At 38.0% G+C, this 58,875-nt stretch overlaps 8 protein-coding genes across 10 annotated transcripts; 3 read left to right on the forward strand and 5 right to left on the reverse strand.

Annotated features, from left to right (window-relative positions):
- Positions 1 to 1,480: 1,480 nt before the first annotated feature.
- On the reverse strand, positions 1,481 to 7,353 carry prpf18 (PRP18 pre-mRNA processing factor 18 homolog (yeast)). 2 transcript variants are annotated; one of them, XM_087797878.1, is made up of 11 exons: positions 7,222 to 7,353; positions 6,759 to 6,836; positions 6,595 to 6,621; positions 5,382 to 5,483; positions 4,645 to 4,758; positions 4,139 to 4,285; positions 3,950 to 4,018; positions 3,743 to 3,883; positions 3,595 to 3,666; positions 3,375 to 3,530; positions 1,481 to 2,524 (listed from the first exon to the last, which is right to left on the reverse strand). In XM_087797878.1, exons 1-11 carry the CDS (start codon positions 7,285 to 7,287, stop codon positions 2,444 to 2,446), a joined length of 1,053 nt encoding a protein of 350 aa, XP_087654004.1. In that variant the 5' UTR covers positions 7,288 to 7,353; the 3' UTR covers positions 1,481 to 2,443. The 2 variants fall into 2 exon arrangements, with proteins under 2 accessions (XP_087654004.1, XP_087654005.1); XM_087797879.1 differs by lacking the exon at positions 6,595 to 6,621.
- A 1,043-nt stretch (positions 7,354 to 8,396) lies between these two features.
- On the forward strand, positions 8,397 to 13,880 carry bend7 (BEN domain containing 7). 2 transcript variants are annotated; one of them, XM_087797115.1, is made up of 10 exons: positions 8,397 to 8,637; positions 9,000 to 9,044; positions 10,552 to 10,857; positions 10,953 to 11,066; positions 11,137 to 11,288; positions 12,493 to 12,597; positions 12,664 to 12,781; positions 12,834 to 12,947; positions 13,026 to 13,079; positions 13,562 to 13,880. In XM_087797115.1, the coding sequence occupies exons 1-9, from the start codon at positions 8,574 to 8,576 to the stop codon at positions 13,073 to 13,075; spliced, it is 1,068 nt and encodes a 355-aa protein (XP_087653241.1). In that variant the 5' UTR covers positions 8,397 to 8,573; the 3' UTR covers positions 13,076 to 13,079; positions 13,562 to 13,880. The 2 variants fall into 2 exon arrangements, with proteins under 2 accessions (XP_087653241.1, XP_087653240.1); XM_087797114.1 differs by having other exon boundaries at positions 8,399 to 8,637; positions 11,134 to 11,288.
- Positions 13,881 to 14,365: 485 nt separating this feature from the next.
- Positions 14,366 to 19,566, forward strand: sephs1 (selenophosphate synthetase 1). The gene is made up of 10 exons (XM_087797113.1): positions 14,366 to 14,399; positions 15,812 to 15,934; positions 16,016 to 16,112; positions 16,239 to 16,342; positions 17,474 to 17,581; positions 17,651 to 17,805; positions 17,883 to 17,973; positions 18,039 to 18,138; positions 18,237 to 18,449; positions 18,575 to 19,566. The coding sequence occupies exons 2-10, from the start codon at positions 15,839 to 15,841 to the stop codon at positions 18,787 to 18,789; spliced, it is 1,179 nt and encodes a 392-aa protein (XP_087653239.1). The 5' UTR covers positions 14,366 to 14,399; positions 15,812 to 15,838; the 3' UTR covers positions 18,790 to 19,566.
- Positions 19,567 to 19,708: 142 nt separating this feature from the next.
- Positions 19,709 to 29,743, reverse strand: cpt1b (carnitine palmitoyltransferase 1B (muscle)). Its single transcript, XM_087797109.1, is given in 20 exon segments — positions 19,709 to 20,501; positions 20,503 to 20,526; positions 20,528 to 20,665; positions 20,731 to 20,844; positions 21,678 to 21,830; positions 22,261 to 22,395; positions 23,333 to 23,497; positions 23,568 to 23,684; positions 23,747 to 23,852; positions 23,909 to 24,094; positions 24,161 to 24,356; positions 25,362 to 25,446; positions 25,530 to 25,637; positions 26,702 to 26,779; positions 26,843 to 26,980; positions 27,907 to 28,008; positions 28,072 to 28,240; positions 28,311 to 28,450; positions 28,527 to 28,701; positions 29,647 to 29,743. Coding segments are annotated over 19 exon segments (2,433 nt in total). The 5' UTR covers positions 28,668 to 28,701; positions 29,647 to 29,743; the 3' UTR covers positions 19,709 to 20,363.
- A 1,749-nt stretch (positions 29,744 to 31,492) lies between these two features.
- On the reverse strand, positions 31,493 to 36,032 carry LOC148073751 (kelch repeat and BTB domain-containing protein 11). Its single transcript, XM_087797519.1, has 8 exons — positions 35,989 to 36,032; positions 35,737 to 35,928; positions 34,814 to 34,995; positions 34,404 to 34,755; positions 32,647 to 32,792; positions 32,434 to 32,588; positions 31,985 to 32,142; positions 31,493 to 31,924 (listed from the first exon to the last, which is right to left on the reverse strand). Exons 1-8 carry the CDS (start codon positions 36,022 to 36,024, stop codon positions 31,742 to 31,744), a joined length of 1,404 nt encoding a protein of 467 aa, XP_087653645.1. The 5' UTR covers positions 36,025 to 36,032; the 3' UTR covers positions 31,493 to 31,741.
- Positions 36,033 to 38,584: 2,552 nt separating this feature from the next.
- Positions 38,585 to 47,762, reverse strand: chkb (choline kinase beta). Its single transcript, XM_087796992.1, has 11 exons — positions 47,230 to 47,762; positions 46,308 to 46,416; positions 46,106 to 46,219; positions 45,867 to 46,000; positions 45,680 to 45,784; positions 44,118 to 44,176; positions 41,207 to 41,294; positions 41,019 to 41,127; positions 39,585 to 39,691; positions 39,143 to 39,224; positions 38,585 to 39,079 (listed from the first exon to the last, which is right to left on the reverse strand). The coding sequence occupies exons 1-11, from the start codon at positions 47,694 to 47,696 to the stop codon at positions 39,023 to 39,025; spliced, it is 1,431 nt and encodes a 476-aa protein (XP_087653118.1). The 5' UTR covers positions 47,697 to 47,762; the 3' UTR covers positions 38,585 to 39,022.
- Positions 47,763 to 48,601: 839 nt separating this feature from the next.
- Positions 48,602 to 50,924, reverse strand: LOC148073753 (zona pellucida sperm-binding protein 4-like). The gene is made up of 8 exons (XM_087796592.1): positions 50,331 to 50,924; positions 50,085 to 50,269; positions 49,923 to 50,020; positions 49,685 to 49,842; positions 49,417 to 49,609; positions 49,155 to 49,341; positions 48,996 to 49,071; positions 48,602 to 48,862 (listed from the first exon to the last, which is right to left on the reverse strand). The coding sequence occupies exons 1-8, from the start codon at positions 50,905 to 50,907 to the stop codon at positions 48,774 to 48,776; spliced, it is 1,563 nt and encodes a 520-aa protein (XP_087652718.1). The 5' UTR covers positions 50,908 to 50,924; the 3' UTR covers positions 48,602 to 48,773.
- Positions 50,925 to 54,523: 3,599 nt separating this feature from the next.
- Positions 54,524 to 56,711, forward strand: LOC148073754 (zona pellucida sperm-binding protein 3-like). Its single transcript, XM_087796760.1, has 8 exons — positions 54,524 to 55,002; positions 55,076 to 55,194; positions 55,318 to 55,421; positions 55,495 to 55,672; positions 55,738 to 55,855; positions 55,930 to 56,015; positions 56,098 to 56,240; positions 56,594 to 56,711. Exons 1-8 carry the CDS (start codon positions 54,565 to 54,567, stop codon positions 56,656 to 56,658), a joined length of 1,251 nt encoding a protein of 416 aa, XP_087652886.1. The 5' UTR covers positions 54,524 to 54,564; the 3' UTR covers positions 56,659 to 56,711.
- The last annotated feature ends 2,164 nt before the right edge of the window (positions 56,712 to 58,875 follow it).

Raw genomic sequence — 58,875 nt, forward strand, 5'->3', positions numbered from 1 at the left:
ATGACACTGATTCATGAAGCTTCATCAGACCATCATTAGTTAAAAGGGTTAAAAAAAAAATAACCCTTTAAATTTACAAATTATAGAGTACAATTCCAAATCCAAATTTCCAAATCCAAATTATTTAATTAATTTACTTGACATTATATATTCAAAGAAAACCGTTTTAAAATGTTAAATTAATCAAATAATATTAATTAAAAGTCTATATTTAAGTGTAATTCAGGTCATGTTTGTTTCCACCCTGACTTTAGGAGGGTGGTATGGCAACAGTCAAAGTCAGCATTCGTTTGGGAACGACCCCTGATGGTCGTCGGTGACCTCTGACTAGAATAAAAAGAAGAAGAAAATTCTGGGAAGAATCCTCAGAGCGTCTCGCTACAGAAATGCTTGATGAAAGAGCAGAGACGGATCTCCAGAGGTGGCTCTCGGGGGACAAACAAGAGCTGGTGTGATTTCTCCTCAGATAATTGCTTTTTTTTTTACCTCTTGCTCAGGTGCCTGGCAACCGTCATCCTGTCCAGCCGGTCCGGATGAAAAGAAAAGGAAGCTCTAATTACAGTTCAGACCCACAGCGAGGCCGGCGAAGAATTCTGCTGGAAGACGAATACAAATCTGATCCAGGAGGACAGAAGGAGATCAGTGAGGTTCACCGGTCCAATAACCAGCATGCCTTAGTTCTGATGTGCCTTTGAGCAATCGCTTCTTGTACAGGTGCAAATGTTGAAATCCCTCCCCTTCTTTACTGTCTCCCAGAGTTTTAATCTTTTATTTTTAGTTTTTAGCAACTTCTTTTCCTTCTTCCATTTACTTTTTTCTCTTAACATTTTTAAAAACAATTTGTTTTACCTTCTTAAGACCAATATTTTTGTCATATCTTTCCAAATTTTGCTTAACCTTTTAATATCGAATGTTAAAACATCAACAAAAAAAAACAGGGCGAAGCAAACCTCTTAACTCACTCTGTGCTAATGAATGCAGTTGCTAATGGAGATGCTAATCATCCGTCCATGAATCTGGAGTTTGTCGGCTAATGAAACTCATCTCAAATACACTGGACCAATGTCATTAGCATAACTGCATCTCAAACTGCATTTCTAATGTTGCCTAGCAACCATTGCCAGATATTGACTAAATAAATGTCATAAGTCACATGGAAGTTGATTTATTTTTGGTGATTTGATCCAATTCCATCATAACAAACTTATCTCAAGACACTTTACTGTTTAAGGAAGACTTAGAAAAACTTCATTTTAGAAGGCAGAAACCTCGAGCAGAACCAGACTCATGCTGTCACCGGCTGGGAGGAAGGATCGGGCGTGTAGACAGATGGATGGAGAGAAGAGAGAGGGAGGATACAGTGAGAGAAAAGAGGATAAAATGATGGCGTTTTTAAGTTTCAAATTCTGTGTTTTATGAAGGTTAAAAACCATCCAAGTGACTGAGGAACCTTCAAAACCTTCCTAAATCCAGATGGTGATCCAGAAAAAAATGTTTTTAATGAGGCTTTTTTGCAAACAGATCGACAGCTCCGTGGACGTACCAACAACATTAAGTGGCGCTCAACCATGACGCCAAGCAGGTCCTGCAGGAGCCGCACAAAGTGAAACTTGCATCACTGGATCTTTCCTATAAACGCAACATTCCTCTGCTGATAAAAACCACTCAGCCAGTGACGAAAAACAAGCAAAGAAGTCCAGATACTCTTCAAACATCCACTTTCAGGACCTTGACTGAGTAAATGTTACGGTGAGGCAACAGAACTCACTGGACAAAAGCCAGAATTCTCGTGTATCTCAAGGGCAGCCGGGTCTGTGCTGCTGCTGCGTGTCGGATAAACCAGGAATCCAGGTCCGGAGAGTTCAAGAGTGTTTGTCTTTTATTGTGTTTTTTTTTTTTTTCCAAGTAAAGCATCTCCATTTGTCTGCATCAAACGGTCCAGCTGAGCCCGAGCAGTGACGTGCGACGATGTTACTTCAGGCACACACACCGTGACATAAGGAACCCGCTGAATCGCCATGGTTACAAACTCTCATAAGGTCAAGAATGACGTTTTACATCTTCAGAAAAACAGGAGAAAGAAAAAAAGGTAACCAATAGCAACCGAGCGCCACTGTGTGGTCTTGCATCAATGCTCTGGGTGATGCAGATGTAACCGAGCATTTCTCTACTCATTTTTTCTGCTGGATAACAAACATGGAAAAGAATAATTTATTCCAGGTGAGCAAAAAATTGGTTTAAAAAAAAAAAAAGATGATGGTTGATAAAAAGTTATGTAATAAAACTTACAAAAACACGGATCATGTACCGAGACAATGTTCTGTTTGAGCTTTGGAAGAAGAAAAAGCAAACCTGTTTCAGCCGAAAGATTTGATAAAAAAGACAAAATTCCACAGTGGTTTGTCTGATGGTTGATCATGATTGTAGATCGGCTGAAGCGACGTTACAGGGCGTTGTATTCCACGCACTTGGACGGGACGGTGGTGAAGTGTTTCTGGCAGATCGTCATGAGTCTCTTCAGACCCTGCAAGGAAAACAAAATGTTTTCTTAACTTGGTTAACGATTCATACGCATCATTGGAGAAAAGTGAAGACACAACCAGAAAACATTTAGGATGATGAGGAAGTTTCTTTTTGTGCAAGTGTGTGTGCATGTGACGAGTAGATGTTGAAAGCATTACGCAGTAAATAAGTTTAAATGACAATATTGACAAGAGGTCTGAGAAAATATCAAATAACTTAAATATAACGTGTTTTTTTTTCTTTCAAATAACATTTGAACCATAGTTATTATGTTTTACATTTCAGTGTGTGTGTGTGTGTGTGTGTGTGTGTGTGTGTGTGTGTGTGTGTGTGTGTGTGTGTGTGTGTGTGTGTGTGTGTGTGTGTGTGTGTGTGTGTGTGTGTGTGTGTGTGTGTGTGTGTGTGTGTGTGTAAAATAAAATAATATAATTTACAATTAACATTCAAATATTCACTGCATATGTTCATTTTTGTGTTGCAAGTAAAACTTCAGTCGTTACGTCCTCCAGCAAGATCCCAGCAATGACTGAGGACGAGAGGATACAGTTGACGCTTTGTGGATGATGTTGGAAGATTTATTTGGTTTTAAAAATGAAGAGATTACGACTTTTTCAAGAGTCACATGGTCTGTAAGTCCTGCGCTCAAGTCTTACCACAAATATATTTTCGTTGCTACAGTACCACAGTATATCGTATCAACGCCCCTGTATCATGGTATTCATTGTATCGCCAGATTCTTGACAAACATCCCCCTAATATGGAGTTGCTCATCCATTGCAGGGTTAAAATAACAAATCTATGATCATATAAAAAACAAATGAAAAGCTGTAATTAAAGTGTCGATTCCTCACCTGAATGTATTTCCTCTGAGTCTCGTCGTTCAACACGTGGGCCACGTGTTTAGAGAAGATCTTCTCTCGACCTGTACGGGCGTGGATGCCCACCATAGTCACGCCGATGGGCCAGGGGGCGTTTCCGATCGCCATCTGAAGGTACGCGTCGTTGGCCTGACACACAAATCATCTTAAAATAGAGCCCACACTGAAGAGGTAAAAAAAATTGAGATCAAACCTTCACGTATTCCCTCTGCAACATGAACTTGATGATATCTGTGATGGACTCTTTGATGTCGGCTGATAGAGCCTGAAGGGAGATGCATCGAAGCAGTGAGTAACGCACCAAAAGGAAGACATTTATATGTTCCGATCCTGGATTCTACCTTCTTCCTCAGCTTCCTGAACAGAGGTTTGAGATAAGACTCGGTCTGAGAATGGGTGGCACTGGCGAGCTTTCCCTGGACACTACGTTTCACGAGGTCCTGCCTGCTGTTCAGATCCTTGGCCCAAACACCCAGAAGGAACTGGAGGACACAAAAAGTCAGCAAAATACTTTATGGAGGTGAACAAAAAACAGATATCGGTCTTACCCTCAGGAACTTGTCGATGAGATCCATGTCTCCGTGGTCGTCTCCTCTGCCAAGATTCTTGCCAAGAGCCTGAGAGAGAATCATCAGAATCATACATCTGTGCTTCTTAATGCAGCAGGTTGTTCAGGTTTCAAATGTGACCAATAAAAAATAATGATGCTCTGGAAAGAGCAGGTCAGATCAGTTCACCTCCAGTTCCTCGATGGTTGTGTTTTCTTCGTGCACTTTCAGGTCGTGCTGCGTGTCCACCTCTCCAGGTTCAATTCCACCGACTACTTCATTCAGGTACTGCAGGTCGATCTTGTCCATGGCGGCCTTCAGGTCGTTCCTCAAACCCTGCACATCGAAAAGTGATTGACTTATCGTTTGTTTTAACACATTAAAACAAGAAAGAAATCTAGTTTCTTTACCATAAATGCATCCAAAATTAAAACCCAATGAGATATAAAGAGCTTGTTGATTCAAGGAATGAATAGAACTTTATGATGAATTCAGAGAAAACAACACATCGGAAAAAATGTCTGTGGATCATTCCATGTAGTTATTATTGCATTGAGATAAACAATTGTTGCCTTCACTAAAAGATGCATTTAGATGAATACAGTATGTTTATATACAATTTAATACACTACAACCTGTGCAGTGTATCAAATATTGAGGTCATTTGGGGGGTGTTTAACGTGTGGCCATCTTACCTTGTTCACTTCTGGCGTTAACATCTCAATTTTCCTGAGTCTCTGAAAGGCCTCGTAGTCTGATTCTCCAAAGAGTCTGATGGGTTCAGCTCTCTCTCTTAGCCGCCGGACGACCTACAAGACAGACAACAATTTATTAAGAAGTTCCACATTTGATTCTAAACATTTGTTACTATACGTTATCCTACAAAAAAAAGTATTTTAGGAGTTCAGTTATTGAATTTTTGTGTTCACTTTATGAGCTTGAAAACAGCAGGGAAGTATATTGTTAAACAGTCCATCATCGTTTTTGGCAGGTGATATGGAAAACAAAGTTCATAATTTAACAGTATTTTCTTTATGTTCTCTAAAGGCTGGAAAACATTTAAACATCTTATTTGAATTAAGACCAACCTTGTACTTCTATATTCAGTCATTTTTTACTTTTATCCAAAGCATGAGCAGTGTTATTTCACATTAGAGCAAAAAAGTTAATACCGATACTGGTTCGGTATCAGTCGATAATCAAAGATGAGGTATTAGTATCAAAACCATAAAAGTCCGATCTCTGCATCACTATTTCTTAGTCTCTGTGAGATAATTTAACTAATGCAAAGGTTTAAACGCATCTATACATGCATGTACAAGTTTAAAGAAACTCAGTGTATTTGAAAATAATTGAACTTCAAACTAATTTGATCATTAAGTCTGAATCGATTTAAATTTGACGTAATAAAACATTAACATGTTTTACTCACCTCCTGTCGTGACAACGTCATTGGCAGCTTTTCTTCTGCAAGTTCCATCTCCAATATAGGATTGGCTGATGGGGAGGGCTCATCTTCCTCCTTATTGGTGACCTAAAACATGGAAATTAGGGAATTTTAGAGAAAGTGAACTAACAAGCTATCTTGGTCACATATCAAACATGGAGTCGATATAACTAGAGTGATCCCTAAAATGTACACAATCAAGGCGCTGACAAAAGTAGATCGACAAAACCAAAATGTATATGGGAATAAATGCAAATAAACATGCATAAAATATACATGCATCGCAGCCCTTTTAGATTATGAATCAAATAAAGCAAAATCTAAGAGAAACTTGAAAAAAAAACTAACACAATGCTTTAATTGAGAACACCATAGAAAGAAAATAAGAAATGCAAGTTAAAAACATAAAGAACAAATGAAAGGTTTCATGGACTGGTTTGATTGTTGGAAATAAAATAAAAAGTCACACATACTGTAAGTGCAAAACAAAAAGAACTAAACATTTTAAATGTACTGGTTTAACACCCCATGCTCAGATAAGATGCGTCCTTCTTTGGGGTGACAGCTTCAATTGCTTGTTCTCTTGTTTTAACATGAAATACAAAACATGTCAACTGCTGGTTAGAGTAAAATCATACATGTTGACTCTTACATATGTACTTAATTGATTCATTATGCCAATGCTGAGAGAACATTTCAATTAAAATGATAGTTCAACCAATTCAAACTGCACTCAAGTTCTACTCACCCTCTTGTCAACTAAAGGTTGGGATTATTTTCAGAGTTCCTTTTTAGAGTTATAGGCAAAAATGCAAGTCCATTTTAACGACATCTTCATCTCCATCCAAAATACAAACAAAACAAACTTAAAATACAATGACTTATTAAGGTTTACTCGACAAATTCTTCATTACAATTGACTTACATTTTTGTCAAGAAATCAAAAAAGGAACTCATTACGTTGAAAAAAAAATCCCAACCCCGACATAAGGGTTAGTAGAAAATGAGTGAAGCTTGGGTGAACCATCACTTTAACTAGGCAATAATACTGTCCACTGTGGCTGCCACCAAAGATAAATATAGAATGCACCACTTTAAGATGGATCAAATCATATTTGAAATCGATGCAAGGAGGCCGAAGCCTTAAGAAATCTTTGTTCATGCATTTAGCCACAACTGTCACCAGGCAAACCCATACCTGGCTGTGAGAAGGCTCACGCTGTACCTACAGATGCGACAGCAGAGTTTGAAGAGAAATACAGTGAAGAGAGTCACAACTAAATTCCACTTAGCTGATCAGGCTTGACCGAGAGAGTACATTGTCACTCAAAAAAAATGTATGATGTGATGGTGAAAACAAACCTTATAACCAGATCGTATTAAGTAATCTTCATGTTCTTTCTGTGCGAGATCAGACCTTTTGAAGAACCTTTTGGAGTCCTGGAAAAGAAAACCCCAGAAATTCAGCACAAATTAAACATTACGCTTACAAAGACCCAATAAAAAGGAAAATGCTAATATCTTAGCACGTCACTTAGCACCTTAAATCATTGAACAATTGAAGAAGCTAAATCAGGAAACGTGTCTCCCCCGTTGAAGCTAATGTTTTTAGCACACATGCTAGCACGCTTACAGTTCGTGTTTGACAATCCTACCAAGGTTCGACGCACTGCTTTTAAACATTAACGACATGAATGTTGTATGTGTGTGACAAAAAAACAAATAAAATAGCGTAACAAACACAAACTTGGAAAACAATTCGTGCTGAAACATTTTAGCACGAATGCTAACTGGTTAGCACGTCAAATAGTTTCGCGATACTCACATCGACAAGGTTTTTATCTTCGAGGAGTTTCCTCTTTCTGGCGATTTCAGCTTTAATAATATCCATTTTACTGTTAAACAACAACACCGTTTGGTGGCGTCGTGAAGATCTTCCAGAAATACCCAACCGGAAATGAAATGGTACCGTCTTTAAAAAAATAAAGTGGAGCCGGTAAATCTTTCACAATAAAGCCATGAAAATAAAACTTCCAACACAAGACAGGATTTATTTTGTAATGGCAGGCATTATAGAATAAAAGATAAATATAAATTAATTAATCAAAAAATATATACAATCTTTTAAATTAAAACATGAGACATACAATTAAATATAAATAAATACAATAAAACAAATATACATTATATGTTACAAATGATTAGGTTAGGTTAGGAAGAACTTTATTGAAATTGTTGTTTTTTTCCAATTAGCCACAGCAATACAGCAATTTTTCAATTAAAAATAAATAAAAATAAAATGAGAACAAGCACAAAGAGAAATAAAGAGAAAGAACAAGATGATACTATCTGAGTCTAAAGATAAAGAACATAGATCAAAGACAAAGGATACAAAAACTAACTTTTAATTTTAATTTTGTGATATTCATAATCCGGACATCAGACGGATAATCCCGTTAAATAATAAAAATGTTGATGATGATATACATATAAACTATATGCAATCGAAACAATATATTCCGCTGTAGTATAATATCAGTAAACATTTCTTGTTTTTCTTCTTTTTTTTAAAGAGAGAAACTTAATTAGAAATAGCTTTTTCTTCAAGTTTTTATGTCCTTGATTCTAAAATTGAGTTTTTCAAAACCTAAACATGTATTTCATCTTAAACGGTGGGTTTTAGGAGCTATAAAAATCACGTAGGTGAAATTTATTTTTTCGCGATTTAATGTAGAATTTTGCCCACTTTGTGTTTGAATCGACGTTAATTTCTCACGTGTGCTTTGTTCACGTATATTTTACATGTTAATCATTTTAATTTCAAAATAATATCAAACTTAAATGTTGTCCAAAACACCGATGTTGTCGTTATTATATTTGACTTCAAGTGTGATTTTGATCAGATTGTTTCTCCCTGAACACTCGCAGACGTCTGACCTTTATGCTGAGAACATACCATCAGGTGGCGCAAAGGGATTTAGAATAAAACAGTCTTTAATGATGTCACGCCAGGAAACGGTGGCAGCGGCGACGCAGTTGAACCTCCAACATTAACATTAACATAAAAGGATGTATTCGTGCGCGGACACGCGTGGATCTGAGGTGTCACATCAGCAGGATTTCACGTGGGATTCATAAACTCCACGGACGCGGGGTTTTAAACGTGGGGAGGAAAAAATGGATTTTGGATCGAGGAAGAGGAGACGGAAGTCACAGAGCTTTAAACTGGTCACGGATGAAGGTACAGTGATGATGGAGGGATGAGAGGAGGGCTGTGAGTCTGCGTGTTTGTCGGGAGACATGAAAGAGGAACAATCTTTTTTTTAAGATCTGACGTTATATGTCAGGGCGAGAACACACATGACAATCTGATGTAAAGTCTGTAATGTGGTGGTTCGATTCCAACATGTCCTTCATGCAACATAGAGGAGGTTGTGTTGTGGATGAATCAGCTTTAGATGCCTACAGGTGGTGGATCCTTCATGACATCATTGAGGACGGGAGTGGCTACCTCAACATGTAGTGTGTGTCTCTGGAAAGATCTGGAGTTCAACATTGACTCAACAAAATAATTGTGTGTTTAATGTTTTCACTTTGTTTCAGACTGTGACCCGCCGGTGAAAGAAACAGAGTCCAAAATTGACAATGGTAAGTGAGTAAGTAAGTAAGTAATTGTTATTTGCGTCTGTGTCATTCATGGAATTTCACGTCCAAAAAAAGGTCTGTTAAATTAATCAACGTTGCCTGGCAGATCTATAAATCCTGTGGTTGCTCACAAATTTAATAAAGAAAGTAGTCAAAATGTTACATTTTGTTGCTTCAATGTGGTATATTTGAATTAATCTATGAATGAACCTTTAGTTATTTTTGACCCAAACGTATTGTGTTGCTTAAAAGAAATGTCCAAACTAGAAAAGCACAGGCCCCACTATCAATATGCTAATTTACACCTAATTGTAACTTTTAAAAATAGCAATTTGATCACTTTTTCACAATATAAAAATGTTGAATACCTACAAAATGTATAGCTCACATGTCTTAAGATGATTAATGGATTCAGATGGTCATTTTATACACCATCAAAATGTAGACTTCGTCCACTAAAGTTTAATCGAAATCCATTATTCAATTTTTGTTACGTTATTTTTCGCTTACAGACGTAGACAAATCAACGCACATAATAACATAACCTCCTGATGTAGCAAAGACTGGGAAAACAAAAACAACAAATTTGCTTTGTCCAGTCCTCTTTCGATGAATCCACTTTGTATCCAGAACTCCGGTACAAAATCAAAATTTAAGGTTTCATTGGAATCTGTTTAAAACCTTTAAAGGGACTTTACTGACAGATAACTCAGATGATCACATCACCTGCTTGGTGAAGGTAATAAGAATAAACCATAGAAGACGAAGTAGATTTAAGACGTAGAAGAAGATGCTTTTTAGCACCTGAAGAAGAGCCTTTTGAAGTGTCACAGTATACTTTAGATTTTAGACTTTAGACTTTAGACTTTAGACTTTCTGTTATTGTCATTGCACAGAAAACACAGCAGTGAAACTGTCAATGAAATTTTGTTGCTTGGCAACCGTTAAAAAACACAGCAGAAAGATGTATACATAAAAAGTATAAAAATAAATATTAATAAGTTAAAAATAGTGCAATATAGAATAAACAGAATAAATACATAATATTTTAAATAGTGCATAGCTCTACTTAATCGTAGCTATCCAAGTGTCAAAATTACAGATTACAGATTCTCCTATAGTGGTTACAAACTAGAGGTTAGGTTAGATTAGGTTGAACTTTATTCTAGAACTTTACTTTAAATTGTTTTTTTCCAATTAGCCACAGCAAATACAGCAATTCTTCATTAAAAATACAAATAAAATCAGAACAAGAACAAAAAGAAATAACGAGAAAGAACAAGATGATACAATCTAAGTCTAAAGATAAAGAACATAGACCAAATAAAAATAACAAAGACAAAGGATACAAAGATTAACATAGAACAGACCACCAGATCATGACACATTCCCACCCAAACACACCACAGCATAGAACAGGACACTGGCCACCACCTTCCACTGCATGCTGAGCTCGTGACCCACAATTCTTCCAGGCTACTTTCAAATGAAGTTGGTGATTTCGCTGCAGTGTGGCTGGGGGACGATGGAATGGAGATCAAGAAGCAGATCACAGGAATGATGAGGCTTCTGAACGACAAGACCAGCAGGGTTTACCAGCGAGTGGAAGTAGATCATGAAGGTCCTTCACCAGGGGATAGACCGGCAGCTGGTCTGCAGTCAGCTTCAAAGAACCAGACGGTCAGCAGCTGTACAGTGAGTGCCGGAGCTTCATCATCATCAAACATCTCCGACCTCATTCCCAGTGATAACCATGATTGCATGAGATCCGCAGACTGTAGCACAAGGAAGGACGTTAGCATCCGTGGCATTAATGGTGAGTAAATTTCATCAAAACAGGCAAAAATGTTCTAAGGAGGCTGAGCAAGAGCATTTCTTTGGACCATCTCTAACTTGCCAATGAATTTTCAGCCGCTTCCCATCATGTCCAGGAGCACACTTGCTGCACATGTAGCTGCAAAGGCACTTTAAATTCTATTCTGTACGAGCTGCAGGCCATGAGGAGACTGATGCAGGCTCAGAAAGGTGAGTGTGGTCTCCAAAGGTGAGAGGAAACTGGAGCGTGGATCTGATAATGTTCTTTCACTTTTAGAAGGACTCGAACCGGAAGCGTCGCTCCACCTGAGTCCAGAGGCGTCGTCCAAAAGGGAGGAGGATTTTAAAGGGGACTCGTCGAATGAGGTCCCTGCGTCGCCACAGGAATATCTTTCGTCGGAGCTGAAAGAGCCTCAGGAAACACTACAGTCGGTGAGTGTGTTAGTGTCGAGTGAGAACACACACATTAAATTATACCTATTCTAATTTCCCGTGTCAGGGATGAACAACTACGTTTCCATATAAGCTCCAAAATAATATACTTCCACTGCTTTCGGTGGCCAGCAATAATGCTTGTCAGAATAAAAGTTTCATAATTCAGATCATATTAAAATGAATGCAAAAAGTACATAGAAAAGAAATATTTAAAATGCTAGTTTGAATTCTATATGAGGTTTGATATGTGTAAATAAAAAAACAAATTTTAAAGAGAAAAATATTTAAAACAAATTTATAAAAAATAAATATAAAAAAATAAACATTTAAAATATCCACCAGAAATGTTTATTGCCAGTGTTATAAACAAAACACAAATAGAAAAACAGATCCAAGCACCAAGTTAGCCAAAGCAATTTAAGATAAAAACAATTTAATTTTACATTAATTACCTACAATTACATTAAAAACACACATATGATGGAAATTAGTGTTAAAATATTTAAATGAGAAATCATTAACAATCTTGCCTCTTGAGGGTCAAATATCTTGAGACAGACGGCCACAAGAGGCCCCCAGACTGCACTTTTCCAAGGTATTTATTATGGTGCTCCTATACATGGAACCCTTAGATATATCAACTGAACTGGCTTTGTTCATATTTTCTTTAAAAAACAAGAAAAAGAAAAAATGGATATCTGATTACTTCTATTGTTTGCTTTATTAATAATTAATAATTACGTTTTGTGTCACCATGATTTTCATACCTAGACTAGTTTATTTCAGATAAGGTGTGAAAAATGTCTTCACTTTTAATTTGGTAGCTACTGTAGAAGTCTTTTGCTGATATTCCGGTTACTGTGTTTTCGGTAAAATAAATGGATGGATGGATGGATGGATGGATGGATGGATGGATGGATGGATGGATGGATGGATGGATGGATGGATGGATGGATGGATGGATGGATGGATGGATGGATGGATGGATGGATGGATGGATGGATGGATGGATGGATGGATGGATGGATGAAACCTTAGTGATCCCTCTATTGTTATGATATTACTGCAAGATGGTGCAATAATAAATAATGATAAATATAGCTAGTAGTAAAGAATAAAATGTATCATATTGTTCAAAGGCAAAAGCAAAAAAGACGGTTAAATGTATTTCCAGAAGTAAAATCACGTATTTGACTTTCAGGCTGTGCGTCTCGCAGAGGACTTCGATGTGTTTATTTCAAAAGCCCAGTTGAAGACTATCTTGGTCAACTACACTCGCTCCGGAAGTCTTCTGTTTAGAAAACTGGTAACTATGTTTTCTTTTATCCAACCATCACGATCACAGAGGTTAGGAAAGTAAACTTGTGCTCAGGTGTGTGCCTTCTTCAACGACGCCACCTTGGCCAACTCCTTACCGAACGGAAAAAGGAAGAGAGGGCTCAACGACAAACGGAAAGGCCTGGACCAGAACATAGTGGGCGCCATTAAAGGTAAAAGTACATCTGACCACATTTATAAGCGATCACTGACATGTGTGTCCAGTGTTCACAGAGAAGTACTGCACTGAGCACAAGATCCCCAAGATTCCCAGTCAGCGGGACTGGGTTCAAATCCTGCAAGATCAGATCAAACTTGCCCGCAGGAGGCTGAAGCGAGGTGGAGTGAATCGTACAAGATAAGATTATTCAAGGAGCAACTGAGTTCAGTTTGTCATTAACCTTTCTGATGCTGCAGAAAAAGATGACCCCACACTTATAAAAAGGAGGAGGAGGAATTTTCTGTGAGCAGGTGGGAATCTCTTTAAGGAAACGAAACATGCACCCACAGAAATAAAGATGCTATTGTTGTATTATTAGACTGTATGATACTGAATACTTTTTCTTTTGATTTGACGGTGTCTTTGTCATGTCATGCAGTTATTAGAAGGGGGGAAATTCAGTATATAAATAATCGAATTCAATCATTCAATCAAAAACAAATTAAACCTTTTAATAAGGAAAAAATATTGAATTCAATTGTTCAATCATAACTAATTTAGCTTTTCAATATATCAATTGTCAAAAAGAAGGAGAAATGCTTAAAAACAACACTTCAAAATAAAAGTGTTTACATTTCAGATGTTCTGATAGCACTGATATACTTCCACATAATTCGTTGCCTGTTTTTATATTTCACCTGGATGCTATAATTTGTACATAGAAGTGGTTATATTTTTTTTTTAATACCATTAATTTCAATACATATGTGTATAAATCCTCTTGTTCTTTCAGAGCCCAGAGTCAACACGTCGAAAAAGGTGGAAGAGAATGTATGATGTATCACAATTTTGTCTTTTTAGTCTCATATTATTGTCACATTTTAATAATTGCTATTAGAAAAAAATGTTTAATTTATGTTGTGATGTATGTTCAATGTGCCTTTTTGACTCACTGCTGCACATCCACCTTTTCTCCAATATAAATCTATTTGGTTTCCATCATTGGAAAAAACTAAACGCAAATAAATGTTCGCTGTACAAACTCAATAAAAATCACAGTCGTATGTTTCTGTGAATTGGTCAGATATGAACTAAATTATTATGTTGTAAAATAATCGATGATGATGATGTGTCTATTTAATTAAAGGGGATGAAATGAATGGCTTTTCTCTCAACAGTAATACGACATTAATAAATTGTATTTGCATAAACGATAGATCTTATCGATCGACAGATGTTGTAAAAAATATGTGATGTTGTGCAAGTTGGAGGGAAAATTAAAGGTACACTCCTCTGTATATATTTTGTTGCCATAGCTTACACTTCCTTAAAGGGGATGTCAGAGCCGCCACAGTGCAGGCCGAGGACCCTTAGCCATCGTGTGCGTTTCCTATTAAAATCACAAATAACGTGTTTAATATTTGTGAGTATATATACCGTAAATCCATGTGTTGTATAGTTCAGAAACGATGTTCGATGCGATCCAAAAATATCCCGGCCTTTTCAACGCGCCACGAGAAGCAACTGTGTTCGTTTTGATCAGGCGATATCTGAGGACACACGATTCTGGCGGCGGTGCGTTCTGCCGCCGTCCCCGCTCTTGTGTTGGGATTCACCGCTGACTGAAGCTGGTAAGGAACAATTAAAGGGGAAATGTTGCACGAATATAACTCCAGTTTGGCCCTAAAATCGCCTAGAGTGCGGCCATAACCACCTCTGGTGCACCAGACCAGCGCAAGTGTCGCACAAGCCGCTCGCTCTTGTGTTGTTTTGTTCTTATTCGCGCTGGTGTTGCACACATCGCATGGCGGCGGCCAGCAAAGGGTTAATTTTTTCCCCCGCCGACATTTTTTGTTCGACGCTCTACGTTAAGTTCTTACACCGAACATGTGCGGTCGGTTCGTGTCGCGATCCTCCTGCGGGATGTTAACTTTTCACAATGAATGTTTTAATAATAATGGACCGCCTCCGGTTGCTATCGCTTCTTTGTTGACCTGCCCTGCTGCTGGTGCATTGGATCGGCCGGGGTTAGCAAATGCTAGCTGCGGCAACAACATTGTGTAAAATGTAAACACGAATATAAAGATGGGTTTTGATCGTTGTTTTTTTTTTTTCTGGTGTTTCACTTGTGCGAGAAGCTGACGATGAAGTGAACGTGGAGCAGCTCGTAACAATGACAGATGAAGTTTGATGTGGTCCCGGTGTTGAGGGTTGAATGAACGAGGGAGTGATGTGTTCCAGGAACACTCCCACTTTTACAAATGGGCCATTTATTGAATCATTAACTTCACTTAGATCCAATACTCAATTTCCTATGAACACAAATGTACTTTCATCAAACTACTGTTAATGTTTTCGCTTTAAAAAAAAGAAGAAAAAAATTCTAGCAAAATAAACTAAATATGACAGATAAGAATCTGTAGTAGTTGTGCAACAAATATTAGATACCGTGTATCATGTATACAGCGAGTCATGAAGGCTTGTAACCATTTCCGTTAATAACATATTTTTATTTGTGTCAAAGGTACATTACAGTCTAATTTAACAGAAAATATGTCAAAAAAGAATCTCAATACATTTACTGTTGAATTTTTAAATAAACATTTTGTGAACATGGGTTCATATTTACTTTCATTACTACTTACTTTTGACATTAACAATCCTGTGTTCTCTGTGTTATCTTGACCTTTTAAATATATATATTTTATTGTGTATTGTTTTGATTGTTTAAACGCTTTATTGACCCTGGTATAGAAAAGTGCTCTACAAATATTACTTACTTACTTACTAACAATGATTTAAACGACACAATACAGTTGATGTGAATAGAAGCCAGTGGTCAAAATAAACAATTGTGTCCTTAGTTTTTTATTATTGCACTTTGCATTATTTTAAATTGTTTAACTCATTACAGAGTGAAAATAGATGTTAACAGGGCGACTCATCCTATTGTTATAAACATGAATAATGATTATACTTCAAGATGAATGTAGCCTTCAAATGAATACTATTTTCTCATCTTCTGATCTGATGTTCTGTGCAGCGGTCAGGCTCCAGAGTTTCTACAGACATGTCGGTTAGGGAGGCTTTTAACCCCGAAAGCTACGAGCTTGACAAAAACTTCAGGCTCACACGCTTTGCTGAACTCAAAGGCACAGGATGCAAGGTTTGTATATTCCACTTGAATTATTACTAACCAAACAATTACAACCTCTACTGATCAACTGTTGCTCTGCTGTGGCTGCAGGTACCTCAAGAGGTTTTAGAGAAGCTGTTAGAAACTCTACAGGAGAACCACTATCAAGAAGATGAACAGTTCCTTGGAGCAGTGATGCCCCGATTAGGTAACATTTCGACGGAAAACAAATACTTTGTCACCTAAACTTTATGGAGAAAATGCTTGTATTTGAAAAGATGAATGAAAATGTGTTGTTTTTTCTCTCTCTCTCTCTCCCTCTCTCTCTCTTCAGGCATAGGCATGGATACCTGTGTAATCCCATTAAGACATGGTGGCCTTTCACTCGTCCAGACAACAGATTATATCTACCCGATTGTAGATGACCCCTATATGATGGTATGGCAGCGTTTCTTTTTGTCTTTTTAAATGGATGCTTTGATTTAAATTACCCTGGTTATATGATCCCGAGTGATTTGGTAATTGTTGAAGGTGCTACTTTCAGTACAATTAGTTGAACACAACACAATTATTCTATTTACGTCCTCCATTAGGTTTATTAGTATGTTTCTTATTTATTTAATGATGAATAATAAATGTTTGTGATGAGTATGGAAGGAAATAAATTAATGTAGCTAGAGCATGTGTAATTTTGCATCATCCTACAGCGTAACTTTGTGAATCGTATAATTCGCTTTTTGTCGGAATTGGGAAGCAATAAAATCATGGTGAAACGAGACTTGATCTCCTTTTGTAAAATAAAATTTGACAATATTCCCGCCGTCCTTAAAGGGGCGTTATTATACATATGAGGGGCATTGATGTGCACCTGTCCTTATAGTGATAGTTCACCCAAATATTCAAAGTTCAATCATGTTCTATTCATCCTCATGTCGACTTACGTTTGGGAGTTTTTTAAGAGTAATCTATGTATTTGTGCAGTTAGATATGAATGTATGTTCATATGACAATGGAACCGGAAACGCGTTTAAAAACATCCCGATATCTCCGTACTGCTTTTCTGTAATGGAGCCTTGACAAGAGACATTTTTCTGTATTTGGAGCATGTTTGTAGCAGAAGCTAAAAGGCTAACATGCTACAAAGATAGGAAATACTCGTAAACATCGGGTGTTGACAGTAGACAATGGGAGCCTTTTAGCTTCGGCTACAAACAAACTTAAAAATAATGACATAAATAATTTTTTCCAAACAATTTCTCATGTCAAGAATCATTAGAAGAGGCTCAAAACAGACCATGAGTATGGAGGTATTTTGATATTTTTGAGTATGTATTTTTATACAAGGAGGATGAAGAAAAGTGGGCGTGTTCGGGACCATCATATAGACATACATTTCTGCCTGTAACTGAAATTTTAATTCTGGGTGAATTATTCCTTTAACTTGAGAGAAGACAGTCTTCTCAATAATCTGGTTCATTTATTACAACTCTGAAACTCTTTAGGTGTCACATTTCACAGTTGTGAGGCCTATTATTTGTCATGTGCTGAAATTGTTTGCATATTTTCCAGGGGAGAATCGCTTGTGCCAATGTTCTAAGTGACCTGTACGCCATGGGAGTGACAGAATGTGATAACCTTTTAATGCTACTGGGCGTTAGCAACAAGATGTCAGAGAAGGTAACACCATTTGGGCAAGTCATAGACAAGTCCCTTTTAGAAGACTTGACACTTTGCTCATGTTTGCAGGAGAGAGATAAAGTCATGCCCATGATCATCCAGGGATTTAAAGACGCCTCAGAGGAGGCGGGTACTTCGGTTACAGGAGGACAGACGGTGTTGAACCCCTGGGTGGTGATGGGAGGAGTCGCGACGACAGTGTGTCAACCCAATGAATTCATCATGTAAGACAGTTGTGATGATTAATCTTAAGATATTTACTTTATAATTCCACTCTTATCTTGTTGTTTTCACCCCACAGGCCAGATAATGCAGTTCCAGGAGACGTGCTGGTGTTAACCAAACCATTAGGCACACAAGTTGCAGTAGCAGTTCATCAGTGGCTTGATATTGTACGCTTTATTCTTAACTTAATTTGAACGACACGGTAAACCTGATGCTCACCTCTGTCTCGTAGCCAGAGAAGTGGAACAAGATCAAGCTGGTGGTGACGCAGGAGGACGTGGAGCTGGCCTATCATGAAGCCATGATGAACATGGCTCGACTCAACAGAACAGGTGGACGGGAGTTTGTCACCGGAGAGATGGTTCCACGAGTAAAAGGTCAGGTTTGAGAAATAACTTCTTTTTTGTTTTGTTGTTGTCTTTATTTATAGCGGCAAGTCTGATGCACACCTTCAACGCTCACGCGGCCACCGACATCACAGGGTTCGGAATCCTGGGCCACGCTCAGACTCTGGCCCGGCAACAACGCAGCGAAGTCTCCTTCGTCATCCACAACCTCCCGGTGCTCGCCAAGATGGCCGCCGTATCCAAGGCCTGCGGGAACATGTTTGGACTCATGCACGGCACCTGTCCCGAAACATCAGGTGAGGTATCCGAGTGAGAGTGCAATTTGCTGGTCTTGGCAGAGGAACTAAGTGGAGAAGGCTTTTTAGAGTCTGAAGATCTGACCTTGAACTGGTTTCCATCTCCTCTTTTTTTTTATCCCCAGGTGGTCTGCTCATCTGCCTCCCCCGCGAACAAGCCGCACGCTTCTGCGCCGAGATCAAATCCCCGAAATACGGCGAGGGCCACCAGGCCTGGATCATCGGGATCGTGGAGAAAGGCAACCGAACCGCCCGCATCATCGACAAACCTCGGATCATAGAGGTGGCGCCGCAGGCAGCGACCCAGAATGTCAACCCGACGCCCGGTGCGACTTCCTAATCCTCTCGTCCTGCATTTGCCCAAGTGCTCTGCCCGAGTGATTTTTTAGACAAACTGTGATCCATCCCAGAGAGTGCAGCATCAGCGAAGAACGGCATGCACACGGAGAAGACTGGATTTCTGTCAATCATCATGGAAAAATAAACTGCTCTGCTCGGCCGGTGTGACCCCCCCACCCCCCACCGCATCGCCCCGAAAGACTCATCCTGCAGCTCCCCAATAAAACAATTGGTAAGAAAATGTGCAAAAACCCCAAAATCCATTTGCCTTTTTGTGTCTTTTTAAAATTCTGTTGTAAAAAGTGCTTGAGTGGAAGGCAGCTGCTGGCGGGGGAGTGGACACTGTTCACTCTTCTCAAGTCTTTGGCTTTTTTCTGTTCACATTGTACAGTTTAGTTTTTAGTTCATCCATATAACTGATGCCTTGAAGGAAGACGAGTGACCCGTTTTTTTTTTTTTTAATTACGTTTGTATTGATCTCACTTCAACTAATAAATAATCACATTCAACACGGCTGGTTTTAGCTACTCTGGCACTGATCTCATCAAAGTCCACCATAATGCTGAAAAGGAACCTGCTGGAGATTTTTGTCACCGTCTGTCCTCTCTTTCGAAAAACCAATAATGTAGCTTGCACTCAGAACTGATCAGCCAAGTCCAAGAGATTTGAACCTCGAGACGAGGCTTGTGAAAGACGACCTTTTTTTTAAGTTATGTGATATTTGGGATGACGATAACTTCCACACCACCTCGCAAAAATAAAGAACGTCCTTAAAATGGTTGTGTCTTATTGACTTGACAGTTGTGTTTCTACCACATGATGCAGTGATGTGAGCCTAAATAACACTCGTCTGACTGATTTTACATGTGAAATAAATACATAAAAACTGTCTCAAAAAACATATTTACAAATATAATATTCACATATTAACAACAATGCGGAGCAGATATATTAACAGCCCCTTATTGGAACATTCCTTTTTTAAATATAGTGCCATTTACGGTAGTGCTGGGTTGATGAGGCTTCATGAAACGGCTGATTTATAAAGTTATAAAGCGGTGTGCCATCTAGTGGCCTTTAATAATAATATCACTGTATCATGAAGCCTCATCACCAGAGGTAACCAAATGTCTACGTATAACTATTGAACTATGTACAACTTTCCCTTTATATTTATGATTAAACTTAATTGATGATTGAGTTGAGAAACTGGCTTTTCGAACCATAATTACTATCAAAATTAAAAAATAACTTCATTTAATAATTGCAATATCTACTTTTCCTATCATTTTTATCCGTAATTCTTCATCCAAAATTTTCTGTTAACATTTATTATTTAAAATGTATTTAGAAATATTTGATTATATTTCGGAAAAAATATATAAATATAAGCCCCATCCCATATTTATTAATCTAATGATTGACTTGATTTAAAGTTTCCCAATTTTCTAATATGGTCCCATAAAAAATGTTATATCTGCCTTTATCTAACAGAAGATCAAAACACAATCACCTGATCACTAATAACAACCACAACCAAGTCCAGCTAAGGATGCAGCTGTAGATCGTTGAAAGCTATTCGTGCTTCTTCCCATTTTCCAGTGGAACATTCTTTCCGTTTGGGATCGTCTCGCTAGTTTTGAAAAGTGCTTGGATGTCAGTCATGGACTTCCGAATGTTCTGGCCAAACCTGAGGGAGTTCTGATGATGGAAAAAGATGGAAGCATGAATGAGCGAAAGAGTTTTTTTTGTGTATTCAGGATGATCTGGGTCGGATCTCTCACCGTGTCAGGGCTGGAGAACTTGCTGGAGATGTGGAACGTGATGAGGTTCTCCCCGACAATGATGTACGACACTCCATAACCGTCGTCGGCAACCTTCAGGGAGAGGGGACAGTAGTAAATACGAAAGAGCAGGAAGTGAAGTTGGACTTGTCACTCACTGGGCCGAACCCGCCTCCTGCACCGACATATTTGGGAAACTTGTTGATGTCGACTAAGTTGAGTTGCTGCTGAGGCGTCTGGCTGGTGGACAACTTCCAAGGTTCTGATAGAACCTGCATGAGATGGAAAGTTATGAGAGAATTTTTGTGAGTAATTATTAGTGATGTGAGGATGAGGCTTCATGAAGCAGCTGATGAAGTATCATGATACAGTTGATGAAGTATCATGATACAGTTGATGAGGCTTCATGAAGCAGCTGGTGAGGTATCATGATACAGTGTCTTCATTTTGAAAGACCACTAGATGGCACTCTTTGCCCTATGCTCTCTCTGCCCTGTTCTATTAATTCAATTGGAATCATTTTCAAACTGATACCTCATCAACTGTATGATGATACCTCATCAGCTGTATCATGATACCTCATCAACTGTACCATGATACCTCATCAGCTGCATCATGATACTTCATCAACTGTATCATGATACCTCATCAGCTGTATCATGATACCTCATCAGCTGTATTATGATACCTCATCAGCTGTATCATGATACCTCATCAACTGTATCATGATACTTCATCAACTGTATCATGATACTTCATCAGCTGTATCATGATACCTCATCAACTGTATTATGATTCTTCATCAATTGTATCATAATACTTCATCAACTGTATCATCATACCTCATCAACTGTATCATGATACTTCATTAACTGTATCATGACACTTCATCAGCTGTATCATGATACCTCATCAACTGTATTATGATTCTTCATCAATTGTATCATAATACTTCATAAGCTGTATCATGATACCTCATCAACTGTATCATGATACTTCATCAGCGGTATCATGATACTTCATCAACTGTATCATGATACATCATCAACTGTATCATGATACCTCATCAACACATCACTAAGAATTCATAAGCTGTTGATCGGACCTGCTTCAGGAACGGAGAGTCCACACAGAGGTATTTGGACATGATGTAGAGACAGAAGAGGTGCCTGTCGATGCCAGAACCTGTCATGGCCAGACGGTACATGTTCTGATGCTTATCAGCTGCTTTTCTGAACAGAGCAAGTTTCTGCGCCATCTGTAATGGGATGAACCAGAAAGACAGTTAGAAAGCATACAGTATGTGGACATTGGCGATGTGTCGATGAGACTTCATGAAACAGATGATGAGGTATCAGCACTCTCTGCTTTATAATATTTGGCTCTGATCTACTAATTCAATTAAACCTGGAATCATCTTTAAAGTTCTAGCCATCAACACAGTTCTAGTGGTTTTTAAAAATGAAGACACTGTATCATGATCTGTTTCATGAGGCCTCAACAAACCATCGCTATTGGAAATTAAATCAAGCAATGTTATGTCATATCTGACAATGTCAATATCAGGACCAGCATGAACACTTGTCAGGACAACTGAAAACAACTGTGGTTTGGTGTCCATGTGTGATCTTCCTCAGTAACAATCCGCTCAGGAAAATAGTTTGAATCCCTTCAGCTGCATCTCTTACCGGCGCACCGGCGTCCTCCATGGCTCTGACGAAGGCGACGGCTTCAGACGTGCACGATCGGACCGTCTCCGTCCGGCCGTCTCGGAACATTCGGGTCATCGACGACTCGTACGTGAGACAAAACTCGCCTTGATCCTGGGGATCCAAAGAGTCATGTTACGATAACGCTAGTGATGTGTTGGTGAGGCTTCATGAAGCAGCTGATGATGTATCATGACACAGTGTTTTTATTTTGAAAGACCACTAGATGGCGCTATCTGCTTTAAATGTTTTCATTTTGAAACTTAGAGAGCCATCTAGTGGTCTTTCAAAATGAAGACATGATGATGGGCTGTGTACCAAATCACTAAATTCTGCACTTATCGTATTTTGAGTGCACAAGTGCGTTCCAATCATCAGTGTGCGAAAATGTAGTGCGCAATGAGCACTCAAATGGCCAGAAAAAGAGTGTGGATTGATCGACACTTTCCACCCTTAACGTCCGCCATCTTAGTGACGTAGATGACGACACGTCTTCTGAGCAGATACCGGTGAAAATATCTTGAAAACACACTAATTGTACCACAAAACAACACAATACCAGTAATACAAAATGAAACAAAACGTAATAACTTGTTTCAATTGGTGAAAAGCACTGTAAGGTGTGAACGATAGTGTTCCAACCAGGGCCGGGTCTAGACAGGCATGTATTAGGGGGCAGCCACAAATCTTGAGGGGGCATTGTGTCAGGCCCCCCTTTTGCCCCTGCCTAGACCCGGCCCTGGTTTGAGGGGGCACACCATTTATTTGAGGGGGCCAGGCCCCCTCTTGCCCCTGCCTAGACCCGGCCCTGGTTCCAACTTCTGGTTGCAATCAGCGTTAAAAAGTAGTAGAAGAAGAAGCTGTCGAGTCATTTCCGGTTAGTGTGTAGCAGCAGAGTTTGATTTGAGACAGTACTACCCTGTCGATATTTGCGTACTGGGCAAGTACGTGCACTGTCTTACTGGAAAGTGTGTGATTTCGGGACACAGCCCAGCCGAGGCCTCATCGAACCGTCACAAGATGAACACCTTCTTTACAACTGGGCTCTTACCCTGAACTGGGCCAACTGCAGGGCCAGTTGAATGAAAGCATCTGGACTGGTTCTGCACTTCTTGATCAGACCTTTTCCGAACTCGCTGAAGAGGCAGCCATGGAAGTCCACGTCGTCCGCGATCCTCTTAGCCGACAGGTACGACGACTCGATGATGCTCCGGCACTGAGGGGGGGGGGGGGGTGGTTGGATTAGTCCCCCCCGATAACTGATACCGCTTTGAGATCCTCTTTACCTCCTTTGGGATGTGCCACTGTAGTCTGGTAGGGTATTGAAGACCCTTGGTGATGTCGCCTTTGCAGTGTCCTTCCTCTGTGTAGCCCAGATGGAAGCAGTCCGTGGCTAGAACGTACTACACACACACAAGGAAGTATTACTCGTGAACATTTGAACGTCTTCTCATGTGTCGACTACCTCCCACATGTGTCCCACGATCGGTGCGTCCGCCCACGAGTGTTCCACGTTCACACCCATCTTCCCGTTTGGATACGAGACCAGGCTGAAGGACTTGTCGAACCACCTGATGAAGAATTTGTTTTCAAAAAAAATGTTTCACTTAATGCTTCAATACATTACCTGTCGTAACATTTCCCATGCAGCAGTGATTTGGCGTAGCCGTCCAGAGAGTTGGATTTCGTGGCATCATAACCCTGGGGTTCATCGTCCAGCGCCAGGAAGAACGCCGAGGACTCGATGGCGTCCAAGGAGACTTTGTTCGCTCCATGGCTGAAGTATTTGATCCGAGCTTGTGCCCAAGAAACTCTGAATTTTAAAGGAAAAACCAATTAATCTTTTTGGTTTTCTAGAGGTTTCAGCGAGAGGCTTTACCTGTTTCCTGCCGTCAGACCGGCTAGTTTTAACTCGCCCGGCAGAGGTTCGGACGTATCGTTGAGGATCCGCTGGAACTGGGTCTCGAGTTCACTGGGAAGCAGGTGCCGGCCTCCTGTGTAGAGCCACAGCTGGAAGAACCGGCCCTTGTGGTAGACCACCAGGTGCTTTCTGTCGCTCAGGTGCTGCAAAATATCTGCATGGAAGAGTTTTTCTTTAACTTCTACTTCTCAGACTTCAACGTTTGAATTACAGGCAGTTTATGGAGGCAACAGTGTAAGAACATGTATCACCGGAACATTCTTATAGCATAAATAATCTATGTATGGAACTAGTTCAATCACAATATTGAATTATAAAAACTTTTTTATTCTTTACATATTTTATTATATTTATGGAATATTTATATATATATATATATTTTAATATTTAAATACATTATATTTAGCTTTTAAAATGAATTCCCTTTTTTCCCTTGTTTTTATTCTTAATCCATTCATTAAAAAAATCTAAGTTTCTAAAAATTCTAAATTTAATATATTTTATATTCGTAGATTTTTAAATTCAGTATTGTCTGGTGGTTCTAGTATACAATTTTTAGTTGAATTTAAAGGGCTACGAATTCTTAATAAATTGAATTTAGAATTTTTTTTCATTTATTGGAATAAGACTTTTAAGCTCTATGTGGACAAAAAAAATGTAATAAAATAATATTCTATTTGAAAAAATTAAATAAAAAACTAAACAAATAAAACCTTTCAATGTACAAATTATAAAATGTAATTATTCAATAGAAACCTTTCATTTCAACAACTCAAAATTGAAGAAACGATTTAAGTCAATTACTCAAAATAACAATTAAATGCTTAAAAAACAAAAACACTCGTGCTTTACAAACAACTACTTCTTAATTACTTACTCACTATTAGAAAAGTAAAATGTTCAATGTTTGAAACGTTAAATTCAACCATTAAATATTTTGATGACACGGCTATAGTTACATACGACTGCACTCGACACTGCAAAAATGTATTTTCTGCAATAAAATGCTGTTTGATCTGGTCCAGTGAAAATGTCTTATGTCCTCTAGTATTCAAAGTTCTTGTTGTAAGTACCCTTACGTTTGTGGTATACACTTAACATGATATAAACTCAATTTCCTTTTCTTCGCTGCCTTCGAGTGCGACACAAAGATCAGTACCTGTCTCTATACCAGGGATGCGAGTGGTGTTGAACATTCTCTCCATCTGAGTGGAGCACATGGGAACAGTTCCCAGAGCTCTCAGCTGAAAAACAAAGCAACGGTCAGAGCGAGCGGATGGAAAAAAAAAAAAGATGTGTTGATGAGTCTAAAGTATCAAGAGATCACCGGTGCAAGTTCTCCTCGCTCCAGCTTCCTTCTGTACTGCAGCATCGCATGGACCACGTTTCCTGCACGAGCTGCTTGTCTGTGTGTTGGTGTCATGTATAGGAGGTCCTGGAAATACAGACAAATTGAAAACTGTTGATGATAAATGAGTCGATTAAATATAGTCATTAGACATTTTTATTTAAATAATTAAAGCATAAAAAATGACTTTTTTGAAAATCTATGCGATTATCCTTCATCCCAACTGGTGTCAGGATATTTAACTCTTTACTTTAAATATCCTGATGCTAATCCGTAGTGTTTTTCTTCTCGTGTGTTTTTATTTTTTGTTTTTATCTCATTTTAATTTAATTTAATTTAATTTAATTTAATTTTATTTTATTTTATTTTATTTTATTTTATTTTATTTTATTTTATTTTATTTTATTTTATTTTATTTTATTTTTTATTTTACTTTATTTTATTATGTTAATAGTGCTAATTTTCTAATACTGTAAATAATTTGTATATTTTTAAGATCGTTTTATTATTTTTTTTTATTATCTCTTTACTATTTCTTTTTTTCCATGCACTTTATTTTCATTGTCCTGCTGCTGCTGTTGTAAAAGTGTGTTTCCCCTCTGGGGATGAATAAACGTTTTCTATTCTATTCTATTCTATAGTTTATCTACACACAATCATCCACTAACTTCTTTATGTTTTCGTTTCCTGATGTTAGAAAAAACACCTATTTTGTGTTTCAATATTTGTTTGTTCATGGTCGATAAAACTTTATTGATCCCTTGGGAAATTCCTTAGAGCCCTTTCTCTCCTCCTGACATCAACGTCAGTTGAAGAGTTACATGATCTTTCTTTTGTTTTGCTTCATCAATAATACTTCAAATATCAATATAAACATAAAATATAATGTAGTGTGTGACACATTGACGATATGTATCCATAATTGGGCATCAAAACGATTTGGTGTTTAAAAACACAAGGTTCCCACCACAAGTATAAACTGGTGAATATTTATACATTTATTTAATAATAATATTTAAACACAGTAATGCAAATATATCCAACATTTTGGCAATTCCACACAAACAGTACTATACTGTAGTTATCAAATAAAATACATAAAATAAGTATGTATTTATTAGCATGGCTGTATCTTAAAAAACACATCTTACCATGATATAGAAATTACTGTTGACCATGATGGGACTGCGGCCCCTCAGGTAGATAAACTCCTCCCACCAGTCGCTCACCTGCACCAAAGTTCACGTCAGTGAACTACACTGTCGTGACAACTGTTTAACGACATTACTCACATAGTTGGTTGCCCACCATGACTTCAGGATTAAATATCTCTGCAGATGTGCCGCTTCTTTGTCTTTAAATTCCTTCGCCAGAACCTCCATCTTGGTGTACCGCCCGTTGTCCAACAGGGGGCGCACCGACTCAAGGTACTGTCACAATATAGGACATTTGTTTATTAAACATTAAATTGATGAATATAATTAATTTCACAAGTTGCTGTCTTTAAAAATGTTCTCTAAACACAATAGTCGTTTCCTAGGTCTTCGCCTAATAATAAACCGTTTTTACAGTATAGCGCGGTGCATCATGGGAGACCAATTTCTGCAAAAATGAGCAATCACTTGTACCTGAATTATAAATACCAGCAAATGTTGTTAAGTACATAAAAAGTATGAAATGGAGTTGTTTTGAAAATGTAATGGCTTTTTTGTTTGTTTTTTATTAAATGTTTAATCAACTGTAGGTGCGAACATTAAAATAATTCTGACTTTTTAAATGTTATTATTACTTATTATTAATATTACATTAGAGATAAATGGAAAGAGTAATATTTAAATACATACATGTTATTTTCAATTTGTTCTTTTCATAGTTGTTGTGTTATTTGAATCGTAATATTCTGGTGTTTGATCATGTGAATTTGTTTTGTTGTTGTTTTTTTCTTGATTTGATCCACTTTCCCCAAAATATATTTATTATTTCAAGCCGATAAGTCTCCCCACAAATGTACTTTAGTTTGAGAATGTTCAAATATTACTCAACAAAAATAGTGTTATAGTATAATAAAAACCCTTTCTTCATTTTTATGATATTTTCACATCCTTTTTAATTTGACATAGTTTCAGTAAATAGTTTGTTTACAACTTTTGTTTTTGTACTTCTGTACAAGGAAATTAAATGTGAATTTAAAGATAACAAAATGAACAAAAACATGATTTAAATGAGACATTATCTCTTACAAAGGATTCATTCTTAAATTCATGTTTTGTTTTTACATTATGTTTAATAAAAATGATTTAAAGTCTGATTTCGACGTTGTAGTCGTGAACAAAGGAACATCGTTTATAAAACTCACCCTGCAAATGGTGTCGTCCACGCTGGGAACAGGAAGTCTGGGCAATGATGCCTGGAAGCTATAAAGCAGTGGCCGTCGTCCTGAGAACATCTTCACGAGACTCTGAACACAAAATAATCTGACATGTAGCAGCGACAGTAGATATAAAGTGATGGCGACACTGACCAGCCACACTTTCGTGGACCGACTCATCTTCCCATGAGATTCAAAGATCCAGCTGTGGTAGGAGAGAAGAGCCTTGAGGGTGTATCTCAGGAGGTAGATCAGGAAGAGCCACAGTCCAGTTGCAAAGAGCACGGCAGCCAGAACCGCTCTGGTCTGCACAGAAAGGCCCCTGAACCAAAAAAAAAGCATGTTTTACACTCAGTTTATTGACGGTGCTTTAGTCAGCAATGATTCCCTACATGTGCGGAAGGTTCTCCTTGATGATGTCGATCATTCCTATGGAGGGGTCGGCGCGAGTGTACAGGCTGCTCATCATGGCGATCACCACGATCAGCCAACTGGAAGGACTGGCGGGATAAACTCCTGCTAACACACCGTTCTGAACCCAACGTACGTTCCTCTTTCATTTATCAACAACACAATATTGTCTTTACAATGCAATAGATGGTTGTTACCTTGAACTGTATGGCTTTCTTCCTCCACGCCGTCAGTCCCGACAGGTAGATGTTCTTGATGACCTCCTGACTGAGCTTGAGGTCGACGCCGTCGGGGCGCACGGTGAACTGGAAGCCCACCGCTTGATGCGCCTCCGCCATCTTTTCTGAGAAAATTTAACGATTCAGATGTTTTCTGCAAATGCAAAAATAAATCAACACTGAGTCTGGTTCTGCTCGAGGTTTCTGCCTTCTTAAAAAACATCGTTGATCCGCTGGGATCTGTTTTTTTTTCTACAATACAGTCTTACCTAAACTGTAAAGTGTCTAAAAAAAATATTTAGATAAATGTGAATTGAGCTGGACACTATCCCAGTTAGACAGGGTGAGACGACCTTTGATTGAAGTTCATCACGATTCCCTCTTAAACTTTTCTCACCTGTAAATATTGATTTATTTTCCATGCATCTAATAAAAAGGGGTCACGTGTCTTCCCGCATCTTTCCACATTAATGCTGAGTGCACACTTTATTTTAAGCAGCCACCGAAACTTGTTTGATAAAGTTCCCTGGAAAGTAGGGTAAAGGTCACCAGTCCCAGCTGACAACTCTTTTCTATTTATAAAAATATCAGATCAATTAAAAAGGTGTTGTACATATTTTTAAACATCTTAAACATGCATTTATGAATTATTTATTTTATTATCTGTGAATTTACATCAAATTATAAAGTATTAATTCATGATATTTGGTCTGATAATAATCATCATGTAAGTTACCCAACAATAACATTGAGGCAGAAGGAGGTCAAAGGTGAGTGCATATGACTTGCGGGGTGACTGTTCTGGAGTGACTTTTTTCCAAGTCATATGACCGAGAAGTCCAACTGGGACAAAGTTCAATGGCCAGATATAGCCAGGTACCGGCGCAGCATGTGCACCGTTGGAATAATGTAAACACAGAGTACTGAGATCACATGAATATAAATAAAACTGAATTATATTGTTAGATATTCAGATACAAGTTTCACAACAATACAGATTATTACAGACATTTAAGAAGGAATACTCACTTCAAATGTCTGTGGGTAATTATTTTCTAACCACATAACATAATGATTGAAAAAAGAAGAGAAAACCTACCTTGTTAAAGTAGACTCTGTTAGAAATAAACCTCTTGTTGGCGTCAGTGCAGATTTATATCCAGACTGCTCTGCTCCAGTGACTTGTCTGCCCTTCAAGTGGCTTCTCCAGGTAGCGATCTGAGCTTCTCTTCCTCCCCCTCTTCCCCCAACAACCATCTCCCCTCCTCGCCCTCTCTCTGTGAAACTGGACACCAAACATAGACAGAGAACTCATTTTCCACCAGTCGCCATATCTGCTGCATTAATCAGACTTTCGTTCATCCTAGGTCAGACATTGTTATAGAGTTTTATAGTAGTTTTTTTGGTTGTATTTTAAGAGTCATTGGAAGTTTTACAAAAGATTTATCAGAAATTCTTAATTGTTGTGTTGTGAATGACATATCGTATGTTTTTATGTACCATCACATAATATTCTATCAGTTGCAAATATCCTGTATTTTTGCAGGAGCCAAGGTCTCAAGCTAGCAGGTTCTCGCATGAATTGAATGAAATTTTTTCGTATATGTTGTTTTAGTTTTAAACTTCACCCTAAAACAATTAATAGATAAACTGTTAAGAGTTTTTCTTTCCATTTCCATTTAAAGCTAAATGCTAAAAATCTTAGCGTAGCTAATCAAAAACAGTGCTAGCTGCAGTCATTTAAACAGGAGTTTGACTAACTTGTAACATTTTCTATGTCTGTATGTTTAAAGACAGAAACTTACATATATGTCTTTATAGTGTTTTTAATCAAATAACAAATCTATAATTTATAATATCAATTCAGGATAAATACTTAACTTCTTAGCTTAGCTAATCAAAAACAGTGCTAGCTGCAGTCATTTCAACGCGAACTTCACTAACTTGTAACATTTTGTTGGTCTGTATGTTGAAAGATAAATACTAAAATTAAAATCTATATACAGTATTTTCAATTAAATAACAAAGATGTTTTTGAATTCATGCAATAAGGCGCACATTATTTTCTTTCTCTGATGGTACAGACAAAATTATCTTCCCATTAAAGTTTGTATAAAACTGCCAGTGGAGTGGAAAAGCACTTTTTTTTTGTCGAGTTAACCATTGTATTGTTTCAGGGTCAAGGTCACCCCCGTGGCCCGATAAACAGATTTGTTTGAGGTAGCCCTTGTGTTGTCTCTAGGTTTTTGTTTTTGGGCCACTAGGTCACCTTGACGCAGAGACAACATACAAGGACTACCTCAAACACATTTGTTTATCGGGCCACGGGGTCACTTTGACGCTGAGACAACACAAGGGATACCTCAAACATGTTTGTTTTTTGAGCCTATGGATCACCTTGACCCTGATGCAACACAAGGGCTACCTCAAACACATATGTTTATCGGGCCACAGGGTCACCTTGATGCAGAGACAACACAAGGGCTACCTTAAACACACTTGTTTATCGGGCCACAGGGTCACCTTGACCCTGAGACAACACAAGGGATACCTCAAACAAATTTGTTTATCAGGCCACAGGGTCACCTTGACGCAGAGACAACACAAGGGCTACCTCAAACACCTTTTTTTTAATCGGGCCACGGGGTCACCTTGACCCTGAGACAACACAAGGGCTACCTCAAACACATTTGTTTATCGGGCCACAGGGTCACCTTGACCCTGAGACAACACAAGGGATCCCTCAAACACATTTGTTTTCAAGCATATGGGTCACCTTGACCCTGAGATAACACAAGGGGGTGTACAATTACACCAAGAAAGACACACCAGGCTAAGTATTATTTATTTTTCACTCGAGCTTTGTCATCCTGCAGCTCCTCATTTTTACAGATATATTCTTCAAATGATGTCTTGTCTCCTGTGTTGAACGTTTGCTCCTTCATTGTTGTTTTGGGGAAACTATAGATCTTAACATCCTTGTTTTTAAAAGGTTGCTTGTACATATTAAGACACACAACGGGCTCATCATAACAACAGGATCACACTACACCTCTAACCATGTGTACAGCAACACAAAAAGCCTGCAGGCTCCGTGTTTTTACCTCTTTTGTTTATTTGATACACAAACCAGCGCCTCAATGCGACTCATCAAGATTTCCCCGACAGGTTGGAACGGACGTCGAGGAAAAGTATCAGAAGTAGAGGTGAAACACTGCATCGTAGCAGGCGGACACGGGTAAAAGAGGAAGCGGCATGACCGACAGAGTTTGAAGATCCAGCCTGACTACGGTGTTGTGTTCCATACTCGGCATCAGGACGTGGTCACGAGATACGGTTCCTTGTCCCGCTAGAGAGACTTTAGGCGCTCTTCTTGCCTGAGGGATGGAGGAAACGGTTACTGACCGACACAGGCTTGTAAGGGATTTTTTTTTTACCTGCCCCCACTTCAGAGATTCAACGGAAAATGATGTCAGGACGTTGTGAAAGTTGTTCCCGCCGATCACCAGCAGCTCATCCGTGACGCCCAGGAAGTACAGAGTGGGAAGATCCACGTCGGTTCTGGTGAGAGTGGGAAGCAACTCTGACCACGAGTCTGAGAAGAAAATAAAACACAAATGATGAGGTTTACACTAGTGATGGGTTGGCGAGGCTTCATGAAACAGCTGATGAGGTATCATGAAACAGTGTCTTTATTTTGAAAGACCACTAGATGGCACTCAAAGTTTGAGAATTATGCCATTAAATTTAATTAGTAGACCGTATATTATGAAGCAGAAAGTGACATCTAGTGGTCTTTCAAAATGATACCTCATCAGATGTTTCGTGAAGCCTCATCAACACATCACTAGTTCACAGCACTGTTATGGAACAACACATTACCCACCTCGTCTGCTGTCGTACTCCAGCAGCAGCTTTTCTCCAGTCCGCTGGATGTTCCCCAAAACATAGATCTTGTGACCCCGACTAGCAGCCAGGGGCACATCGTGTGACATGGACATGGTGAACTGGAAGTCGGTGAGCGGCAGCGAGGAGACGAACCTAAGAAGAGGTCATGGGGGGTGAACGCGACAGATGATATTGAGTTTCTGCCTACGACCTCCAGGCGTCCGTCCACGGATCGTAGCGTTCCACGGCCGCGTACAGAGAGGTGCTGCAGTCGGGCGACACCAGCGAGTCCAAGTACCAGCCGCCCACCGCGTAAATACCACCTTCACAGGCCACTGCACTGAAGTGTCGCCGGTGCTGTTGAAGAGGTGGATCGAGACTACAAATGTGTAACAATGAATATTTAAAACTTCCTTTTTTTCACGCTCTTGTAACACACTGAGCTGAGCCAGAGGGCAGAGTTAACTTTTTTGTTATCATCCAAGGTCAAAACATAAATAATAGGCAGCTTGGTCATCTATGTTAGACTCTGTGTTGAGCTTTACAATACATTAGTCGGAAATAAAAACGGGATTTTAACTAGTCTACATGCTTTAACTCTTGCAGTGCATTATGGGACTTGTTGCAGGCTGGTTGTGTCATAGACATCCACATGGTGACCTTTGTTTATATTTATGTGGCCCTCGGGAATTCAGAGTAAAACTATATATTATATATATATTATTTTGCTGTTAATATCTAACAATATAATTTAGTACTTTTATTTAATTTCTTCATTTATTTGAAGTTTTGTTTGGTCATTTTTATTTTGCTCCTTTATGATCTGTGCTAGTGTATGTATGCATCAGAATCTACTTATGGTTCCACGCACACGGCTCAGGACCAGAGGAGAGAAATCTTTTCAGGCTGTTGCTCCTAAGCTTTGGAACGATCTTCCTCTCTCTTTGCGCTTGATGGATCTACTGACTCCTTTAAGAAACATCTTAAGACGTTTCTATTTGTTCAGGCTTTTCCTTGAATTTCTCGAACTCCTGTGTTGTTCTCGGTGTTGTCTTGATCTTTGAAGTATGTACTGTTTTGAGTATTGTTTTGATTGTTAAAGCGCTTTGTGACCCTGGTCTCGAAAAGCGCTATATAAATAAATATTACTTACTTACTTACTTACTTATGTTTTAAGTGCATAGTTTCATAAGTAATATTCCTTTGCTTTAATTGAGTATATTGAAAAAAAGAAGAATTGCTCTTAAATTAAAGTTCATCAATATTTTGTCATAAAGCTTCGTTCCTTCATATGTTAACAACTTTACTGCTCAGATATGTATTATTTAAGGTGAGAATATGAACATATTTAAAATCTTTAAAAAAAAAAATGTATATGAAAAGTAATATATAATAAAATAAGTTTTCAGTTAAAGGCCTTTTTTGGTGATTTTCTTATTTAATTTTTCAATAATAAATTGTTAAGAAAGCCTTGACAAGGTGATTTATTCTGTATTTGGTAGATTGCATAATCTGGCTAAGGAACATCATCTGATCCCTCTGAAAACAGGTGGCTAGTGAAAAGAGTTTAGGATTACACACAACAAAAAGAAAAAAGAAATTGATGAAAGATGTTGATGAGGCCTCAAGAAACAGTTGATGAGGTATCATGATACAGTGTCTTTATTTTGAAAGACCACTAGATGTCACTCTCTGCTTTAACTCTTTGGCTCTGATCTACTAATTCAATGAAACCTGGCATCATTTTCAAACTAAGAGTGCCATCTAGAGGTCAAAATGAAGACACTGTATCATGATACCTCATTAACTGTTTCATGAAGCCCCATCACTATTTTACATGTAATTGTATTGAGCAAGTTCACTATGAACGTCTGATTTGCACATTTAATGTTTGATTATTTTTATTAAATATGCTTTAGTTTTTACTCTTATAAATGTTAAATATTGACTGTAATACGAACCTCTTACCTTGATAAGAGGCGCCGTGTCGACCCACGTGTGGGTGAGGGGGTTGTACCTGAAGGAAGCCATCTTGAATTCCCACCCTCGCTTGGCTCGCTGTCTGAAGCCCCCGATGACGTACAAGTAGTTGTACAAGACCACGGCAGTGAAGCTCCACTTGTCTGCGCTAAAAGGAAACTTGGTGAGAGGACGCCACTCTGTGCTCCGCTCCGAGTCTCTCAGGGTGAAGACTCCTCTCGACTCTTCCGTCTCCGGATCTTTCCAGGAACTCAGGTTTTCCTTCCTGAGGCTACAAACACGTGGGACGCCCTGGACCCTCAGGTGGACCAGACGCTGCCTCACATCCTCGTCCAGACTCCTGACGTTAAAAAACAACAAGTAATGACTTCGAAACTCCGGGAAGGTTCTTATTGTACCTGGTGAGCTGCAGCTCCAGCAGGTTCCTGCTCAGATAAGTGAACACCGTCACCTTCAGTTCCTCGCAGCAGAGCTCTTGAGCAAGACTCAGATAGGACGGACAGTCTTCAGGACTCAGCGTGTCCAACACGTAAGACAAGCACTTTGAAAGGAACTCTTTGGCAAGTAGGTAGCTGCTCACCTGCTTACAAGACAAGACAATTAGCGGTGGGTTTGACGAGGCCTCACGAAAAAACAACTAATGAGGCGTCATGATACAATGAAAGACCACTAGATGGCACTCTCTGCTTTATAGTCTAGGGCTCCGATCTTGTACTTCAATTACCGTATTTTCCACACTTTAAGGTGCACCGGATTATAAGGCACACCATCAATGAATGGCCTATTTTAGAACTGTTTTTATAAATAGGGCGCGATTATAAGGAACATAGAATAAAAGATACAGTCAAACGTTGGACTGGGGTTGTGTTATGCATCCACTAGATAAAGCTGTGCTAAAGGGAATGTCAACAAAACAGTCAGAAAAAAAAGACAACCAAGACACACTCGCTCAAAACGGTGGCAGTAATCTCACTCCATGTCGCCCGCCATGATGTGACATGCGTCGTTAATCCCACCCCGTGATGACACAATGGCTTAATTCTGCCCACAGCGTCATGAAAGTGTTTGTAAACAAGTCACCCACCAGGTATGTTCATATATAAGGTGCTCCCGATTATAAGGCGCACTGTCGTTTTTTGAGAAATTTAAAGGCTTTTAAGTGCGCCTTATAGTGCGGAAAATACGGTAAAACTGGCATTATTTTCAAGCTAATAGTGCCATCTAGTGGTCTTCTGAAAGGAAGACAGTGTATCATGAGCAGCTGACACGTCGTCATTTTAAAGACATATTTCCGGCCTGAACGTCCCGACCCCAGTGATACCTGAAGGTGAGTCTCCATCTCATCTTGCCGGGGCTTCACGAAGCGATCATGGAAGGAAAACTCCAGAAGGTTGTGGAACACAGAGGATGAAACGTGGTCCAGACAAACAAAGTTCTCTGAAGCCTCTTTCATTCTGGACTGGCTCAGTGCTTGGAAGTACTCGCTGCACTGAGCCAGTCTTCTCAGGTCCACCTTTAAACAGGTCAAAGTGAATGGTCTTTTCTTCTTTGTATCATAGTGGACTTTACTCACATAGAAAAGGTGTTCATCAGTTTGGATCGTTGCCATGGTTTCACAACCATCGACCCCAGGATACGTGCGAAGTGACACGTTGGTCCTCCACTCTTCAGAGTCCGCCTGGGCTGAAGCTTCACCTCCGACCCCCGGGGTCGCCGCCCGAGCACCAAACAAAGCTCGGAAAATGGTTTGAACGAACGCGCTAAGAAGATTAAACAGGATAAAAAAGCAGCCGAGAGGATTCATTTCAGTTCTATTAATAATGTTAACGTAACGTTGACCAATATTTCAAACATCCAGTGTCATGGAAGACATGAATCAGCTCTGCTTGTCGGTGACAGCTGCTCGGATTGACAACCAGGACGACAAGAACCGGCAACATGACGCTTCAAATCTCCGCAGTTCCTCTTCTCAAATCTGCATCCAGAGTGGTCGTGTGTTTGGTGGATCTATTTCGAGCGCAGGGAGGTTGAGGACTCGATGAAACCCGATCGTCTCCTCGCTGCTCCAAACGTCATTACAAAAATAAAACACGTGGTGAGTGCGGGGGGGCAGAGGGTTAATGGCTCAGATGTACACAAAATATTGAAACAGGATTCATTTAAAATGTGTTAAGTATTTACTGAGCTTGTCAAACTATTAAGAAAAGATCATACATTTGTTTTTATGTATTTATTTGTATATTATTATTTATAATAATAAAAACATAACAGGAGAAAAAACTAAATATATATTAGTGGTGGTTTTTCTTTGCCAATAATATGTTTAAAAGAAAATAACTCATATTATCTATGTATGTTATAATTTATAATTAATTCATATTATTATGATCAACAAACACTTATATCTGGCTTTATATTGGAATGAAAAGAATGGAAAATAAATACAAATATTCACACAGACTATTTATTTTTATATATAAAAACTGTATATATATATGTTATATAGAAAAAAAACGAATGAATATACTATAGAATAAATAAAAGCTCAGCGCTATATAAATAAATATTACTTACTTACTAACTTACCTTTGAAAAATATGGCATAATTACATTTAATGAATTAAAAGTAAAAAAACGGAAATAGTTACATGTATTGTGACACTGTTTGAAATACCTTTTTCTTGAGTTTCCAAGTCATTGAAACAATTCTTGTATAATGACAATATCAACTGAAATAAACAAGAGGCATCGATTGCAAACGGTTATGAACAGATTTAGCTTTTTCTAGTGGAAAGTGGAACAAGAAGCTAATGATAATATTTTGGTATGATTCCTCCACCTTAAGTAAGCAAGTAATTATTATTTGTAAAGCGCTTTAATAACAGAACAATACACAGTTAAAAGGTTAATAAGTTTTGTAATGATAATTACGTAATTCTGATTATACTACCTTCTGTCCCACGAAGGTTAGTAGCATTTATACTAAATACATTTATTTTAATTTGAAAAATAAAAAACATAGCTTGAAACCATAATAATAAAATAATTATATTGATGTATTCACAAGCTGCTTGGCAGAGGTCTGCACTCTCTAGTTCTAAAGTTATATTCTTTGAGGATAGTTGGAGTTTATTTCATAGTCGTATACCTTCCTCTATATCCTCCCCAATTCCAAAAACACACAGGTTAAGGTTAGTTAAGGACTAAATTGTGCATGAATGGTTGTTTGTATTTTTTCTGTGAAATACTGACTTGCTGGAGGTCGCTCCAGTTCTCACCCTCAGCACGTCAGACGTCAACACACGGGTGTGTACTTAACTCATTGAAAACAATTTATGACGCAAACTTAAAAGACTCACGTCGTCGTCCCATGTTTGCTTTACCTGTTTGTTTTTGTGCCGTCGTGTCCCCTTTCCCCCAGAAGTAAAATAATGCATACAAACAGTTAAAAACAGGCAAATTCAATTTAATTTTAGTGCAAAGATGAGACGAAGGGATTGGATGGAGTCGACACGTTGAACGTTAGAACATAATACAGACATTTGTGATTCATCGCAACAGTAAAAATAGATCAATAATGAAGACGGTTTGAGCTGTAAAAAGAAATGTTAGTTTCCGGATGACACCAACGTATCCTCCACAGATGTAAGGGAAGGATCTATTTAAGTGACGACATGCAGCTCTAGAGCATCTCCTACAGTTACAATAGAACATTCTTATAGAGTGTGTGATGCCACACGACGAACAAGAGCGAGTACGAGCGATGATCTACACAGAAGACTGAAGCATCAGTGAGGTAGTGGAACTAAAGAAGGTCTTCTATACAGACAAAACTAATCTGTAAACACAGATTTGATATCTCAGGGGTGACAAGTTTATGTGCATATTCATGAGTACTTGAGTAAAGTTTACCCAAAAAAGTAGAGTTTTGTGATCACTTTATCCGCATGTGTTGGTTCATGAGACCTTATCGATGTGTAATTTTGTTGTTGGTTTATAGTTTAGTGAAATCATTGAAATAAAAATAGTATTTGTTTCAGAAGCTAGCCTAGCATCAAAATTAACCAACATATATGTATATAATCTGGTCTTTAGTATTCACGCCACATTAAAAGAGACATTTCGGTTTTATTGTGGTCGTGTAAAGAAAAAAAAATGGCTGGACAATACATTGAAGAATGAATTTATCAGGCACTTTTTGAAAAAGATAAATTCGACAAATGGTCCCAAGAGGGCGCTAATTCGCAGCTCAGCGTTTAAAAGAAATGACACGATAGCTTCTTTAAAAGCGTTCTTTAAATCTACAGCATTCCTTTTAGTAAAACAAAATTAAAAGCCAATTTAGTTATTATGATTTTTTAGTTAGTTACAAAAAACATTTAAGTGCAACACTTAATAAATATTAGTGAAATAAACGGTCCTAAATGGAAACACTTCTTAGACATGATTAAAAGACATTATAGAGTAAATAAAAGAGAATTTCACAAAAGATGGGAATGAGTGCTTCAGGGTCTCAGGTAGCACAAGTAGAAAAGTACAGACTTTTCTGACGTGTAGCTGCATAGGAGGCGTGGATCCATCACACACTGACCAACACTTGCAGGACTTTAGGAGAAGAGCTTTTTCTGCTTGAAGTAGGCGTCAAAGCGACACTGGGCGTAATCCTGAAGACATGACACGTTCTTATGAGCAAAGATGACGACGGAGAGGAAGCTAACAAAACTTACCATGTAGCCAAACTCAATCTTGGACAGTTTGGCTTGGATGATGGACCACAGGCCCCAGAGAAAGTGTGAAGCCAGAGCATATCTAGAGAGAAAAGACAGTGTTAAACAAATTTGGTACTTAAACTATTAAATTAATTATAAAATTCTGATTTTCTTTTAAATGCAATACTTTTGAAGACATTTTATAAAATAGTAAGAAAGGAAATTTATGATAAAACTGTTAAATTAGCTTTACCTTAACTTGGGTAAAATAAATAATACATTTTATTTTATTAATAATATAAATATAATTTAAATATTTTTAAAAATAATATGTAATTTAATTGTAAACATACATTTCCCTGAATAATAAATTATTCAGAAAAAAGTTTGAACAAAAATATTGAAAAATAAATAAATAAATAATTCTGAAAGATTAAACAAAAATGTAAAAGGAACAAACCTGTTGGCTTCGATGATCATGTCCTCTTCAATTTGTGCCAGGTCCATGTTTATGTTAGTTTCAGAGAATTTCCTCTGCTCTGTCAAATAACTCCTGAGAAAATGAAGCTGCAACAAACACACATGTATCCACTTTATTTGTCAGTCAACATTTTATAGTTGTTTAAATGAAACGTGTGATTTTTGTGCCACACATTCAATCATTTAATGCAAATTATATTTCAAATATTATAGACAATAAGCTGAAGTAAATGAATGTAACACCAGATGGCAGCGACATAATTAATTACGTAAATTCTATTAAGTAAGTAAGTAATTTATATTTGTAGAGCGCTTTTTCAGAACAGGGTGACAAAGCACTTAAATAATCAAAAGAATACTCAATAAAATAAATACTTTGAAAGATCAAGACACAACAAGACAAACACAGGAGTCTCAGAGAATCAAGGAAAAGTCTGCATAAATAAAAGTGTAGTAGATCCATCAAACACAGAGGGAGAGGAAGATCGTTCCAAAGCTTAGGAGCAACAGTCTGGAAGGATTTCTCTCCTCTGGTCCTGAATCGTGTTCAGGAACCATCAGTAGATTCTGATCCACAGACCTCAGAGCCCGAGTTATTGTGTAAGTCTGGATCAGATCACTGATGTAAGGAGGAGACTAACCATGAATAGATATGAAAGTAAGAACCAGAATTTTAAAGTTGATCCTGAAAAAAACTGGCAGTTTTAAGGATCGGGAAATGTGAGTTCTTCTAGTAGAGCGGGTCAGACTTCTCCCTGCAGAATGTATAAATGTATAGTTATATTGATAATCAGAATGAAAATTTAATTCATTATTTTTATTTCTGAAAAAGCCATAAAAGTATCTTTAAACCATTTAGTAGAGCCATTTATAAACATGAGAAAAGCGGAAAATGATAGGAAGACGTCCACGTCAACCGATCAAACAGCTGGAAACATCAAATCTAATCTCGTTCAAAGTATATCAATGGAGACGTGAACGGACAAGCTGACCCCGATCACCGAGCCGAACATGACCTAGTCGCCAGTTCACAAACCGCTGGAGACAAACAAGAGTGACCTGCACAGTATGACAGGTGGTCATAACATTTTGGCTGATCTTTTTTTTTTTAAATGTATAACAAGTGATTATGAATTGAATATGCAAGTAAGTGAGTAAGTAATTTATATTTGTAGAGCACTTTTCCGGACCAGGGTCACTTCAAGAAACATCTCAAGACACTTTTATTCGTGCAGGCTTTTCCTTGATTTTCTTATTCTCCTATGTTGGCCATGGTGTTATATACCTTTTAAGTATATATTTTAATGGTTATTGTTTTGATTGTTTAAACTCATTCTTCATTTTCTTCTACATCACGGTTTTCAGCATATGTTTATTCATGGTTGACTTTGAAAGACGATATAAGAAGACAGACCTGCTGCTCCTTGGTGGGGTAGTTGTCCGCTGTGGCCTTGTAGAAAGGCCACTGGTTGTATGTGTAATCATACATCCACTCACAGAAGTGGTTCCCAAAATCAAAGCCTCTGAGAAAAAAACGTTAAAAAAAACACAAAGTTAAAAAATATACTTATAAACATTCCAGATAAACGGTTACATTTCCACCTGTAGTTGTAGCTGCTGTACTCGAAATCGATCAGCATCAGTCTGTCTGTGGCACTTTGGTCTCCACCGTTCAGGATCAGGATGTTGCCTGTCGACAGGAAACAAGGATGTTACGGCACTGATGCCACCACGCAACACCAACAGAAGTCATTAACACTTCACACAACAAAAAAAGTTGCGTCAGTAACGCTTGAAGTAAAAACCGGACTATGAAAATAAAGTTATTTTTTCATATTTTCTTTTTTTCTCCATTCAATATGTATTAAAACACTTTTGTGATTCGACCGGTTCAAGTTGTACAAGTTCTTCTTATCTCTTATCACACAAACTCACCTCGGAGAAGAGAAAAACAACAAAAACTGGTTTATCACAGAGCAAATATGCACAAGTAATAATAATATCAGGTTGATCAACACAACCGGTGGTAAGAACAACAAAATAAAAAATGACACATGAGGAAATAAACTCAAGTGAATACGTTTGTACTCTTTGAATTTGGGCCAAACTTTTAATGGGTCGCCGTCAGACGAGTATCGGGTTCGCCCAGGAGACAATACAGAAACAATCCATAGCCTTATACAAGAAAAAAAAGAAAGTTGCATATTTATATCTGCTACCAGATAAAAAAAATATATAGCAGCTTTACATTTTAAAGAATGCAATATAAAAAATATTAGATTGTTAATGAAGGTTAAATGAAAAAAATCGCAACGCAAACCATACCTCTTAAAAATTGGCTCACTCTAATATACTGTAATATTTTAAATGTATTTTACTGTGTGTTTTCAATTTTTTTATTGAGCTGCTTTTCTCCTTTGTAAGGCCAACATAAAAAACGACACATAAGGAAACACACTTAAGTGAATACATTTATAGATTTTAAGCAACTTTCTAACTAAATCTCTAAATCTATCCCTTCATCTTTTTTTATGACTACATCTTGCTTGCTGGGCAGCAGCGTCCTGCAGTTATCTGTATAAATAAAGGTTTTAAAAAAATAAATTTAGAGAATTCTACCGCCATCATGAACCATAGAGACACACATCTATAAAATGCTCTTGTTTGTTGCTTTCAGAAACTGGTCTTGTCATCGTAAATAAAGGTCTGTGTAACTCTTGACACGTGTGCAGATGAAGCTGGTCTAGGCGTTGACGTGGTGCTGCTGCTGCAGGCGTGTTGTGAGGGTTATACGAGTGCAACTGTCAGGCTTTTACATACTCTTGGAATTTGGGCCAAACTTTTAATGAATCACCGTCAGAGTATCGGGTTCACCCAGGAGACAATGCAAAACTCATCTATATGCTTGCATATCTAGATCTTCTACCAGATTAATATATATATATATATATATATATATATATATATATATATATATATACTGTATATAGTTTCTCCACTTTAAAAAAAAATGGAATATAAAAAATATTAGATTTTTGATGAAGCTTACATTAAAAATCGCAACTCAAACCATACCTCTTCAAAATTGGCTTATTCTCTGTAATATTTTAAATGTATTTTACTGTGTATTTTCAATGTCTTTATTGAGCTGCTTTTCTCTTTTGTAAGGCCAACAAAATAAGAACAACAAAATAAAAAACGACACATAAGGAAAAACACTTAAGTGAATACATTTATAGATTTTAAGTAACTTTCTAACTTGAAAAAAAATCTATCCCTCCATGTTTTTTTTAAGACTCTCTCTACATCTCGCTTGCTGGGCAGCAGCGTCCTGCATTTACCTGTATAAATAAAGGTTTATAAAAAATAAATTTAGAGAATTCTACTGCCATCATGAACCATAGGAAACACATCTATAAAATGCTCTTGTTTGTTGCTTTCAGAAACTGGTCTTGTCATCGTAAATAAAGGTCTGTGTAAGTCTTGACACGTGTGCAGATGAAGCTGGTCTAGGTGTTGTTGGTGTTAAACTCATCCATATGCCAATGAAAGAAAAAAAAAAAACTTCTAGATCTTCTACTAGATAAAAAAATATAAGATTTATTAAAAATCGCAACGCAAACCATACCTCTTCAAAATTTGCTTATACTACTTAATGTATTTTACTGTGTATTTTCAATGTTTTTATTGAGCTGCTTTTCTCCTTTGTAAGGCGTTCTAGGGTGTCTTGAAAGACGCCATCAAATAAAATGAATTATTATTATTATTATTATTATTAATAATATTCTTTTCATCATCAATTTGATGCTTTACTAATGGCCAAATACAAATAAAGCTCATGATGGAATAAATGAATTTAAAAACAAATTATGTATATAATCATACAGTTATTATATAATGTAGTCATGATTCCTTTAATTATGCGAGTCACGGTTGGTGATTGCTTTGACGCTGTACAATTATGGAATAAAGTTTAATTTCTTTGAAAAGGACCTGAAGCCTGAAAAATGTATTTTAAAAGAAAAACTGTAAAGCGTCAAAGCAATTGATCGATCGACCCTGTACCCACTGTGACAAGAATTAAAATAGTTTATATATAGAATTATCTGATTTGATTTTCAATAAAAAGGTTAAAGATCAAATCATACCCAACAGGTTCACAGATCATTTCGGCTTCCTGTGGAAGAAGATTTATACCATATATTAAATTTAAAGTCTTAGTTTCAGAGGCATTCTAATGACTGAGAGACCTCATCTGACCATTATATCCGACCACAAAATCTGCCATCTTTCGCTCACTCATGACCAAGCACTAAGAGATGCTCCTCTAGTGGAGACAATAAGATTTAGAAAAAAATGTTTCTTCATGTCGACAACAGTGCTTGAGTTTCCGATGACACCAGCGTGAATATGAAGCGACACTATTTATATCTCCTGCCAAGAACGTCTGCCGGTGACTTATGTAACTTCGCCGCCCTGCACAGAAGGTCCGGTGTGTGTGATGGGTTTTTACCTTCTTGGACGTCATTGTGGCAGAAAACCACGGGCGACGGAGTCTCGGCCAACAGTGTCCTGCAGTGGTGGAACAGGAATGTGAGGTTTAAAAGAGGAAGCGTGTGATGTTTAATCAGAAAACTATCTGGCACGATCAATACTTTAAATTAAGCGCTACATTCGTCACCATATCTACACATTCTGGTTTCATTTTCAAGTGGAAATATTTTCGATCCACTGCTCAAATAGCTCATAACTATTAAAAAACATTTTGAATTAAATAACATGCGACAGTGACCTGTTGTTCACAGCTGTTAAATATTAAGCATTTTTATCTCACTTTGGCCACAGACATGCGATTGCGTCACATCCCGAGTCTTTCTTGATAGCAGCTTTTTTTTTGTTTCGATAAAGAGCAGCGTGACCTCTCCGACTTTCAAGAGGACTCATTTGTGGGACAAAGGTCAGTGATTAGAAGAGATACACGACGGTACAGCTCGTTCTTTTTTAAAGAAATACGACTGTTCCAGACGCATTAACTGTTCATGGGGTCGCAGGTCGGGGAAAAAAATCAAAGCTACTTTATCTTTTTCTGATAAAATAATTTTCTTTGTTGCTCGAAATCCTCTCGATTGTACCAAAGCATTTTATTACAATTACTTTTTAAATCCTAAATATTTACATCATAACCAGAATCGTTTTCATTTCTCCAAACTTATTACCGTAGTGTGAATTTAAAATGGTTTATAGGTTTTGTCCTATTTAGATAGTATTCACATTATCAAGATCTAATTTAATTTGAATCGTTTCCATAAACTAAGCTTTTGTGGGACAAAGGTCACTGATAAGAAGAGATACACGACAAGTAAATAAAAACCAAAAACTTTTTTTTTTTATTACTTAATGGGTAAATTTAAATAAGGTTGCACAGCTTTGCGCTTGATGGATCTACTGACTCCTTTAAGAAACATCTTAAGACGTTTCTATTTGTTCAGGCTTTTCCTTGAATTTCTCGAACTCCTGTGTTGTTCTCAGTATTATCTTGATCTTTAAAGTATGTACTTTTTTGAGTATTGTTTTGATTGTCTAAGCGCTTTGTGACCCTGGTCTCGAAAAGCACTATATAAATAAATATTACTTACTTACTTACTTACTTTGTTCCCTCAAGTTCCATTTTTATCTTTATTTAAAAAAATGTGTTTGCTGAGTGTTTGCTGTAATAATGCGAAATAATTTAACTTTGTAGTTTTATATCGTTGACATCATGTTTAAAAGTCTTAAAGGAAATTAAATAATGTTATTAAATAAACTACAGTATATGAAATTAAGTTTAGTTTGATGCTCAAATAACTTGCTGATTTTCAAATAATGTAAAAAAAAATAAAAATGGCAGAAACATCCATCGTTTTTATGTTGAAATTAAAAATCTCTATTTATTTTTTTCATTTTACTTGAATACCCATAAATATGTGGTTGGTTTCTCCCGTTGCAAGCGTGACTTTTGACTTCTCTAGTGATAAAACAAAGCTCCATTCTTCTGAGGGTAATTTAATCTTGTGACGGGGGAAAACAAAATCTTACTTGAGGCTCTGGAGCTCAGCGGGAAGATCGAGCTTCATCAGCTTCTTGTATTTCTTCACATGAGCCTCCCGGGTGAACTTCAGCTTCATCACCTCATCCATGTACCTGAAGCATAAATCCAGCGTCAGCAAAATTCCAGGTTTCTCATACAGTAAATACATGGAAAAAAAAAGAAGATTTTCCTCACTTGTTGATTGTTCCAAATAACCATTTGGGCTCCTTGTTGAACGGCATCTCCATTTCATGAAAGCGTGCTATCTTGGTGGCGATCTCAGCCGAGATGATGGGCTGGGAGAGCTGATGTGTGAGCATCCGAGTGTTCTGGAGAAGAATGCAAGAAGTTCATCGTATCTTTCGACATCATGTTTTTTACAGGGATTTTGTCGTAAGGAAAAAAAACAGGAAAGACATTGTGACTCAGACTACCGGAATATATTGTTCCAGACGACCTTCTGGAAAGATCCCGTACAGTTTGGGTCCCAGCGTACGTTCTGCCAAAATAGCAAACATAACGCTCTCCAACACCAGCGAGTCCACGCCCTGAAAGAAACACACTTGGAGTCAAACCAAAAAAACTAAAACTACTTCCAACATATTGAGGCTTATCTTTTTTTCCTCCAGGACTCACCTGAAGAATAGCTCCATATACTCTGAGGAGAACCTCCCGTGGCTCCGCACCTTTGGAGTCCACATGGTCCGGCAGACAGCACAGGTACAGCAGATTACTGAGGCCGCCGCTGTGACACAGAAACAGATGCTTCAGAGACAAGATTCAGAGACTTTTTAGAAGCAAGAATTCCACCTTAGCAGGATTTGCAGTGGAGAGAGAAGTGAGGGGAAAAGTACCAGAGCGACCAAGAAACCTTTAGAGCAGTTGCGTGCAATTCAATTTCCTCAGGGGCCACACAGTACTGTTGTGAGGGGCCATCAAGCAAAGTAAAAGAAGGGGAAAGTAAAAAAGTGAGACATTAAATCATGATAAATATGCTAAAAAAAACTAACTTTTAAAAAATATATATATATTAACATCAATCAAGTGTACCTAAAGGGATAGCCCGGGGCCCATTTGCGGCCCCTTTAACAGATCGCCGTCTCCGTTATTTACTCCATTTCTAATAGTGAGAATGTAAAATAGCAAAAATAATTAAATACGTCGTCTGTGAAAATGCTCGCCATTTTCTCTTGAACTGGATAAACTTATAATAGAAACCGTTTGGCCCCCTGCTGGTTTTTTACATCATGAAATGTGGCCCTCTTCCTCTGACTTAAATCTATTTGAAAAAAACCATGACAAAAAAGAATCTGGTCATGTTAAGAGTCTAGTAATTATTAATTTAAATTAAAAAGACAGTTTTTAGTTTCTACGACTTCACGAGGGGCCACGTAAATACAGTGAAAGGACAAACAAATAAATATGACTCAAGTGACTGTAAATATATAAACATTAGGTTCATCACTCTTGAATGATGTCACACATCTGTGAACATTCTTCCATATTATTAAAGAAAAGACATCTTCATCTGATCCATTACATGTTTCCATGTGTTCACCTAACGATGCTGATCTGGAAGTCTGCCTCCGGGATGACCTTCCACGCCCCGGACAGAAAGTCTCGACACCAGGTGAAGGCTCTGCTCCTGGTCTCCGGGTCCACCTCCTCGCTCCTGCCGTCCCGGAACGACTCAGCCTCCGAGTCCTCGTCGCCTTCCCCGCACTTGGGACTCGGAGTCCTGAAGTTCCTCTCGTGGACCAGGAGGAGGGGGTTCAGCGCGCGAGGAGCGGCCATCTCCGGGGGCAGGATGGGGGCGAAGAGCGGCGGCGTGTCGGCTCGGTCTGCGCCCTCCTGCCCGCTGCTGCTCACGGCGCTGCTCATGGCGACTTTCCTGGCGAATAGTGGAGGACGGACGGCGTTGTGGGGTGCAGTGAGACCGCGGGGGGCACACGCTGGCGGGCGCAACTCTCTACTAAAGCTTCTTAACCGGAAGAGCCAAGTATAGCTCGACGGCGTGAACCGCATTGGAGGACTATGACGCTCCCGCTGTTATTAAATCCTCCTCAGGTGGCGGATGCCCTTCTTCCTGTCATTAAACCCTACGTCACGCACCCGACAACCAATCAGAGTAGTTGTTTGATCAGGTGACACTACGGGGAAAAAAATACTGAAGGTTTCTGGGAAATGGAGTTTTTCTTTACTCCTGTCAAACGCATGCAATTCCAAAGCATGTGCTTGAATAGAAAAGCGTAATCATACATTTATCTATTTCTTTTAAGATAAATTAAAAAACGATTAGAAACAAAAATGCCGAGAATATCTTAGTATCGCGATATTTTTCACGAAATTAAAAAAAATAAATGAAACAATTATTTCCCCTGTTATATATTGCTATGTTGATAGTTGTTTATGATTCACGCAATCCAAAATCAATATTACATTTAGAGGCAATTAACAAATAAATTCATAACTAAAATATATACAAGACGGGTTAAATGAATCAGAATAATCTGCAGTCTTACACCCCAGCTCGGGCTCTGAGGTCTGTGGATCAGAATCTGTTGAGGGATCCTCCTAAGCTTTGGAACGATCTTCCTCTCCCTCTGTGTTTGATGATCTACTGACTCCTTCAAGAAACATCTTAAGACACTTATTCGTGCAGGTTTTTCCTTGATTTTCTGAGATTCCTGTTTGTCTCGGTGTTATCTTGACCTTTTAAGTTTTTATTTTATCGGGTATTGTTTTGATTGTTTAAGCGCTTTGTGACCCTGGTCTGGGAAAGCGCTCTACAAAATGACTTACTTACTTACTTAATGTATATAATTCTGGTGCTATTGAATCAACCCACGGTTTAAATGTTTGTTTTTTTTACAGTTATCTCAAAGGTTACTTGTTAAATCACTTTCAATCAATAATGTAACAACACAAAATGACGTGTTCAAAGATGTTTAATCCAATAAAAGTGTGAGTTGTATAACACCATTTACACAATTACACTTGTGTACTCATTATGTTTCTTTTTTTTTATAAGATACGTTCAGCCATTTAAACATGCATTTGATATTCAGTTAGATTTTATTTTAAGGTATCCAGATGATGTTATTAAGCACTGGTGGCACTGAAGAGAAGCTGGTGGCTGCTGACCACTTTGGTTTCTTTTCGTGATGTTGTCTCGGCTACAACGGATCTCCCTGTGGGTGACACAAGGCAGTGGTCAGAAAAATGCAATCGGGATTATTAAACAGAATGAAGAAAGATGACTCAAGAGTTTTCCTAAAAACATTTTGGATATTCAGATAAGCTCCATGGTGGGACAATGCCTACTCTTTCTGAAGCATCTTGGTTCGCAGTTATCTCCAAGTGAGGGCTGGCACACAGCTGTTTCACAGTGGATATGCACCTTGGAGAAATTGAAAAAACAAAGTTGCTGTTGAAAAAAGATCTTTGTTGGAAAAAAACACTTGTTTTATGTGTGAGTTGTACCTTATCCTTTAGGGGTAGTAAAGGCTCTGAAACAGCAGCCAACTTTTTGGAAGCATCTGAACCTCCGCCGGACATAAATGTGAACATCTTGAAAACAAAGCGCCTGAAGTGGGTGGGGTACGGAAGTCCAGATGACACATCCACAGGAATCAGAGCCGTCGTGTAGCGATCGTCAGTGTAGGGGCATCTGAGGCGTGACAAGATAGGAGGTCAGAGATTCGGGGTTCACAGTTAAGATGCCTTCATTAACATTCAGCTTTACCCATCAATGAGCAGGTCCCACTGAGGCAGGCTGTCAGGGTTGGCGTCAGTGGTTGCCCAGCAGCGTCCAAGAGTCAAGACAATGCCGGGGTCAGTTCGGTCCAGAATTCTCACTTCAACATACACGGGATCCCTGAGAACCTTAACGACAGGGTATTCACTGTCACCATAGTAGGAGTTGTATGCGATTTGCTCTGTGAAAAGATAATTTAAAGTTAGTCTATTTTCATATTTTTCTTTGCCTTATAATACATTTTCTCCGCACAAACCTTCCACGCAACCCTTGGATTGACACTGTCCATTGCCCAGTCTGAGTTCCACGTGAAGGGGACCAGGAGCAGCCACAGGTGGAGGTGGTGGCAGTCCACCGACCTCAATCACCAGGGCTTCAACTGAGAGACCGATATATCTACACTGGACCACCAAGCTGAGACAGAGAACAGTGAGTCAGGGCCTCAATTAAAACAATGGAATTTAACAAGTTTTTTTTAAAGGGATTCAACTCACTTATAGCTGCTGTCTCTGGTGATGGTTCCAAATTCTCCGACGGCAATTTCAAAGAAGGAGCTCATTCTGTTTTCATAGACTACTACGCCAGCCTCATCCTGTAAACATTATTTATCAGATGGAAAGATTCAGATCATCTTTTCAAAAATCAAAATCACTTGCCGTCATCATGGTGCCACAGTCTGTGACGGGATACTGGTAGATGGCGAATGCCGAAGTCGTGCCCACGGGCCTGCACTGGCTGCCATCTCCGAGGAAGGAAATGGAATCCAGGTCAAGGTTGGGAAGAGTGGCATCTCTGGCCACAACCACGATCATCTGGGCATCCTTGGTGCACTGAAGAGTGACTGAGAAAACATTTTTTAAATATCAGTTCACAATTTAAAATGCAATAACCCGAAGTCTTACCATATTTGCCATAAAAGCACATGCGTCCATCCCAGCAGCAGTTGATAAGACCACAGTCATTACCAGAGATGCCAGGAGCCCCACACTGAATCTTGTCGGCATCTTGAACTTCACAAGAGTTTCCTACGTCAGTCGTCTGTACGGGCCGTTTGGGATCGTATGGTTTCTGGGACTGCTGACCCTGCTGACCCTGCTGACCCTGCTGACCCTGCTGACCATGTTGATAGTGCTGAGGCTGCTGAGGCTGCTGAGGCTGCTGAGGCTGCTGAGGCTGCTGAGGCCGCTGAGGCTGCTGAGGCCGCTGAGGCTGCTGAGGCTGCTGAGGCTGCTGAGGCCGCTGAGGCTGCTGAGGCTGCTGAGGCTGCTGAGGCTGCTGAGGATATTGAGTCTGCTGAGACGGCTGGTAAGGTTTCTGGGGTGGGGTATACGTTTGTGGAGGGTTGATCGGGTTCTGGGGTGGCAGGGGCCGATGGGGCTTCTGAGGCGGCTGAGGCTGCTGAGGCTGCTGGGGCTTGTATTGAGCCTGAGCCAGGCCAAGCATGGCCAAAGCCAGGAGACAGCTACCAATCCACTTCATTGCAATGCTTGACACCAAAGAACGGCTCACAATGAATACCTGATAGTGTGAAAGATGTGATGCAAGGTAGCCTATTTTTATAATGTCCACGGGTGCCCCTCAGTTTCTGTTTGCTTTCCAGATCAGCCAATCACACGTCAGACTGTCCGGTTATAGAGAATCAGTTTAGTCACTCGAGCCAAAGACGTGTCAATAATTAATAGCAAGTTTACTCGATTGCAAGAATCACACACAAAAAAATCCCTCAAACAAGTACAGTGACATTTTTTCTTGTCAGCTGATGGTCATCTTGTTTTGACAGTTTCAATTATAATGACCTTCACAAGGTCCGAGAGACCTCTGATGTTGATTTTGAGATGTATTACTTAAAATAATACATTCGATGACATGGACCTATGTGTTTTGAGTTGTTCTACCTCCACTAGTCTTTTTGTTGGTTGATTCTGTTCCAATGAAAACGTTGATTATGGGAAAATTAACAGATGATTAAATTTTGCTTTGATTAACAAATCCACAATATACTATTCCAAATGCTATCAACAACATTTCAAATGTTAACAGCATTATTATATAGAATATAATCACAATATGAGTGAAAATGAGCAGGTTGTCAGAGGTCTGTGCTCTCCTTCTAAGTCTAAATTGTAAAGTCATCCAGATTTAAGGGTGACAAGATAATCAGAAATCCACCAGGAACACATACAGTATAATTCAACATTTCTTCTTTATAGCTTTAAAGTATAATTTCTGGGCCTATTTTAATATTCAGAGGAAAATATTGATAAAATAAGATGATTGCACGATCAATACATAATTAAAAAAAAATAAACCTGTGAAGACAGTGAAGTATCTACTGATTTATTTCTATCGCAGTTTAATGTATGTATTATGTATAAGTCTTATAGGTTTTTTCACAATATACATTTTTTATTATTGATTATCATGGGCAAAAAAAAAGATCCTTATAATTATTGACATAGTACAATAATATATATATAGTATATATAGTATAATAGTAGAGTATAACAAAATCTTTCACTATATATATATTTATGAAAACATTCTCTGTACACCTGCAAAAGTGTAGTCAAACTAAAAACTAGCTAAAGACTAGTAAACAACAGATTCACAAGGTTCCTCATCGTCTATAACTATAGTACTTTGTGGATATCATGTATAACTAAATAATGGAAAAACCTTGTTGTGACATTTGACCCTCTCAGCAAATACATTAACTGAACATTCCTTTACACATTCCAATTCGCTTTCATCCTAAGCTACTGTGTTTCCTTCCGCTTTTATTTTAGTTTTATTTTGTGCTCTCACTTCTGTCTCTCTTATTCTTGTTCCTTTGAGGGTGATGAATGGCACATGGCTGGACCTCATCAGCAAGCAAGACCCGATACCTATTTCAACCTCCAGACCTGTTTGCCAAATCTTCAAATTTCCTAAATTGGTACAGCAGTTGTTTTTTCTCTTGGATCTTGTCGTTTTGACCGTTTGTATTTTTGTCCTTTTAGGCCCATGTGTTTGTTATTTCATTATCATTTTGTTATTTTGGGACAACATTTATCAGAAGTTTCTTTTGATTGCAAAAAGCTGTATATCAACGTGTGCTGCAGCTTTAGAGCAGGAATGTCCAATGTTGAAAAAACATCTTACAGTGAATCCAGGCATATTCTCTCTGGACTCTTCTTTTTTTTTCTCGGAAATTTCTATTATATTCCAATTTCCAGAAACATATATACGTTGAGATTACTCTAAATATTTTATTTTTTTTCAAAAATGTTCCTGAATGTTTGTTCTTCTATATGTGTTTAGCTCTCCTGCAGCCCGTGGATGGTATTAACTGGATTTGCCTTCAGATTAGGGAATAGCCAGAAGAAAATAAATGTGATGGAAAATGCCACCTAACCATTATCTTTCACTGCAAGGCTTCAATCCAAAGTTAAATCAGTGCAAGAGGGTTCTAATCTATTTTTTTTTATTTGATAGGGACAATGCATATTGATAAACATTTTTACCAACTGAGGATATGGCAGATCATTATAGCAGAAACGCTGATTTACATCCTTGGTGCCGAGAACAAACATTTGACAGAAGACAACAAAAATAAAGAAACAGAAAGAAAACAACACTGTGTGGACAATCTACTGATCGAGACTGGTTTATTTTGTCTTCAGATAGTTTTTCTGATGGAATGTAAAGGAGAAATCTGATTGTGAGTATCTAATGTCGAGGGGTAAATCATACCAATATTTAGTTTCATTGAATAAAAATGAGTGACACCTTTTACTCTCTGTGAGCTGTGGCCATGGAGGCCATTCAACTGATGTAAAAACATGATAATAAGCAAGCAATTTTGAAACCCACAAAATTAATAAAACTTACATTTAAAAAAAAAAAAAAGGCAATGAAGTGGAGGAAACCAACATTATTTTCTTGTCATCGGTTTTTATGGCTTTTTTGAAAAAGTGAGTCTTTGGGTTTGAATGACCAGGATGTTTAAAAGTATTCAATGTGTGCCATAGAGGAACACAGAAGCTCTTATGTTACATCCTAGCTTCCTTTTTTAAGGTATTTGATATTGCTTTTAAAAGTTATTGTTGGGTCCAAAGTCCATGGTGTTTGAACTCTTTGAACAAATCAAGTTCGACTTAAGAAAAAGCTGTCTATTCAGTCTCTGTTGAATTAAATTGTAAATTTCTTGTTCTTGTTCTACTTCGTTCTGCACATTGGTCATAGTTGCTGTCAACAGTTTGGAGGCTTCCTGGAGATTTGTCTGAAAATAACAGCATCATCTGCATATATTTAATATATTAACACACGGTTGGGAGATCATTTATAGAAAATACTAACAAAATGGGCCCTAAAATAGTGCCCTGGGGGACCCCAAACTGGCAGCTCAGGTATGCTGAGCTAGTGCTGGACAGGGACACACTGTTTTCTGTCACATAAGCAAGACATGAACCAAAGCAGCGCCTCTGGTGAATGTTAAAAAAGGTCAGTTTTTATGAAATCATTTGGTAAAAAGCCTTATTTAGGTCTAGAAAAACAGCACCTTTACAGGCATGCTTCTCATGAAGACGTTTTTTCAAACAAAAATACAATTAGCAGACCATGGTGTGATTTTTGTGAAATCAAATCTGCATTTGATGTAGGAATATGTGTTCAGTTAAGATGTCCATTCAGTTTCTTTGCCAGACCTTTTCTCTGCAATCTTTCAGATAGTGGGGAGTTATGGACAGAAAGTGGATTTTTAATCTGAAAGCACATTCCAAATAAATATACAGTCTACTATGGGAATACTTGCTTCGGATTAAATAAATATCAAATTTAGCTTAAAAAAACCCCTCTTAAAACCTTTGTTAAATTCTGACTATTTATGAGAACTTTCTTTTCAGTTTGTTGGGTAGTTATGTAAGTAACCCTTGATTGCAGTCCAAACTGCAGGTCTCTGAGCTGCTCAGGGGTTGTCATGATACCTTTTTTGTACAGTTCAACAAACAAGGGATGTCATTCTGATAAGTCAGAATTTCTGCCAATGAGAGGCTGACGTCCAACGGCGGAGAAGCATGCTGATATAAAAGTAGGTGAAAGGATTCCACTTTCTTACAGCACCAAGTGAACATCAAGATCACACGTTGTTGTGAAGCCATGGCAATGAATTGGTCCGCAGTCTGCCTTGTGGCGCTCGCCCTGTGCGGCAGCTTCTCTGATGCTCAATGGCCCAAATATCAGACGCAGGGACAAACTGGGAACCAGAATCCCTCCAAAAAAGGGACTCAGGACCCCCAACAGTCTAAGCAAACATTCGAGAAACCCCTCGACTGGACGTACCCTGAAGACCCCAAAGCGGAGCCCCAGCCAGAAGTGCCCTTTGAGCTCAGACATCCGATTCCTGCCGAAACTGTCGCTGTCGAGTGCAGAGAGGCCATAGCTCATGTCGAAGTCAAGAAGGACATGTTTGGAATAAACCAGTTCATCAACCCTGCCGACTTGTCTTTGGGAAACTGCCCACATGTAGGGGAGGACAATTCCGCTCAGGTGCTGATCTTTGAATCTCAGCTGCACGACTGCCAGAGTGTGTTGAGGGTAAGTATAAAACCAGCAAATGGGAAATATAGTTGATCTGAATGAAATGACATTTGAATTGCCTGTTTGCCAGACGACGGAGGACTTCCTCATCTACTCCTTCACAGTGAACTACAACCCCTTGCCCATTGGCGACTCCCCTGTCGTGAGGACAAGCAAAGCTGCTGTGATTGTCGAATGCCACTACCCAAGGTAAATGTATTCGCCACATATAATAGAAGGCAAAAACCTTAATAGGTCACGTGCAATTTCAATCAGGTTTGGTTGAGCTTCAATTGGCGCTACAAAATGTTTTCTCCTCTTTTCTAACTTAAGGAAGCACAATGTGAGCAGCTTGCCTCTTGATCCACTTTGGATTCCATTTTCCCAAGTCAAAATCGCAGAAGAGTTCTTGTACTTCACTCTGAAACTCATGACTGGTGAGTCCAAATCCAATTTGATATCTTTGTTTGTGTTCTTGTGCAAGTAAAAAAAAAACCACATTTATTTCAGATGACTGGGTGTACGAGAGACCAAGCTACCAGTATTTCCTGGGTAACACGATTAACATCGAAGCCACAGTCATGCAGTATTTCCACGTACCCCTCCGCGTCTATGTGGACAGCTGTGTCGCTACCCTCCAGTCAGACATGAACTCAAGCCCCAGATACGCTTTCATTGAGAACGGCGGGTAATAATTAGAGTTACAGATTTCTGAGCTCAGTTTTCCTGATGATTTTCTCTTTCCTCTTGAAGTTGCCTGATTGATGCCAGACTCACAGGTTCCAAATCTCAATTCATGCCACGCACAGTCCAGAACAAGCTTGGATTCCAGTTGGAGGCCTTCAGGTTCCAAGGAGTTGACAGTGGAGTTGTGAGTGCTCAGAATAAGTCTGCCACATAATAAAGAAAAAGAAAGCATCCGAAACCATACAACTCCATCCACAGATGTACATCACCTGCCACCTGAGAGCATCATCTGCCGTCCATCAGGTTGACGAGGGACATAGAGCTTGTTCCTACATCAACTTTGCGTGAGTTTCATTACATCAAATTCACATCACTGATTCTTTATTTCTTCACACACATATCATATACATTTGTGTCCTTGTCTAGGTGGAGGGAGGCCAGTGGAGTTGACCCAGCCTGCAGCCCCTGTGAATCTAATTCATTTGGACCACCGCCGGTTACATCAGGTTCATCTACTGGTGGATCATCCAGCACTGCAAGAAAGGTCCGCGATGTGTCCACTGATGCAGGTATGAACTAAAACCACTAAACCTCTGTCAAAGTCCATCTAGCTAGTGTTTTCCCATGATCTTGATACTCTGATCATTACGGTAAGATAAAAATTGTTTTTCCTTATTCTAGAAATACATGTATTATATGTTTTAGAAAAGTAAAACTTGTCTACTATGAAACAAAAAGCACAACATTTTTTAATTACCTTGTAAACATTTCTTTAATTTACCTATACCTTTATTTCTAAAGAATAGAAAAGTACCAAATACAGGTAGAAATTATTAATGTAAAATATTCAATAAAGAAAATGTTTGTTTATGTTTTGCATCGAACATGTTTTAGATTATTAACTATATTGTTTCTTCACCAGTGATTGAATGGGAAGGCAGTGTCACCTTGGGTCCCATTGCCATCGGCGAGAAAGTGACGGTTTAACTCATTAACCCTCCGACGCCATGAGCATTCAAATCTTCATTGGTGGATGGTGTTGTTTGTTATCCTCGTCATTCTTCTACACATGTGCTCAGATGAAACATAATACCTAAATAAAATTCATATACAACACAAGAGTACTGGCAAACATTCTGGAGTATAATAATGCAGATTTATTTTTGCATTTCTTTCTGTGTTCCAATATAAATATGTAACATACTGTATGTGCTACATCCTTATATAGGTCAAAGATCACACAGTTTTCCATTTGATGGAAATAAAACTGCAATTTTTTCAAAATATTGTGTCCTGAACTCACAAGGATCACCTAATCAAAGACAACCATAACCAATATATCCGGTGTAAACAGGGATTTCTTTAGACATAAACAGCGACACAATCGTATGTAAAATCTAATTTAGGATGAGAACAAGTAATGTTTGTCAGTTTTTAACACACGATCCAATCTAGCAAATTAGTTCAATGATAGAATCTTAAAATAATTAAAAAGGTGGACATACCTGAAAAAATGTCAATAGAAAAGGAGAAAATTATTTTTTAATAAAAAAAGAGAAAATGTGTTAATATTTGATAAAGGATATATTTCATAGAAATGGTGAAGCACAGCATTAATACAACCCACATATTATCATAATAATAGCATGGAAACATGATAGAAATCCTGGTAAACTCACTTATCATAATAATCAAGAACAAATCAACAAATTAATATGTTTTACAAACAACATTTTCATCTACTGTATATTTATAAAGGCCACTTGAGTCAGCTTGGTCCTCTCTTGGGTGCTAAGGGTTGTCCTATAGAGTTTTCCCTGGGCTAAGAATGACCGCCATGAACTTCTATGTGTCTACCTGATTATTTATTTGTGTCCTTATTTGTCCGCAAATGCCCAAAAGACCGAAAACGGTTGTGTGCTAACTTCTCTCTTATTCCTTATTCCTACAATAGCATCATCATTTTCTTTCTCTCATCAAGGAAAGTTTTAAAATAGTGCTCAGATATTAAGGAAGTTACAACTTTTTAAAAGTAAAAAGTCCTCCAATTCTTTCTTTTAGCCTTTAGCATGTTAATGCACAATCAAATATTTAAAACTTAATTTCATGCATTTTTCATTTAAAACATTTTTTAATATTATAAAAATCCAAACTCCAAATACTTAACTGAATCCAATTTAAAATGGTTCATAACATTAACAACACAGATACATATAGTTGATTGTTTTGTGTGTCTCAATATGTTAAAATGATGTATGTCAACAATATATTTAACATCAAACAGCATTTAAATGTTATGAATAATTTTAAATAGCACGTCCTTAATTTTATTAAGTGACAAAAATAAATGTTATTCACTGTTCGTTGTAATTTCTTTATTATTATAAAAATGATTTCTGATATGTCAAGTCAAGTTCTTTTATTGTCAAATATGCATAATAAATAAAATTGTGGTCCTCTCTGACCCACGATGCAAAACATGAAAACTTAACAACAGACATTAAACACTTAAAACAATTAAATACTTAAACAGTCATTAATTAAGACATTCAATACATTAAATAACCAACATAAACGAAGAACATAAACAAAACATAAACAAGAAACAGAGTTAATGCACAGTAGATGTGAGCATTATATGCATTTGCAGTGGTGGAGGTAGTTCTAATATTTCTGCAGGCATTGATTTCATAACTATTTGATATTGTTTGTGCTTTATTATAAAATTGTTTATTAATGATACATTCCAAATAACTTTTAATTTTGTAAGTTGGACAAGAAAATTATGTTTCTGTACATCCAATTTTGAAATATTACATAAAGATTTTTTTTAATAAAGTTGGACAAGAAAATTATGTTTCTGTACATCCAATTTTGAAATATTACATAAAGCTTTTTTTTTTAATAAAGTTGGACAAGAAAATTATGTTTCTGTACATCCAATTTTGAAATATTACATAAAGATTTTTTTTTAATAAAGTTGGACAAAAAAATTATGTTTCTGTACATCCCATTTTGTAATATTACATAAAGACTTTTTTTTAATAAAGTTGGACAAGAAAATTATGTTTCTGTACATCCAATTTTATAATATTATATGAAGATTTCTTTTTAAATAAAGTTGGACAATAAAATGATGTTTCTGTACATCCAATTTTATAATATTATATGAAGATTTTTTTTTAAATAAAGTTGGACAATAAA

The sequence above is a fragment of the Callionymus lyra genome, chromosome 8, assembly GCF_982586985.1.
Source record: "Callionymus lyra chromosome 8, fCalLyr1.hap1.1, whole genome shotgun sequence".
In the NCBI taxonomy this organism is placed as follows: domain Eukaryota; kingdom Metazoa; phylum Chordata; class Actinopteri; order Syngnathiformes; family Callionymidae; genus Callionymus; species Callionymus lyra.

Bases quoted from the DNA above. Each gene is read 5' to 3' on its own strand.
- prpf18 (XM_087797878.1), bottom strand. From the start codon at position 7,287: ATGGATATTATTAAAGCTGAAATCGCCAGAAAGAGGAAACTCCTCGAA. The intron at 6,622-6,758 runs GTTTGTTTTCAC...TCGCATCTGTAG, and splicing joins TAATACGATCTGGTTATAAG to GTACAGCGTGAGCCTTCTCA. The intron at 2,525-3,374 runs GTGAGGAATCGA...TTTTCCTTGCAG, and splicing joins CTCAGAGGAAATACATTCAG to GGTCTGAAGAGACTCATGAC.
- chkb (XM_087796992.1), bottom strand. From the start codon at position 47,696: ATGCGGTTCACGCCGTCGAGCTATACTTGGCTCTTCCGGTTAAGAAGC. The intron at 41,128-41,206 runs GTGGAAATGTAA...TTTTTTTCTCAG, and splicing joins TACAGCAGCTACAACTACAG to AGGCTTTGATTTTGGGAACC. The intron at 39,225-39,584 runs GTTTGTTCCTTT...TTTTCTCTCTAG, and splicing joins ATGATCATCGAAGCCAACAG to ATATGCTCTGGCTTCACACT.
- LOC148073753 (XM_087796592.1), bottom strand. From the start codon at position 50,907: ATGAAGTGGATTGGTAGCTGTCTCCTGGCTTTGGCCATGCTTGGCCTG. The intron at 49,843-49,922 runs GTGAGTTGAATC...TCTCTGTCTCAG, and splicing joins ACCAGAGACAGCAGCTATAA to CTTGGTGGTCCAGTGTAGAT. The intron at 48,863-48,995 runs GTAGGCATTGTC...TGTCACCCACAG, and splicing joins ACCAAGATGCTTCAGAAAGA to GGAGATCCGTTGTAGCCGAG.
- LOC148073751 (XM_087797519.1), bottom strand. From the start codon at position 36,024: ATGGCAACGATCCAAACTGATGAACACCTTTTCTAT. The intron at 32,589-32,646 runs GTCGTAGGCAGA...ACCTCTTCTTAG, and splicing joins CCGTGGACGGACGCCTGGAG to GTTCGTCTCCTCGCTGCCGC. The intron at 31,925-31,984 runs GTAAAAAAAAAA...TCCATCCCTCAG, and splicing joins AATCTCTGAAGTGGGGGCAG to GCAAGAAGAGCGCCTAAAGT.
- sephs1 (XM_087797113.1), top strand. From the start codon at position 15,839: ATGTCGGTTAGGGAGGCTTTTAACCCCGAAAGCTACGAGCTTGACAAA. The intron at 17,974-18,038 runs GTACGCTTTATT...TCTGTCTCGTAG, and splicing joins TTCATCAGTGGCTTGATATT to CCAGAGAAGTGGAACAAGAT. The intron at 18,450-18,574 runs GTGAGGTATCCG...TTTTATCCCCAG, and splicing joins CACCTGTCCCGAAACATCAG to GTGGTCTGCTCATCTGCCTC.
- LOC148073754 (XM_087796760.1), top strand. From the start codon at position 54,565: ATGGCAATGAATTGGTCCGCAGTCTGCCTTGTGGCGCTCGCCCTGTGC. The intron at 55,003-55,075 runs GTAAGTATAAAA...CCTGTTTGCCAG, and splicing joins ACTGCCAGAGTGTGTTGAGG to ACGACGGAGGACTTCCTCAT. The intron at 56,241-56,593 runs GTATGAACTAAA...TTTCTTCACCAG, and splicing joins CGATGTGTCCACTGATGCAG to TGATTGAATGGGAAGGCAGT.
- bend7 (XM_087797114.1), top strand. From the start codon at position 8,574: ATGGATTTTGGATCGAGGAAGAGGAGACGGAAGTCACAGAGCTTTAAA. The intron at 12,598-12,663 runs GTAACTATGTTT...ACTTGTGCTCAG, and splicing joins GTCTTCTGTTTAGAAAACTG to GTGTGTGCCTTCTTCAACGA. The intron at 12,782-12,833 runs GTAAAAGTACAT...ATGTGTGTCCAG, and splicing joins CATAGTGGGCGCCATTAAAG to TGTTCACAGAGAAGTACTGC.